This window comes from Nuphar pumila, chromosome 11, assembly GCF_984573655.1.
Source record: "Nuphar pumila chromosome 11, dmNupPumi1.hap1.1, whole genome shotgun sequence".
In the NCBI taxonomy this organism is placed as follows: Eukaryota; Viridiplantae; Streptophyta; class Magnoliopsida; order Nymphaeales; family Nymphaeaceae; genus Nuphar; species Nuphar pumila.
Window position 1 is genome coordinate 41,945,735 of NC_143259.1, and position 72,089 is coordinate 42,017,823.

The window sequence follows — 72,089 nt, forward strand, 5'->3', positions numbered from 1 at the left end:
TTGCCAGGACTTCCGCCACTTCGTGAGGTTGAATTTGGAATTCAATCCTTACCTGGAACAACGTCGATATCCAAAGCCCCGTATCGAATGGCGCCAGCTGAACTCAGTGAGTTGAAGTGTCAGTTGGAAGAATTGATGGAACAAGGGTTCATCCGACCGAGTGTGTCACCGTGGGGAGCCCCGGTACTATTTGTAAAGAAGAAGGATGGATCCCTTCGGTTATGCATCGATTATCGGATGCTTAACCAGGCAACTGTTAAAAATAAGTACCCGTTGCCTCGGATTGAGGACTTATTCGATCAACTCAGAACAGCGAGGGTGTTCTCCAAGATCGACCTCAGGTCTGGGTACCATCAGCTCAGAATAAAGGAAGAGGATATACCCAAGACTGCCTTCAGAACGAGATACGGCCATTATGAGTTCGTAGTAATGCCCTTCGGACTCACTAATGCGCCTGCTGTCTTTATGGATCTAATGAACCGGATATTCAGACCATATTTGGATAGCTTTGTCATCGTCTTTATTGATGACATTCTCGTATATTCTGAGAACAAGGAACAACACGTGGAGCACTTGAAAATCGTCTTGAAAACCCTTCAAGATAACCAACTCTATGCTAAGTTTTCAAAATGTGAATTCTGGCTAGACAAAGTGATGTTCCTTGGTCATGTGATCTCAAAAGATGGAATCGCAGTGGATCCTGCGAAGGTGGAAGCTGTGATGGACTGGAAGCAGCCAGAAAATATCACTGAGGTCCGTAGCTTCCTTGGACTTGCCGGATATTTTCGGAAGTTCATACAAGACTTCTCCCGAATCGCCGTACCGATGACGAAATTACTTAAAAAGGGAGTCAAGTTTGAATGGACTGACCAGTGTAAGGAGTGCTTTGAGGTTCTCAAACAGAGGCTTACCACTGCCCCTGTCCTTACCTTACCTTCTGGTCAGGGAGGCTTCGTTGCTTATACCGATGCCTCGGGAACAGGTCTGGGTTGTGTGTTGATGCAGCATGGCAAAGTAATCGCCTATGCATCACGACAGTTGAGGGTCCATGAGAAAAACTATCCAACCCACGACTTGGAGCTTGCCGCGGTAGTGTTCGCACTTAAAATCTGGCGACACTACCTGTATGGAGAGAAATTTGAGGTCATGTCGGACCATAAAAGCCTAAAATACCTCTTTTCTCAAAAAGAACTCAATATGCGGCAACGGCGATGGCTGGAATTCCTCAAAGACTATGAATTCACGCTTTCCTATCACCCTGGAAAGGCGAATGTTGTAGCAGATGCCCTTAGTCGTAAGACTGTTGGCACTCTGGCCAGCCTAACCGGACAATGGAAGTTGATGGAGGATTTCGTCAAGTGGAAGCCATTTTTTGCTGATTCAGGTAGAATCCAAATGTCATGTTTGACGATCCACATTGAGTTCCTCGATCGCATCGTAGCCAAACAGTTCAAGGATCCCCAGTACTTGGAATTGAAAGCTCGTGCTGAAAAAGATAACACTTTCTTCTATTTGAAAGAAGATGGAGGAATATGGATGGAAGAAAGGATTTGGGTTCCAAATAACCCTGAGCTAAGACAGAAGTACTCCAGGAGGCTCATAATAGCAAGTACACCATTCAACTTGGAGGTACGAAGATGTTCAGAGATTTACAGAGAAAGTACTGGTGGAGGGGTATGAAACGTGATGTGGCTACATTTGTCTCGAAGTGTTTGATCTGCCAGCAAGTTAAGATCGAACATCAGCGCCCTGGTGGAAAGATGCAACGGATCGAGATTCCAGAATGGAAATGGGAAGGCATTACGATGGATTTCATCGTTGGATTGCCTCGATCCAAGAGACAACACGATTCGATATGGGTGATCGTGGACAGACTCACCAAGTCTGCTCACTTCCTGCCAATCAACACTCGATACTCAACTGAACGATTGGCAGGGATCTACATTCGGGAAATCGTTAGACTCCATGGAGTGCCGATTTCGATCATATCCGATCGTGACCCGAAGTTCACCTCTCACTTTTGGGAGCAGCTTCAGAGAGCCCTGGGGACGAAACTCAAGTTCAGTACAGCATTCCATCCCCAAACAGATGGGCAATCAGAACGAACCATACAGACTCTTGAAGATATGCTAAGAGCCTGTATGCTGGAATGGAAAGGTGATTGGGATTCCCACCTAGCGTTGGCTGAATTTGCTTATAATAATAGCCACCACGCTAGCATTGGGATGGCACCGTATGAAGCCTTGTATGGACGACCCTGTAGATCACCAATCCATTGGGGTGAAGTGGGTGAGCGAACCTTGGACTCGCCCATTGTGTTGCAGCATTATACTGAGCAAGTCCACATGATCAGAAAGAAGCTACTGACTGCTCAGAGTCGACAGAAGAGCTACACCGATCAGCGGCGTAGGGAACTCACTTTTGCGGTTGGAGATAAGGTTTTTATCAAGGTCTCTCCAACCAAGAGTGTGTTTCGTTTTGGAAAGAAGGGGAAGCTCAGCCCAAGATTCGTTGGTCCCTTCGAAGTTTTGAGCCGGATCGGAGAGACTGCCTACCGAGTAGCATTGCCACCACAATACGCGCAAATACATGATGTATTTCACGTATCAATGCTTAGAAAGTACGTTCATGATCCTTCTCACGTCATTCAACATGAAGACATTGACATCCGAGAAGATATGACGGTAGAAGAAAGGCCAGTGGAGATCATGGACCGACGGGAGCAAGTGCTAAGAACGAAGGTCATTCCACTTGTTAAAGTGAGGTGGCAGCATCATGGAATCGATGATTGCACTTGGGAGCCTGAATCGGATATGCGGGATAAATATCCTGAACTCTTCACCTTGTACTCTTAGCTGAATTTCGCGGACGAAATTCCTTTAAGGGGTAATGATGTAAGACCCGCAATTTTTCAGAAAATATCTGAATAAAATTCATAAGGCATTTACCGGTAAAAATAGCATTTCTTCTCAGAATGCAAAACGAATCAATTCCTGCGAGCCAGTTATACTTAGGATATTCGTCGAATCGCGAATATATGCTCAAACACTCTGGAAGCCATAACTTCCTACCTGAATGAAATCAAAGGATTCCTACGAGCCAACTTTCTTAGTTACGTCAATACGAAGAAAATGGCGTACTCAGAATTTCTCGGAAAAAATCGCCGGAAACCCGAAATTCTTGCGGGACCCACGGAAATATTGGTGGGACCCACAAAAATATTCCTCAGAAAATATCTGGTGGGACCCACAAAAATATCCCATGGAATATCCAAGTGGGCCCCACACCAAGGAACCTCTTGGAATTAAAAAGAAGCCAAGGGGGTAGAAGGGGCATGAGAAAATCCAAGAGGAGGTGGGCTTGGGCTATAAATAGCCCTCCCCACTCTCTCTCTTCTCATAAAAATCGACCCCCTCTCTCTCTTGCCTTCTCTCTCTCTCCTAAACCTCCCCTACATAGCCTAGCCCACCTGAGCCAACCTGACCTGGTCTGAGCCTGCCTGACTTAGCCTGAGCCTGCCTGACCTGGTCCTAACCCACCTGACCTGGGTCTGAACCCACTTGACCTGGTCCAAACCCAGTTGACTTGACTTGAACCTAGTTGGGTTTAAAGTCAAAGTCAAAGTCCTTTTTTGTCCAGATTCCGGTTTGGATTTCTGAACCCAGACTTAGCCTACTTGAGCTGAGTTCGAACCTGCTGAACCCAGTTGACTTGGATTGAACCCTGTTTGGTTCAAACCACTTAGGTTGAGTAGCTTGACCTGCTCTACCTCTTTCTCAACTAAGTCAGCTTCATCTGACTTAGTCTGACCTCTCGAAGGAAGGCTCGAAGCCAAAGAAGCAACCCGGAGCCGTTTCTTCCACGATTTGAAGTAAGTTCGCTTCGTTGATCCATCTCTCTCAAGTATTTGACTGTTTGTATATAGAATATACTTTCTGAAGTAGTATCTTGCTTTAGTTCTTGATTGAGCCCTTTTTGGACACTTCGGTGTTCACCCGCTCGTCTCGTAACTATCGTCGGATATATCTATGTTCAAACACGCAGTATTTGCGTTCTTCAAAATGGTATCTCGCTTTAGTTCTTGGTTGAGCCCTTTAGGACATTTCGGTGTTCACCCGCTCGCCTCGTAACTATCGTTGGATGCGGATCTAGGTGTATATCTGCTGATTCTGTCGACGCGTCTTATATCGCACAGGCTATGTAATTTACCTTTGCCGTCGCGTCGTATGATGCCAAGGCTCCTGCTTTCTGCAATGTATTTACTTACGCCGTCGCGTCGAACGATGTCAAGGCTTCTGCTTTGTTATATATGTAGAATATTTCGTTCAGTTACACACCCTGAACAATAGTATATGCATTTCTTTACGCCGCCGCTATATAAAGCACAGGCTTCTGCTTATACTACATATATAGCGCATAAATGAGCGTTCAAATGGAGATCAAACTCCAAATCGCCCATGCGATTCCTTGACCGCTCTTCGTTCAAGATTCTGCTTGACGAATGAAGCCCCTATTGGAAAGGCTTCGGTTTTTGGCAAAATGCTCTTTACGTAATGACTAAGTCAATTTCGTATGGCCTGGCTATGGCCAAGGGTTCCTGCAACCTTGATGGATGCAAAGTACGCACAACGGTGCGCATCCATTTCCCGAATTAAGCGTGGCGATTTCCTACCAAAGAGGGGAGATGCCGCTGAAATGGATAAAAGAAACGCACGCTTTTCTCCGTAAAAGAGAGGAAGTGCTGCTGAAATTTCTGAAGAAGCTATGAATAGCTCAGAAAGAACGTAGCAGGATACTCTGACATATAGCAGAGTGCTACCCAGTTCATGGTTTGCCCTCTACAACGTAGAAGGGTTCGTCGCACCACTGCCGGTAGAGCAGGGGAGGTGCTGACGAAATGGTTGGCAGAAGAGCTGCTGGAACCAATGGAACGGCATAATGATGTCCGTTGATGGAACGATGCCAGATCGGCTCGTATCCTTGTGCCTGCAAGGGCACCTTGCTCGTAAGGGCCGCTGAGCCGGAGTAGAGGTTGCGCCTTGGCTAGGTTTGGACTCGTTGCGTAAAAATACGCCGAGTAGCCGATCTATTTAGATCGAGTCATATGCATGCTCATTGAGAACGGTTACACAACCAGACTCGTAAGGGCCGAAGAGCCAGAGTGTGTTGTTTCCACCCAAAGAGGTGTGATGCTCGTGGTGGCCGAAGTGCCAAAGAGCGGTGTTCTGCATGCATATGAATAAGACTTAAGGTCGCACATACCCCGCGGTTGAAAATCGTGTTAGGGGTACCCCCTCAGTAATGACTGTGTTGGGGCAGACTGAATGGGGTCGGGTACATACTCCCGTAGTGCTGAAAGCACGGGCTGCCTAAATGGCATGCAGATTCTGTCCAAGTAATTGTAAGACTGGCAGACCCCTTCAGGAATTATGCTCACTGTGGAATGACAGTGATGGTACAGCCTTGAGTGACATGGTGACATGTATTTTACTTTGGACCTGATAGAGTCCACGATGGCCTCAGTCACTCATGGGTTTTGGGGTCGTGGTTATCCTTAAGATCTAAGGATTGAACCCAACTACTGCAAGTAGAGGATGCATCCGAATATGGGCCTAGTAGGATTCTCCCAGTTGAAACACACTGCCCTACTATGGATAGGGTCAACAGGCCTCTGTGGTATCTAAAATACATAGAATAATCAACCCCCAGAACATCGCGTTGATGCCCGGACAATAGCTCTACCTGCGTACCAAAGGTGGGAGCGGTTAATTATCAAACAATGCATTAGTTCTAGGTACAGCGATGCTTTGAATGTATGAGTGGATGACGTGTTGAGTCAGTCCTGCATAACCTTTGTGAATGTGTCATGTTCGGTATACTACTGGACCGACTGGGCAAAGACCCGTGTTGTATCCGCACGACTAAGCGAAGCTCGAGGAGTTGTCCTTAGATGCGTGGGATACGGATGTGCCAAGTATGAAGACTTGAGCTAGACATCACTTTGAGACCCGGAAGAGGTCATGGCTAAGTCGTGGAGACTTATGCGGCTATTCAAATCACAGCCCTGAAAAGGATTGCTCTAAGTCATGAAGACTCGAGCGGATGTTCAACTCATAGCCCTGAGGAGGCTCTTGCGATATACGCTAAGTCTTGGAGGCTTGAGCGTCGTTATTGCGCATTGCGACCCTGAGTGGTCATTATCGTACTTAAGTTGAATGGATGTATGACTGCATGCTTACCAGACCATCAGTGGTTCTGACCCCGTTTTATGGGGATTTCAGGTGTTGAACCTGTGTGGCGATATGCGGAGCAAGGCGGCATCGAGTTCCAGGGTTTCTCTAGACAGAGTTGTACTGCTTCCTTTTATTGAACCTACACTGCTTTTCTAAGCAGTAGTGTTGTAATAAACATGAGTTTTCGATAAAATGGAACACCTTGGTGGTCAATGAATTGCTTGGCCACATACCTGTAACGTGCTCGGAGTTTTCTAAAACTGACGACTCATTATCGTCTTATTCCGCTGCTAAAAGCTTTTCTAAGTTCCGCTGCAAAGAAAAAAAAAAAAAAGAAATTCATGAAAATTTTAACTTAGCTTTGTTTTGGAAATCCGGGGCGTTACAGTTTTGACGTATCTTGACGTCATCCCTCCTTAGGACTGAAAAGTCCTTTCCTTCCGGCTGATCTGAAAGCTCTCAAATTCGCACACTTCCCTGTGCTCCCCACTGTCCCGCCATAGACAGTTCCCGCTCAGGATAAGGGTTAAACCTGAACTTTTTGCAAAAGATCTGTTATTGTCAAAAGCTATTTTCAGTCCCAGCAATGACGCGCCCAAGAATAACCCCTTTTCAAGCTTTAGGGACCCCCATTTTTATCCTTTTGCAAAAACCCCTCTTGGATTTGTTGTGCAAAGTCTAGAGGCCCATCACAGTTTTCCTCGCTCCTCGAGGATTCTGTATCCATTCAGGCTAAGGATTAAACTTGTTACCTCGCCCCTCGAGGTACAAACCCAGACCTTCTGCGAGAGGTCGTCTGTTTTTAGAAAGCTGATTTTTTTTTAGTCTCAGCAATGAGGCGCCCAAGATCATTCCCTTTCCAAGCTTTAGGGAATCCCTTGTTTTTCTCTTCTCGCAAACCCCTTCTGGATTTGTTCGTCCAAATTCCGAAGGCCCCATCATGGTTTCTTCATCCGAGGATTCCGTATCATCGTCCCTTTCAGGTTAAGGGTTAAGCCTGAACCTCGCTCCATGAGGTATCTTCCGTTCAGGTTAGGGTTAAACCTGAGTCCCATTTCCGACTAGATATCCTTTCTAGTCCCATCACGGTTTCTTCACTCAAAGATTCTGTATGGTCGTCCCTCTCAGGATAAGGGTGAAGCCTGAACCTCGCTCTACGAGTTACCTTCCTTTCAGGTTTGGGTTAAACCTGAGCCTCGCTTAGACGAGGTAATTCTTCCCGTCCCATCATGGTTTTTCCCACAAAAGAATCCATGTTCTGTATATCCATCCAGGAAAGGATCATGTTTTAAATTTCATCTCACAAGGCATTTCTATCAAAAATGTCCCATCGAGGTCGGTTTATATTTCCTTTCCCCCATCCAAATTATCTTGATCTATCTTCGTCCCATCCAGGTTAAGGGCTAAACCTGAGTCATTCCAAAGGGCTGATCTTATCTCACCCATGAAACTTGATCAAAATTCTTATCACTCACCATCCCTGGAATTTTCACCCAAAGTCCCATCACGATTTCCTCATTTCTATCATTCAGTCGTATCATTGTTGAGGATTTTATACCCCCAGGACCGTTCAGGATAAGGTCTTAAGCCTGAAAAATCATGTTTTAAAAATAAATTCTTCCACACTCAGTTCAGATCGGCTGACTGAGGCATTTTTCAAAATTTGGAGTGTTTCTTTGCCACTAAGCTCGGCTTTCAACCGGCTTAGTAGCAAAGAGGGGCATCTGTGAACACCCCAAATTTTTTAAAATGTTGTAAATATCCCCTTTCTGCCCTTTGTCCCCATTTTCTGGGTAATTGAGTCAGTTTTAAATCTAAATCCCCTTTTCTTTCTCAAAATTTGGTTGAAATTAAATTCATTTTCCATATCTGACTCAATTTCGGATCCGGATCCATTATCAAAATCCAAATCTGAGCTTCATTATCCAATTTTAAATTAAATTCTCAAAATTACCAAAATAATCTTTTGCAAAGCTCAGACACTTCGTCCGGTATCCGTTTGGATTCATCGAGTTGTATTTTTTCGATTCGAGGTTTAAAAACTCGAACATTTCCTCAAAACCTGGGTCCAAACTCCTTTTTCTGAAGAGATCTTCCCCAAGATGGCCCGAAATTCTTGAGAAAACATTTTTAAATATTTCTTAGAAAAATACAAAAATTTAGTGTTTTAAATCTTAGTTTTTTTATTACAAAAAATGAAAAAAATATAAAAAACTAGTTTTAATCCTTGTTTTCTTTAGGATTTTATTCTAAAAATACAAAAAATTGGAAAAATCATGCAAAAAAATCAAAGAAATTAGGAAAAACTACGTGGTTTTTGGAAAAAAAAAAAACTTTTCCGAAAAACTCACCTTTTAACCACCTTTTTAGGAAAACTTGAAAAGAAAAACCACCTTCTTGAAAAATCCTGAAAAGAGCCCCCCTTTTTGTCATAAATATTTTTTAACCCAAAAGGGGCTCGGGGAAAAGTTTTTTTTTTTTTAGGGGTTTTGAGAACCTTTAGCGAGAAAGGGTCGGAGGTCCAGTGGCGGCATCTTTCTACCCTCTTCCAGAAGTTTCTTCCCATCCCCCGCACTCCCCTCATTGCAAGCTCCATAGCGATGGCCCCAGCACCATCGATGGCCAACGGCCTCACAGGCCTTCCCCTCCAATCCCCTTCGTTCATCATCAACAACATCGCACGCCAACAGGTGCGTTCACCTTCATCTACCCTCCGATCATCACCTTCCAGGGATGACCGTCGATCCCTAACCTCCCCTCTCTCTCGATATTTCTTCCGTCCCTATATAAACAGAGCCAGGGGAGTGAAAAAGAGGGAGGAACCCATTGGCATCCGTTACAACCCATTTTCATTGGCCTTTCTGCTGGAGTTGTTCTTCTCATCCATCATCCTCGCAACAGTGATTAAGAAGAAAAGCCCCAATCGGGCCCCTGTATTCAGTTCTGATCTCCCGATTGCTTACCTTTTGGGAGGATCAACACCAGGCATCTAACAAATCTCCATCCGGTGAGCCTCCATCGCCTCTCCTCTTTTCTTTTCTTTTTTTTCTTTTTTTTTTCTTTCTTTCATTTCATTGCTCACTGAAAGGCAGATTGGTATCGCCGACCTGCCTATCGCAGACTCGTGGATACCCACTGCAACAACAAACATTGCCTCTGTTTAAATGCTCACTGCATTGTCAGGCTATATTGCATAACTTTATCTCTGGTTTTAACGCTTGGGTTATGTCTTCTTTTGATGCTTTTTTTGCTATATGGCATGAAATTTATTGTTCATTATATTTCCTCCATCATATAGCCACTTTAGCACCGATTGTCTCAAAATAAAAGATGGCCTCTGCAAGTAATACCCTATCTGACCCGGCGTCGGATCGTTTTTTTTTTATCTGTTGTGACCCCTCCTTTCCTTTCATATTTTTGATAATGTTGTTATTCTCACTAAGGTTGTTGTTGCGTATTTTGTCCCTCTCTCTTTCTTCTTTTCGATCTCCAGCAACAGACATTAACGATTGCAGGTCGCACTAACGTTCAATACCATTACGACTTGCCTTCTTTGTGAATTCCTGTAACTTTATTCATTACGTATGGTTTATTTTTATCATGTTTTGCCTACCCTGTTTAGTGAATTTTGGGTTATATATGCTTTCAGCTCTGCAGATTCAATGTAAAGTTCTTCTACGAGTATTAGATTCCCTTGCATCCGTATCTTTTCTTAAATTGTTTAGAACATTTTTTTTTTTACCATGAGAGATGCCTAAGTCATTGATCATGCATATATTTTAGGGATTTTTCATATAAAAATATGCATGATTTCATGAGAAAATGATTTAAAAACCCAATTTTATGTTAGTTTTGAGTAAATATGCTAAAATAATATAAGAATAGAAAATGCATAAAAAAACAGTGTTATTTTACATTTTAATGCCTATTTTAGTGTTTGTCATAATTGTAGTTGTTTAGTTTTTGAAAATCATAAAAAAAAATTAGATTTAGAATAGACTTAGTTTTTGTATTTTCTAAAACGTAGTCATTTTGAGTTGCTTTGTAAATAACTTTTTGAAGAGAGGTTTTGAAATGGAATTCTTTGAAATAAGATGGACTTATGGAAAAACTTTCAAAATTATAAATACCATACGTAGGGGGAAGAGAGGCTTGTCTTCTCTTTTATGCTTTTGCCTTCTCTTCTAACCCTTCCCCTTCACCTTGTTTCTTTCCTCCTTCTTCTCCTTCTCCCTTGATCTCTCTTCTTTCTCAATCCGGTGGAGGCATCCAGCTACGGTAATGGCATATAGGAGGATTCCAACTCTTTTCTAATCCCTCCGGTAAGTGCTTCTTCTTCTTCTTCTCCTTTCTCTTCTTCTTCTTCTTCTTTTTCTTTTTCTGAAATTTTCATTTTAATTTCTGTTAAGCATTCATAACTCATGATTAAAGAAATTTGAGTTAACTTCTTGTTTTTGTTTCAGTAATTGTTAGAATAGATTTTAAGTGTAGATCGTATTATTTTTTTTCTGTTTCAATAAAAATAAAAATAAAAATAAAAAAAATGTTAAAACAGCAAACGTGTTTTTTTTTAATCGATCAACCTGTAGCTTTCCGGTTTTCTTAGAGTTGAAATCTTGATAAAACATCAGTTTTACAACAGTAAAAACGAAAAATATTGTTTCAGCAATCGGTGATTTCAACATTTTTACAGGAACTGACCTGAATTCTACCGCCAGATTAAAAAAAAAAAATTACTGAAAGTTGATCGATCATCTGGATCGATTTCAATTTATCAGGATCCTGTAAGGCTTTGATTTGAATGATTGAATCAGATACTTCTGAATCGATCAATTGGATATCATTTGACTCCCGATGATTAAAGCTTATTCTGTATGAGTCGTCCGGTGATTATTGACGATTTGTTTTTTTTTCCGGCGACTGAATATGAAATCCGATTGATTGATCGATCGGATGCCTAATTTTGATCCATTGAATGACTAAGTCAATTTCAGTTTGTTAGAATTGTGTTGAGGCTTGGTTTAGCTGAAGATCATTGGAAGTTCGATCAATTGAAATCAAATTATCGAATATCTTAGTTGATCGGCTGTTTACAGATCTCCGGCAAGTTTTGTGCTTGTTTTGATTTCCGGTGAAAGATACATACTGTTTTCCAGCAATGATCTAAATCATCTATATCATCTGGAGCTGCAGTAAACAGTTTTTTTTCTAACCGGAATCTATTTCAAAAATATCTGGAATCAATTACTGATTCTGATATTTACTCGCCGGAAAAAAATCTTCGTTACAGAGGAAACCTGTTTCACGGTGGAACAAGATCTGAATGATCGATTTTTTTTCTAGTTTGATTAATATCTCTGGAAATTTCATTATCCGGCAGCATAACTCCACCTGAAATTTAAATTCATCTGAATTTCATTAACAGGCAGCATAACTCCATCTGAACTTTAAGTTCACCTGAATTTCATTATCCGGCAGAGTCAAATGAGTGGAATTGGATATTCTGGCTGAGTAATTTGAACCGAAATTGAAAAATCTGTTATATATCCAGTGAATGTCAATTGAAATAATAATTTTCCTGGTTCATCAGAAACTGAAATATTATCTGAATGTGAATCAAATTGACATCCGATATTGAATGAGCCATGATTTGATTCTATTGAATAATATCATGAATCCATATTTTTCATCGGATTGACAATGTGATTTCTGAATTGACAAATGAATTTTACAGTTAATTGGATATCCGGATCCGGTTTGAGATATCGAATTATCGGATGATAATGCTTTGCTGAATTTTTTAGATATTACTTAATACTTAGATTACTTAGTGTGTTGATAGTAGATTACTTAGTTAATTGATTCACTCATTGTTAGATTACTTAGTTGTTAGTTATTTTGCTAAAAAAAATATATATAGTTTAGTTAAGAAAGATAATTAGCATTGTCAATTACTTTCCAATTAGTTAGTTTGAATTAATAAAAATAAAAAAATATATCATTTGCATTTAAAATTGTCATTTAGATTTCTTTAATGATTTCTTTCGTATTCTTAGCATTTAGTTAGTATATTCTCTTTCATCTTTTTCTGGTACTGCTCGTGTTTCGTTTGATTTGTGCAGGATTGCAAGGGAGTGGAGCTGAAGAGATTACGTGACACGAAGTGCAAGAATAGAAGAATTTTTACTTTTTAGTTTAGAATTAGGCAGTTAATTGGGTTTGTAAATATTGCACTTTACGCCCTCTGCGAAGGGTATTCATTTGTTGTAATAGTTAGTTGTCTTTACTTTTCTTGAATATTTTACATTTCAAATAATTCGGCAATAAAGATTAGTTTAGATTTGTGTACTTGAATACGATATATTCTCGTTCCCTGAGTTCGACCCGGTCTCATCCACTAGTGAGAACCGGTTTTTATTATTTGATGTCTGGTTTTCACATGTTTTACATTTAAAAATCTTTTCAAAATTACAACGATTTAAAAGAAGACATCAAATTTTTGGCGCCGTTGCTGGGGAACGGCGTAATATTAGTATTCACTTTATTGCCTAGTGTTGGTGTTGCATTTAGGTTTAGAACCATGTATGTGCATATCTTAGAGAAGAGCTTACTTTTCTGCACAGCCCACCTATTAGGATTCCCTTAGAGGTGACTGTGTACGATTGGTACCGTACACATAGATTTTATATTTCTCATGCATAATCGCTGTTATGTGTAACTGCGTGGTGTTTGTTTAGTTTTTGTGTTGTTTTTAGTTCACTCACTTTGTGGTTTGCGTGGTTTGGCCGCTTAGTGAGTTAGTTAGGTAGAAAATCCAAAGTTAGGACGTGAGCTACACCGGTCTACTACGAGGTGTATGCAAGGGCGACGCTCACTTGACCCTGAGTTGGTAGAGCCGATTGAGGACCCTGAGTCCCTTATTAGGAGAGCCCAGAGATCTGCAACCATGACTGATAATCAGCAGATTACTCGTTCTTTGAGGGAGTATTTCATGCCCAACACTTACACTCCCGCCTCCTGCATCACAAGACCTGATGTAGGAGCAAACCATTTTGAGATAAAGGCCAGTGTGATCCAAATGTTACCCTCATTTTATGGCCTTAGTAATGAAGACCCATATCGTCATCTAGATGAATTTTTAGAGATTTGCTCGACAGTGCGAATCAACAACTTTGGAGATGACGCGATGAGGTTGACCCTATTCCCCTTCTCTCTAAAGGACAAAGCGCAGAGTTGGTTAAAATCATTAGATATTGTTCGAATTACCACTTGGGAACATATGCAAAGAGAATTTTTAAAAAAATATTTCCCAATTGGTAAAACGAACCAGTTTCGTAAAGCGATAACCAGTTTTTCCCAAATTGAGGGAGAACAGTTTCATGAGTCATGGGAGAGATTGAAAGATCTTCTCCGCAAGTGTCCCCACCACCAGGTGCCTCGCTGGCAACTACTGCAATATTTCTATGACGGTCTTACTGAAAAGAACCGTCAAATGGTGGATGCCGCGTGTGGGGGCACATTTATGCTCAAAAGTGAGGATGAAGCATGGTCACTTTTTGAGACATTGAGTGAGAATTCGATGCACCATGCGACAGCCTCACGATTTGATAGGGCTGCACCTGCACAGGATAGCATTAAGAAGGCAGGTATTTTCGAGTTAGGGATGAACCTTGAGTTGAGCAACAAGGTAGACCAACTGTCCCAGAAATTAGATCAGTTCTTGTTGGGTCCCTCCCCTGCCATGCAGGTGTGCGCGTTGTGTGCGAGTCCTGCACACCATGTCTTCGAGTGCCCAGTTGCGCCATAATATCCTGAGTTTGTCCAAGAGCAAGCTCAGATGGCTCAAAACTTCGCTAGGCCCGTACCTAATCCATTTTCCAACACTTATAACCCGGGCTGGCGAAATCATCCCAATTTTTCATGGCGCAACTCACAGATCCAACCCCCCAACCCTTCCCATAGTCAACCAAGTCAAGGTGGTTATGCACCTGGATTTCAAAGATCTAGTTATCCCCCAGTCCAACCTGTTTATACTCAACCCCAGTCTCATGAGCCTTTGCATAGTCAATCTTTTGAGGATAAGATTTTGCAAGCTTTGAGCTCACATACCCAGTCTATTGCAAAATTAGAGACTCAAATGGGGCAGCTTGCCGAAGCACTCAGCAGGCGAAGTGAGGGGACATTACCTAGCCAGCCTATTGTCAACCCTAAGGGAAAGGAACCCATGCGTAGCTTGCATATGACTGATTCACATAAAGAGCAAGCTCAAGCAGTAACCCTTAGGAGTGGGAAGCACTACCAAGCGAGGGAGATTGCAGAAGAAAGAGAGAACATAAGCGAAAAGCAGTCTATCCCTAATAACTTACCTCAGGAAAGCGAGAAGGTTCTTCCATCTGAGCCTTCACCATCCTACATTCCCAAAGCCCCCTTTCCTGAGGCGTTAGAAAGGCCGAGAGCATTAGGTAAGTCCGGAGTGAACATGCAAGAGATGCTTGAGATATTCAAGCACGTTCAGATAAACCTCCCTTTACTAGATGCTATTCAACAGGTCCCTGCATATGCAAAGTTCCTCAAAGAACTTTGTATGCAGAAAAGGAAGTCGAAGTCCCATGTGCAGAAAAAGATTTATTTAACCGGGCAGGTGAGCGCAGTATTGCAACATCAAACCCCACCTAAGCTCAAGGACCCAAGGACTCCTATCATCTCTTGTGTCATAGGAAACATCATTGTTGGGCGTTCATTGCTCGACCTTGGGGCAAGTGTTAACATCTTGCCGGGTTTCTTTTATGACCAATTTGGATTGAAAGAGATGAAACCTACACCTATGACTCTTCAGCTCGCAGACAGATCTATCAAGATCCCAAGAGGGATACTTGAAGATGTTTTAGTCAAGGTGGAGGATTGTTATTTCCCTGTCGACTTCGTGATATTAGATATGGAGGGAGTTGATAGTCCACAGCAGACTCCTATTATTCTCGGTCGCCCCTTCCTAGCTACCGCCAATGCGTGCATCAATTGCCGCACTGGTGTGATGGATGTGTCATTCGGAAATAGGAAGATACGGCTAAACATTTTTCGTGCTGCTATGGGCCCTGTTGTTGAGGAGGCTTCTTTCGAGGTTGATGCCATTCAAAACCTCGTAGAAGCAGAATATGCTTGGTTATTGAGTAATTTACCTAATGAGGAGGATAAGGAATCATTAGACGAGGATCACCTAGAATTACGTGAAAATCAGATAGGTGAGTTGAGTTGGATCGAGCACTTTGAACCATTTAGAGGTAGACAGGACGGAAACATAGTGCGCAGTGTCACTGATGACACTATTTTTCATAGAGAGCCCGATTGAGTCTGACTTCATATCCATTGATCTCATGGACGATGAAGGATTTTTCCAGGGATCCGTCTGGCTGGGGACGTGAAACTTAGCGCTTTATGGGAGGCAACCCATATTCTGTACAGTTTTACATTTGTTGTTAGGATTTGTAGATTTCATTTGGTTTTATTTTTCGTTTTCTATCTTTTCTATGAGTTTCATGTTTTGTCATGTATACATTACATTCATTATATTCATAGAACGTGTTTTTTTTCATGTCAGGTCATTCTACTCTTTTCCCTCATTTATTTCCTCTCATGTGCATTCACTTAGTTTCATTCAGGCATGGGGGAGTGCCACTGGGACAGTGTCATATAAGCATGGGGGAGGGTGTAGAATGCACACCTTGATATTTCTGTTTACGTTCTTTCACATGTTTACACATCTCTCATAAAAAGTAGATTTTTAAAAAAAGAGTTTGAACTTATATGAATGTTATTTCAAATCTGATGTTTTTAGAGGATTTTTAAGCTCCACGAAAAATTTTTTCTGACATAAATCTAAAAATTATGGTTGTTTATGCGGATTTCGAGGAAATGATGATAGATACATGTTAAAGTTTATTTTGAATCATAAATATGAATATGCACAGTTTTACTTTTGAAAAACTAAGCAAATGAACAAAAGCATAAAAATGAGCTCAAAAAGTGAAAAAAAGCATGCGTTAGGTTGTTTGGATAATTCCACAATCCTTAGTAGATGGAACTTAGATGTAAGTTGAAACTTTTAATTCCATTTTCGAAAAGGAGAGTGGAAAACTTCGTGATCCTAAGTAACTGAGAACAGATACAAGTTGAAATGTTTGACTCTCATGTTATAAGGGTGAATGAAGGAAGTCACTTTTATGTCTTAGTTGATATCTTTTGGTATGTATTGAAAAAGTATAGAAGATATTGACATTGCACAAGGCATAAAAGCAGACCACACGCAAGCTATTTGAGAAAAATAAGTGCGCAAAAAGAAAAAGCATGAAAAGAAAAAAAAAGAGAGGAAAGAGCTTAAAAAGAAAGAAAAGTTCAATGCTTAGAAGTGTGATTGAGAAAACCTGTGTAGAAAACATATGAGTGAGGATAAGTAAATAATAATATGTTTTTATTGGATTTTCTAAGAATAAAACATAAATAACTGTGATATTTAGAAAAGTGAAAGGAATTCTTTTTCTGTGGTGGTACATAAAAAACTCTAATTATATTTTGATTTTGAAATAACAGGAAATATTTGTGAAAATAAAGTCTTTAATTATCTACTGCTTATGAGGATGTGTAATATTATGCATACATGACAGAGATGTTTGTGGGTAGCATCACTGCAAACCCTCACGAGACCTTACTCGTCCACTGGGGTAACCCAAGGGTTGAAAGGGCTTGTTGCATGAGCTAAATGCAACCGTGATTCCTACGAAAGTGAGTTAGGTGATAGTTTGATTTCGTGCATTTTTCTAGTTTGCTCAAGGACTAGCAAAACATAAGCATGGGGGTATTTGATCATGCATATATTTTAGGGATTTTTCATATAAAAATATGCATGATTTCATGAGAAAATGATTTAAAAACCCAATTTTATGTTAGTTTCGAGTAAATATGCTAAAATAATATAAGAATAGAAAATGCATAAAAAAATAGTGTTATTTTACATTTTAATGCCTATTTTAGTGTTTGTCATAATTGTAGTTGTTTAGTTTTTGAAAATCATAAAAAAAAATTAGATTTAGAATAGACTTAGTTTTTGTATTTTCTAAAACGTAGTCATTTTGAGTTGCATTGTAAATAACTTTTTGAAGAGAGGTTTTGAAATGGAATTCTTTGAAATAAGATGGACTTATGGAAAAACTTTCAAAATTATAAATACCATACGTAGGGGGAAGAGAGGCTTGTCTTCTCTTTTATGCTTTTGCCTTCTCTTCTAACCCTTCCCCTTCACCTTGTTTCTTTCCTCCTTCTTCTCCTTCTCCCTTGATCTCTCTTCTTTCTCAATCCGGTGGAGGCATCCAGCTACGGTAATGGCATATAGGAGGATTCCAACTCTTTTCTAATCCCTCCGGTAAGTGCTTCTTCTTCTTCTTCTCCTCTTCTTCTTCCTCTTCTTCTTCTTCTTCTTTTTCTTTTTCTGAAATTTTCATTTTAATTTCTGTTAAGCATTCATAACTCATGATTAAAGAAATTTGAGTTAACTTCTTGTTTTTGTTTCAGTAATTGTTAGAATAGATTTTAAGTGTAGATCGTATTATTTTTTTTCTGTTTCAATAAAAATAAAAATAAAAATAAAAAAAATGTTAAAACAGCAAACGTGTTTTTTTTTAATCGATCAACCTGTAGCTTTCCGGTTTTCTTAGAGTTGAAATCTTGATAAAACATCAATTTTACAACAGTAAAAACGAAAAATATTGTTTCAGCAATCGGTGATTTCAACATTTTTACAGGAACTGACCTGAATTCTACCGCCAGATTTAAAAAAAAAAATTACTGAAAGTTGATCGATCATCTGGATCGATTTCAATTTATCAGGATCCTGTAAGGCTTTGATTTGAATGATTGAATCAGATACTTCTGAATCGATCAATTGGATATCATTTGACTCCCGATGATTAAAGCTTGTTCTGTATGAGTCGTCTGGTGATTATTGACGATTTGTTTTTTTTTCCGGCGACTGAATATGAAATCCGATTGATTGATCGATCGGATGCCTAATTTTGATCCACTGAATGACTAAATCAATTTCAGTTTGTTAGAATTGTGTTGAGGCTTGGTTTAGCTGAAGATCATTGGAAGTTCGATCAATTGAAATCAAATTATCGAATATCTTAGTTGATCGGCTGTTTACAGATCTCCGGCAAGTTTTGTGCTTGTTTTGATTTCCGATGAAAGATACATACTGTTTTCCAGCAATGATCTAAATCATCTATATCATCTGGAGCTGCAGTAAACAGTTTTTTTTCTAACCGGAATCTATTTCAAAAATATCTGGAATCAATTACTGATTCTGATATTTACTCGCCGGAAAAAAATCTTCGTTACAGAGGAAACCTGTTTCACGGTGGAACAAGATCTGAATGATCGATTTTTTTTCTAGTTTGATTAATATCTCTGGAAATTTCATTATCCGGCAGCATAACTCCACCTGAAATTTAAATTCATCTGAATTTCATTAACAGGCAGCATAACTCCATCTGAACTTTAAGTTCACCTGAATTTCATTATCCGGTAGAGTCAAATGAGTGGAATTGGATATTCTGGCTGAGTAATTTGAACCGAAATTGAAAAATCTGTTATATATCCAGTGAATGTCAATTGAAATAATAATTTTCCTGGTTCATCAGAAACTGAAATATTATCTGAATGTGAATCAAATTGACATCCGATATTGAATGAGCCATGATTTGATTCTATTGAATAATATCATGAATCCATATTTTTCATCGGATTGACAATGTGATTTCTGAATTGACAAATGAATTTTACAGTTAATTGGATATCCGGATCCGGTTTGAGATATCGAATTATCGGATGATAATGCTTTGCTGAATTTTTTAGATATTACTTAATACTTAGATTACTTAGTGTGTTGATAGTAGATTACTTAGTTAATTGATTCACTCATTGTTAGATTACTTAGTTGTTAGTTATTTTGCTAAAAAAAAAATATATAGTTTAGTTAAGAAAGATAATTAGCATTGTCAATTACTTTCCAATTAGTTAGTTTGAATTAATAAAAATAAAAAAATATATCATTTGCATTTAAAATTGTCATTTAGATTTCTTTAATGATTTCTTTCGTATTCTTAGCATTTAGTTAGTACATTCTCTTTCATCTTTTTCTGGTACTGCTCGTGTTTCGTTTGATTTGTGTAGGATTGCAAGGGAGTGGAGCTGAAGAGATTACGTGACACGAAGTGCAAGAATAGAAGAATTTTTACTTTTTAGTTTAGAATTAGGCAGTTAATTGGGTTTGTAAATATTGCACTTTACGCCCTCTGCGAAGGGTATTCATTTGTTGTAATAGTTAGTTGTCTTTACTTTTCTTGAATATTTTACATTTCAAATAATTCGGCAATAAAGATTAGTTTAGATTTGTGTACTTGAATACGATATATTCCCGTTCCCTGAGTTCGACCCGGTCTCATCCACTAATGAGAACCGGTTTTTATTATTTGATGTCTGGTTTTCACATGTTTTACATTTAAAAATCTTTTCAAAATTACAACGATTTAAAAGAAGACATCAAATTTTTGGCGCCGTTGCCGGGGAACGGCGTAATATTAGTATTCACTTTATTGCCTAGTGTTGGTGTTGCATTTAGGTTTAGAACCATGTATGTGCATATCTTAGAGAAGAGCTTACTTTTCTGCACAGCCCACCTATTAGGATTCCCTTAGAGGTGACTGTGTACGATTGGTACCGTACACATAGATTTTATATTTCTTATGCATAATCGTTGTTATGTGTAACTGCGTGGTGTTTGTTTAGTTTTTGTGTTGTTTTTAGTTCACTCACTTTGTGGTTTGCGTGGTTTGGCCGCTTAGTGAGTTAGTTAGGTAGAAAATCCAAAGTTAGGACGTGAGCTACACCGGTCTACTACGAGGTGTATGCAAGGGCGACGCTCACTTGACCCTGAGTTGGTAGAGCCGATTGAGGACCCTGAGTCCCTTATTTGGAGAGCCCAGAGATCTGCAACCATGACTGATAATCAGCAGATTACTCGTCCTTTGAGGGAGTATTTCATGCCCAACACTTACACTCCCGCCTCCTGCATCACAAGACCTGATGTAGGAGCAAACCATTTTGAGATAAAGGCCAGTGTGATCCAAATGTTACCCTCGTTTTATGGCCTTAGTAATGAAGACCCATATCGTCATCTAGATGAATTTTTAGAGATTTGCTCGACAGTGCGAATCAACAACTTTGGAGATGACGCGATGAGGTTGACCCTATTCCCCTTCTCTCTAAAGGACAAAGCGAAGAGTTGGTTAAAATCATTAGATATTGTTCGAATTACCACTTGGGAACATATGCAAAGAGAATTTTTAAAAAAATATTTCCCAATTGGTAAAACGAACCAGTTTCGTAAAGCGATAACCAGTTTTTCCCAAATTGAGGGAGAACAGTTTCATGAGTCATGGGAGAGATTGAAAGATCTTCTCCGCAAGTGTCCCCACCACCAGGTGCCTCGCTGGCAACTACTGCAATATTTCTATGACGGTCTTACTGAAAAGAACCGTCAAATGGTGGATGCCGCGTGTGGGGGCACATTTATGCTCAAAAGTGAGGATGAAGCATGGTCACTTTTTGAGACATTGAGTGAGAATTCGATGCACCATGCGACAGCCTCACGATTTGATAGGGCTGCACCTGCACAGGATAGCATTAAGAAGGCAGGTATTTTCGAGTTAGGGATGAACCTTGAGTTGAGCAACAAGGTAGACCAACTGTCCCAGAAATTAGATCAGTTCTTGTTGGGTCCCTCCCCTGCCATGCAGGTGTGCGCGTTGTGTGCGAGTCCTGCACACCATGTCTTTGAGTGCCCAGTTGCGCCACAATATCCTGAGTTTGTCCAAGAGCAAGCTCAGATGGCTCAAAACTTCGCTAGGCCCGTACCTAATCCATTTTCCAACACTTATAACCCGGGCTGGCAAAATCATCCCAATTTTTCATGGCGCAACTCACAGATCCAACCCCCCAACCCTTCCCATAGTCAACCAAGTCAAGGTGGTTATGCACCTGGATTTCAAAGATCCAGTTATCCCCCAGTCCAACCTGTTTATACTCAACCCCAGTCTCATGAGCCTTTGCATAGTCAATCTTTTGAGGATAAGATTTTGCAAGCTTTGAGCTCATATACCCAGTCTATTGCAAAATTAGAGACTCAAATGGGGCAGCTTGCCGAAGCACTCAGCAGGCGAAGTGAGGGGACATTACCTAGCCAGCCTATTGTCAACCCTAAGGGAAAGGAACCCATGCGTAGCTTGTATATGACTGATTCACATAAAGAGCAAGCTCAAGCAGTAACCCTTAGGAGTGGGAAGCACTACCAAGCGAGCAAGACTGCAGAAGAAAGAGAGAACATAAGCGAAAAGCAGTCTATCCCTAATAACTTACCTCAGGAAAGCGAGAAGGTTCTTCCATCTGAGCCTTCACCATCCTACATTCCCAAAGCCCCCTTTCCTGAGGCGTTAGAAAGGCCGAGAGCATTAGGTAAGTCCGGAGTGAACATGCAAGAGATGCTTGAGATATTCAAGCACGTTCAGATAAACCTTCCTTTACTAGATGCTATTCAACAGGTTCCTGCATATGCAAAGTTCCTCAAAGAACTTTGTATGCAGAAAAGGAAGTCGAAGTCCCATGTGCAGAAAAAGATTTATTTAACCGGGCAGGTGAGCGCAGTATTGCAACATCAAACCCCACCTAAGCTCAAGGACCCAGGGACTCCTATCATCTCTTGTGTCATAGGAAACATCATTGTTGGGCGTTCATTGCTCGACCTTGGGGCAAGTGTTAACATCTTGCCGGGTTTCTTTTATGACCAATTTGGATTGAAAGAGATGAAACCTACACCTATGACTCTTCAGCTCGCAGATAGATCTATCAAGATCCCAAGAGGGATACTTGAAGATGTTTTAGTCAAGGTGGAGGATTGTTATTTCCCTGTCGACTTCGTGATACTAGATATGGAGGGAGTTGATAGTCCACAGCAGACTCCTATTATTCTCGGTCGCCCCTTCCTAGCTACCGTCAATGCGTGCATCAATTGCCGCACTGGTGTGATGGATGTGTCATTCGGAAATAGGAAGATACGGCTAAACATTTTTCGTGCTGCTATGGGCCCTGTTGTTGAGGAGGCTTCTTTCGAGGTTGATGCCATTCAAAACCTCGTAGAAGCAGAATATGCTTGGTTATTGAGTAATTCACCTAATGAGGAGGATAAGGAATCATTAGACGAGGATCACCTAGAATTACGTGAAAATCAGATAGGTGAGTTGAGTTGGATCGAGCACTTTGAGCCATTTAGAGGTAGACAGGACGGGAACATAGTGCGCAGTGTCACTGATGACACTATTTTTCATAGAGAGCCCGATTGAGTCTGACTTCATATCCATTGATCTCATGGACGATGAAGGATTTTTCCAGGGATCCGTCTGGCTGGGGACGTGAAACTTAGCGCTTTATGGGAGGCAACCCATATTCTGTACAGTTTTACATTTGTTGTTAGGATTTGTAGATTTCATTTGGTTTTATTTTTCGTTTTCTATCTTTTCTATGAGTTTCATGTTTTGTCATGTATACATTACATTCATTACATTCATAGAACGTGTTTTTTTTCATGTCAGGTCATTCTACTCTTTTCCCTCATTTATTTCCTCTCATGTGCATTCACTTAGTTTCATTCAGGCATGGGGGAGTGCCACTGGGACAGTGTCATATAAGCATGGGGGAGGGTGTAGAATGCACACCTTGATATTTCTGTTTACGTTCTTGCACATGTTTACACATCTCTCATAAAAAGTAGATTTTTAAAAAAAGAGTTTGAACTTATATGAATGTTATTTCAAATCTGATGTTTTTAGAGGATTTTTAAGCCCCACGAAAAATTTTTTCTGACATAAATCTTAAAATTATGGTTGTTTATGCGGATTTCGAGGAAATGATGATAGATACATGTTAAAGTTTATTTTGAATCATAAATATGAATATGCACAGTTTTACTTTTGAAAAACTAAGCAAATGAACAAAAGCATAAAAATGAGCTCAAAAAGTGAAAAAAAGCATGCGTTAGGTTGTTTGGATAATTCCACAATCCTTAGTAGATGGAACTTAGATGTAAGTTGAAACTTTTAATTCCATTTTCGAAAAGGAGAGTGGAAAACTTCGTGATCCTAAGTAACTGAGAACAGATACAAGTTGAAATGTTTGACTCTCATGTTATAAGGGTGAATGAAGGAAGTCACTTTTATGTCTTAGTTGATATCTTTTGGTATGTATTGAAAAAGTATAGAAGATATTGACATTGCACAAGGCATAAAAGCAGACCACACGCAAGCTATATGAGAAAAATAAGTGCGCAAAAAGAAAAAGCGTGAAAAGAAAAAAAAAGAGAGGAAAGAGCTTAAAAAGAAAGAAAAGTTCAATGCTTAGAAGTGTGATTGAGAAAACCTGTGTAGAAAACATATGAGTGAGGATAAGTAAATAATAATATGTTTTTATTGGATTTTCTAAGAATAAAACATAAATAACTGTGATATTTAGAAAAGTGAAAGGAATTCTTTTTCTGTGGTGGTACATAAAAAACTCTAATTATATTTTGATTTTGAAATAACAGGAAATATTTGTGAAAATAAAGTCTTTAATTATCTACTGCTTATGAGGATGTGTAATATTATGCATACATGACAGAGATGTTTGTGGGTAGCATCACTGCAAACCCTCACGAGACCTTACTCATCCACTGGGGTAACCCAAGGGTTGAAAGGGCTTGTTGCATGAGCTAAATGCAACCGTGATTCCTACGAAAGTGAGTTAGGTGATAGTTTGATTTCGTGCATTTTTCTAGTTTGCTCGAGGACTAGCAAAACATAAGCATGGGAGTATTTGATCATGCATATATTTTAGGGATTTTTCATATAAAAATATGCATGATTTCATGAGAAAATGATTTAAAAACCCAATTTTATGTTAGTTTCGAGTAAATATGCTAAAATAATATAAGAATAGAAAATGCATAAAAAAATAGTGTTATTTTACATTTTAATGCCTATTTTAGTGTTTGTCATAATTGTAGTTGTTTAGTTTTTGAAAATCATAAAAAAAAATTAGATTTAGAATAGACTTAGTTTTTGTATTTTCTAAAACGTAGTCATTTTGAGTTGCTTTGTAAATAACTTTTTGAAGAGAGGTTTTGAAATGGAATTCTTTGAAATAAGATGGACTTATGGAAAAACTTTCAAAATTATAAATACCATACGTAGGAGGAAGAGAGGCTTGTCTTCTCTTTTATGCTTTTGCCTTCTCTTCTAACCCTTCCCCTTCACCTTGTTTCTTTCCTCCTTCTTCTCCTTCTCCCTTGATCTCTCTTCTTTCTCAATCCGGTGGAGGCATCCAGCTACGGTAATGGCATATAGGAGGATTCCAACTCTTTTCTAATCCCTCCGGTAAGTGCTTCTTCTTCTTCTTCTCCTCTTCTTCTTCCTCTTCTTCTTCTTCTTCTTTTTCTTTTTCTGAAATTTTCATTTTAATTTCTGTTAAGCATTCATAACTCATGATTAAAGAAATTTGAGTTAACTTCTTGTTTTTGTTTCAGTAATTGTTAGAATAGATTTTAAGTGTAGATCGTATTATTTTTTTTCTGTTTCAATAAAAATAAAAATAAAAATAAAAAAAATGTTAAAACAGCAAACGTGTTTTTTTTTAATCGATCAACCTGTAGCTTTCCGGTTTTCTTAGAGTTGAAATCTTGATAAAACATCAGTTTTACAACAGTAAAAACGAAAAATATTGTTTCAGCAATCGGTGATTTCAACATTTTTACAGGAACTGACCTGAATTCTACCGCCAGATTTAAAAAAAAAAATTACTGAAAGTTGATCGATCATCTGGATCGATTTCAATTTATCAGGATCCTGTAAGGCTTTGATTTGAATGATTGAATCAGATACTTCTGAATCGATCAATTGGATATCATTTGACTCCCGATGATTAAAGCTTGTTCTGTATGAGTCGTCCGATGATTATTGACGATTTGTTTTTTTTTCCGGCGACTGAATATGAAATCCGATTGATTGATCGATCGGATGCCTAATTTTGATCCACTGAATGACTAAATCAATTTCAGTTTGTTAGAATTGTGTTGAGGCTTGGTTTAGCTGAAGATCATTGGAAGTTCGATCAATTGAAATCAAATTATCGAATATCTTAGTTGATCGGCTGTTTACAGATCTCCGGCAAGTTTTGTGCTTGTTTTGATTTCCGGTGAAAGATACATACTGTTTTCCAGCAATGATCTAAATCATCTATATCATCTGGAGCTGCAGTAAACAGTTTTTTTTCTAACCGGAATCTATTTCAAAAATATCTGGAATCAATTACTGATTCTGATATTTACTCGCCGGAAAAAAATCTTCGTTACAGAGGAAACCTGTTTCACGGTGGAACAAGATCTGAATGATCGATTTTTTTTCTAGTTTGATTAATATCTCTGGAAATTTCATTATCCGGCAGCATAACTCCACCTGAAATTTAAATTCATCTGAATTTCATTAACAGGCAGCATAACTCCATCTGAACTTTAAGTTCACCTGAATTTCATTATCCGGTAGAGTCAAATGAGTGGAATTGGATATTCTGGCTGAGTAATTTGAACCGAAATTGAAAAATCTGTTATATATCCAGTGAATGTCAATTGAAATAATAATTTTCCTGGTTCATCAGAAACTGAAATATTATCTGAATGTGAATCAAATTGACATCCGATATTGAATGAGCCATGATTTGATTCTATTGAATAATATCATGAATCCATATTTTTCATCGGATTGACAATGTGATTTCTGAATTGACAAATGAATTTTACAGTTAATTGGATATCCGGATCCGGTTTGAGATATCGAATTATCGGATGATAATGCTTTGCTGAATTTTTTAGATATTACTTAATACTTAGATTACTTAGTGTGTTGATAGTAGATTACTTAGTTAATTGATTCACTCATTGTTAGATTACTTAGTTGTTAGTTATTTTGCTAAAAAAAATATATAGTTTAGTTAAGAAAGATAATTAGCATTGTCAATTACTTTCCAATTAGTTAGTTTGAATTAATAAAAATAAAAAAATATATCATTTGCATTTAAAATTGTCATTTAGATTTCTTTAATGATTTATTTCGTATTCTTAGCATTTAGTTAGTATATTCTCTTTCATCTTTTTCTGGTACTGCACGTGTTTCGTTTGATTTGTGTAGGATTGCAAGGGAGTGGAGCTGAAGAGATTACGTGACACAAAGTGCAAGAATAGAAGAATTTTTACTTTTTAGTTTAGAATTAGGCAGTTAATTGGGTTTGTAAATATTGCACTTTACGCCCTCTGCGAAGGGTATTCATTTGTTGTAATATTTAGTTGTCTTTACTTTTCTTGAATATTTTACATTTCAAATAATTTGGCAATAAAGATTAGTTTAGATTTGTGTACTTGAATACGATATATTCCCGTTCCCTGAGTTCGACCCGGTCTCATCCACTAGTGAGAACCGGTTTTTATTATTTGATGTCTGGTTTTCACATGTTTTACATTTAAAAATCTTTTCAAAATTACAACGATTTAAAAGAAGACATCAATCATGTCTCGATTTCATAAGAATGTTTGGGTAAGAGCTGTTGTTGATGCTTGAAATGGAGTCTCCATTAAAGATATTCAAATGGATATTCTGTCAGAATTCCATGAAAGAGGTTAAGTAAATGCCTCTGTTCTATGGAGATATTTATTTTTCATGAAGATGTCTGAGTAAATGATCCTAATCAGGCTATTATAATGATAAAATCGAATACTCATGTTCGATGTTTTGAGTATCTCTTACATTGCCATTGATGCATATTCACTTTTCCCTTTTCTTTTCATTATATTATGCTCTGGGTATCATGGTATGCGTATTTCAAACTGATACATACAGTATTATCCATCTGTTTCTTTTAGTTTCACTTCCACTTTATTCTCTCTAGCATCGATATACCAATCCCGTGACTCCTATGGATGTCGTCATTTTTTTTATCACTGTACTGGACCAGCCTCCCAAGATCGGATATGATATACTACAAAAGCTTTAGAAGTGACTGACGCATTCCCCTGATGGTCTTATGGGATCTCTTGCTGTCTTGAGTCGACTTGTGGGGATTGGTTCGGCTGCCGATAGATCAATGATACCTCAACAGCCTCTGAACCAGGAAAGTATCAGTTCTCTCAGGTAAGGGATGGACGAAAATGTCAAGAATGATGATTGTCCCCATTCGGCCGCGGCAATAGTCCAGCTTCAGATCCTACAGAAACAGTCCATTCGGTTCTTGGTTATAGCTTATAGCTTGCCTGCACCGCATTAAGACTTATTTATTAATATCATTGAAATTCATCTTGCTAATACTACTGCAAATTGATTTCTGATCGGGTGCATGTCTGTTCATGACAGGTTATCAGTGACTCACAAACAATATCAGCCTACAACAGGTTTGAAAATTTCCTTTCCAGTGTCCATTCTTCTCTTTGTTGTTAACTTCCTGACCTAATTTCTGTTTAGAAATTGCCATAAGGCCATGGTGATTTTTTAAAAAAAAACTCAGTCATCTCACGAAACTGGATTTGTGTTCTTATAATCTGTGTAGACCATCTTGTAAAATTTCAGATCTGTATAGATTAGTGCTATGTTGGCTTAACTCTATGACATCTGTTGGGTATAATCAATTCACAAGTAGCCGAATGCTTCGATATAGAAATACAAAATTTCTCTTCAAATAATAGTTACATTAAAACCAAATCCAGAAATTCTGGGATGTGGATCCAATCCACGAGAGTCCCGCCGGAGAGTGACATTCTGAAATTGTCACCAATATTGACACTAAGTCATCAGGGTCTTCCTTCAGTCTATGATCACGCCACCGGCCCTGGGAAAGGCTGAGATGTTTGCATCCAAAAAGGAGGGGAGAAAGGTCCTCATTTTGATGATTACATCGTCATAAAAACTTTGGTTGGATAGATTGTGAGACAGTAACTCCATTAAGTTACATCATATAACCCGCCATTAGAGATACTCATAAGTATATCATATATTCGGGTATATTGATATCCGACGTCTTCTTACTGTGTGTATTTTCATTACATTGCACTAATAGCATCATGCCCGTCATTTTTCTTTTCTACCAGCACTCTTAGGCATCTCAACAACACCCCGTTGTTGCCCATTGCACAGTCCCCTGCATCTTACCCATAACATCCATATGTTCACACTTCCTGTAAAATACACTCAGCCTGCTGTAGATACTGTATATATCTCCAGTCATCTTCACAATTTGATTATTCTTAGCATAAGCATTTTCGCCATTTTACACCACAATCATCTCATCACTTGCTTTGCTATAAATACCCTGTCACTAACCCCTCTTCGGCCACCTGTTGCAAACACATAAACAGTACCCGCATGCTCACCTTTAGCAACAATACTCAGTGCACAAGTTATCACGGCCTATTCATCAGCTCATAATCGGTGTTTGATTTGTTGTAAACTGTATGAATTTTGATTTAGTTTTAGCCTACACCATTACATGCACCTCCTCATGTAGGTTTTCATTGGGCTCAAAGATTAACATGTGTATATTTCCAATGACAGTATAGGTAGGTAGGACCACATTTATTTTTCCCATCAACTTAGAATGCCATCCATGCATCTCAAATGTACACATTCCATCTTGTCCCTTAATCATATACATGTAGTTCAGCTTCTAGTATAACATTCCCCATCCGTATTGCTTATACTAACCTGGGACTTTGCAGGAATTAGATAGAAATCATTTTTTTTTAGGAGTTTGATCTCAATTCAATTCAATATTGTAATAGCTAAACATTAATGAAAATGTTATATTTTCAGCTCTTAGATAGAATGAATGAGCATTATAAATGTCATAAATTGCCTATTTTCCATACATTTTTCCTTTATTTCTCAAAATCTCACATTGGTGAAACACGAATGGCATGTGCACCATTTTGTAAGAGGTAAGTCAATCCTAAGTTGATGATCCACATCAATGGCCATAGTCAGGGTATGGACAAAACTTAGTATTTTTATCTTTTACAAAATAACATCGGATCCAAACTGGATCCATTTTCAAAATTCATCATATTTTCCTTAAATATTTTTTTTTCTTTTATCAGAATTTAACTTAAAATTAACTCAAAATATATACCAATGGCCATAGTCAGGGTATATTGAGAGTTAATTTCATTTTAAATTCTATAAAAGCACCAAATGTGTTTCATTCTTCACCTGAATTTAAATGTAGATTATTATATAATACATTCAATGACCATAGTTAAGGATGTATTATATCTTCAATCTTCTTTTAATTCATTTAAAGAATGGAATAGCTTTTCCAAATACTCAAAATCAAAAATTTAAATTCATTCATCATTTAGATAGATTTGCATCATATTTCTAAATTCTTCTTTATAAAACCAAGTGATTCTTTCCTTCATCAAATCCTATTTATAAATTCAAATTCAACTCTATTTTCTCAAAAGGAGCCAATTTCAAGGTCCCATTTGACTTTGAAACTCCAGAATCATCTTGTATTTCAAAATTCCAAATTCTATCTCAAATTCAAAGTATAATTTAACTTTGAAAATTCATCTGTATATTCAAGATTCAGTTTCTAAATTTCATCTTCCAAATTCAATTGAAAATTCTGGTTCATCTTCTGAATTTCCGATTCAAACTTCAAAATCAAAGCCCAATTTGATTTTGAAATTCATATTCCAAATTCAAAATTCTCAAATCAAATCTTGGAGTTCCAAAATCCAAAGTTAAATCCTAAATCCGACTTGGATCCAGATTTCCAAGTATAAATCCCCACTCTTTGGATCTCAAACTTCAGATCCAAATCCATCTTAGGATCCAGAATCAAACTCCACAATTGGATCTCTGACTTCAGATCCAAATCCATCTTAGGATCCAGAGTCCAACTCTACCTTGGATCTCAGACTTCAGATTCAAATCCATCCTAGGATCCAGAATCCAATCTCATCTGGGATCTCAGACTTCAGATCCAAATCCATCTTAGGATCCAGAACCCAACTCCACATTGGATCTCAGATTTCAGATTCATTCCATTTCAGGATCCAGAACCTAAAAATCCATCTTAGATTCTAAAACCTTGGATCCCATTCTTTTTAGGATTCAGAATCAAATTCCAAATCTAGATTTTCCATTTTCGGATCTAATCCGGATTTCTAAAATCCATTTCCATTATTAAATACCATCTGATTTTCTCAGACCCATTCTATGATTCAAAGCCAATATCACTTTAAAATTTCATCTTCTTTCCCTAAAATCCATGATTAAATTCAAAGTCCATTTCTGAAAATTCATTTCCTTTTCATTTCAAAGCTTTAGATCATTCTTTCTCCAAGTCAAGATTCATTCTCTCAAAACTCTGATTTACTTCAAAAAACTTAGAACTTCTCTGATCTATCCCAAGTTCTAAGTTAGATTCAATCATTCCTTCATTTCCTTCCCAAGTTCATCTCAGAATACTCGAAAATTTCCAAATCAATTTTCAAAAGGAGCATACATTTTTGCATTGCACAAGCATGATTCTTTGTGCATTTAGAGTTAGAATAAATTCTTAGATTATATTTAGGCAAAGAAAAAGGCATAGATTCGATCCTTTGTTCGATTACCCCTGGTAAAGGCGCCAGGAACGGTCGAACCTCGTACCGACGAGCGAATCCCGTCTCTCCATTTTCCCGCATATTTTCAAAAACGGAGGCGAGTTATTTGCTAAATATTTTCAAATTAAGGTCAAGTGAAACCGCGCAAAAGGATTCCTCTTCTTTCTTTCTTTCTTCCTTTTCTCTTCTCTTTCTCTTTTCTTTCTTCTATTCTTCTCCCTTCAAAAAGGAGGAAAATAGAGGTTAGAAAAGGAAAAGAGAAGGAAGAGAAAGAAGCAAGAAAATAGGAAAAATTTTGCGATGATCACAGCCATCAACCGTGGCTTTACCCACAATCTTCATAATGCATCAGTTTGGAATTTTTACAAGGATGTGGCTGTACATTTTCCATTGTCCATCATCTGATATATCTTTTATTGTCATGTTTTCCACTAACACTTTTGTTGATCCCTATGGCAGTCTACTGAAAAAGTGACCGGGTCACCATTATGAAAAACTTGTTGTTATCATGCCACTCCAGGGGATTAACAACGATTTGAAAATGCACTGTAAGCAAAAAGAGTTTTAATGAATTGATTTGAGGACCCCTGCTCCCATCCTGGGTTCGTTCAAGTAGAGCCCCTACAACAGTATTGAATGCAATAGCATGTGGTTCAGCATTTAATCCAGTGATTTCCTTATTAACACATACAGCCAATCATGGCCACCAGCTGCAATCCCGCACCCTTTGTCCTGTTTACTGCATCTCATAACACCTCCATCTCCACCACTGCACATTTTCTTGTGCACTTCATTATCATTCCCTGCATAATAACTATCCATTAAATCCCTGCAATCACCTACTTTCCTTCATAATTCTATCTTCACTATCATTTACCTTTGCTGCACAGCATCACAGTTAAAAATTGTCGTAACACACACCACTTCACACAGCACCCATTTGCTGAAACACCCGGCACCTATCATCTTTCACCAACACCGCAGTCCCTTCACATTTAACATTTCCACCTATATATGTATATATATATATATACATATATGTATACATGTTTAATATCATTTCTCATCTTTCCATCATGTATATATTGGCACATGAGCATGTTATCGTTTGTGCAATCTCCCTCTTCTTTTCATATTAATCAATTGTTTTGCAAGGAAATATGTGGAAGATATCATCATTGGGAATTGTAAATTCAATTTTGGTATATTGTAATAGTTAGATTTTAATGGAAATTTACATTTTCTGTTTTAGATAGAATGAATGAGCATTGTAAACATCATGAATTGCCTGTTTTTATGCACTTTTCCTTTATTTCTCAAATTCCCACATTGGTGAAACACGAATGGCATGTGCACCATTTTCGTAAGAGGTAATTGATTCTAAGTTGATGATCCATATCAATGGCCATAGTCAGGGTATGGACAAAACTTAGGATTTTTAACTTTTACGAAATAACACTGGATCCATTTTCAAAATTCATCATATTTCCTTAAAATATTTTTTCCTTTTATCAGAATTTAACTTAAAATTAACTTAAAATATATACCAATGGCCATAGTCAGGGTATATTGAGGGTTGATTTTATTTTAAATTCTATAAAAGCACCAAATGTGTTTCATTCTTCACCTGAATCTAAATATAGATTATTATATAATACATTCAATGACCATAGTCAAGGATGTATTATATCTTCAATCTTATTTTAATTCATTTAAAGAATGGAATAGCTTTTCAAAATCCAATTTCAATTCATTCATCATTTAGGATAGAATTGCATCATATTTTTAAAATTCTTTTTCATAAATTCAAGTGATTCTTTCCTTCATTTTTCATATCAAATCCTATTCATAAATTCAAATTCAACTCTATTTCTCAAAAGAATTCAAGAATTCAATTTCAAGGTCCCATTTGACTTTGAAACTTCAGAATCAGCTTATATCCAAAATTCAAATTCTAACTTCAAAATCAAAGTCCAAATTGACTTTGGAATTCACTTATATATCCAGAATTCCAAAATCTAAATGAAAATTCAAAGTTTAAATTAACTTTGAAACTTCTGATTCATCTTCAAACTCAAAACCAAGCTTATTTTCAAAATTCAAAAATCAAAGTTTGAGATTGATTATGAATCTCAAAAGCTTGACCCTTCCTGAATTTTAAATTCAATCTGGGTTTTCAAAGCCCAGATCTGTTTTCAAAAGTCTCACTTGGACTTTCAAAAACCCAAAATCCATTCTAGGATCCAGAATCCAAATTTCACCTTGGATCTCAGACTTCAGATCCAAAAATTCCTTTAGGATCCAGGACCCAATTTCACTTTGGATCTTAGATTACAGATCCAATTCCATCTTAGGATCCAGAACCCAAATTTCACATTGGATCTCAGACTTCAGATCCACAATCTATCTTAGGGTCCAGAGTCCAACTCTATATCAGATCTTAGACTTTAGATCCAAATCCCCTTTAGGATCCAGAATCCAATTTCACTTTGGATCTCAGACTTCATATCCAAATCCATGTTAGGATCCAGAATCCAACTCTACATTGGATCTCAGACTTCAGATCCAAATCCATCTTAGGATCCAGAACCCAATTCTATATTTGGGTCTCCGACTTCAGATCTAAATCCATCTTAGAATCCAGAACCCAATTTTATCTCAGATCTCAGATCTTAAACCCATCTTTAGATCCAATTCCATTCTCAATTCTAGATTTCAAATCCAATTCCACTTTCAGATCTCATCCAAAACTCCCTAAATCCATTTCTATTCTTAAATACCATTAGATTTCTCAGATTCATTCCAAACTTAAAAATCCAAAATTCAATTCCATCTCAAGTATTCATTTCCTAAATTCAAATTCAAGATTCAAAGTCCATTTTTGACTTTGAGGCTTCACTTTCCTTCATTTCAAAAAGCTTCAAATCATTCTTTCTCATTTATTCTTCCAAATTCTGATTCATTTCAAAGACTTAGAACTACTCTGATCCATCTCAAAAAGTTCTAAATTAGATTCAAATCATTTCTTCACTCCCTTATCAAATTCATCTCAGAAGCACTTGGATATTTCCAAATCATCTTTCAAAAAGAGCATACATCCTTGCATTGCACAAGCATGATTCATTGTGCATTTAGAGTTAGAATAAATTTTTAGATTATATTTAGACAAAGCAAAAGGCATAGATTTGATCCTTGGTTCGATTACCCCTGGTAAAGGCGCCAGGAACGGTCGAACCTTGTACCGACGAGCGAATCCTGTCTCTCCATCTTTTTCCCGCAAATTTTCAAAACGGAGGCGAGTAATTTTTCTAAATATTTTCAAATAAAGGTCAAGTGAGACCGCGCAAAAAGATTCCTCTTCTTTCTTTCTTTCTTTTCTCTTCTCTCTTTCTTTTTTTCTTTCTTCTATTCTTCTCCCTTCAAAAAGGAGGAAAATAGAGATTAGAAAAAGGAAAAGAGAAGGAAGAGAGAGAAACAAGAGAATAGGAAAAAAAAATTTGCGATGATCACACATCTCTCTCCATGGAAACCAGAACGTGCAGGTACGCGGGTTCCACCGTTCTGCCATTGCCTGAATCAAACTGTTGTTGATGGTTCACTTGCCCACTGTCGATGCCATCTCCAATCCACAATCATCCAAGTGGTCTGGGAACATACGCGAGAAGGTGGCGAGCCAGGAATAATACCATCGTGGGAAAAAGGACTGAGAGTGGATGACCCGATGATCCGGGGTTCTATCTCTCATTTGATAGAAGATATGATCCCTGAGAAAGATAGTATCGAGAGAATCGGATGCCATCAGAATGATACTGAGGCAACAGAGGGAGAGAATCAGATAGAATGCAGGACTTACCGATAGACTTTTGATGAAAGAAGAGGATAAACACAAATCCTGAAAATTTTGCAAGATCAAGGGAGTTTAGGAAAAGGGATTTCCAGGGTTTTTAAAGAAAAAATTGACACAAAAGAGAAAAGAATGTAGGTAAAGAAAAATACACACCTGGGGTTTTTGAAAATAGAGGAAAATTTTGGATAATACACACAGGGTTTTGAAAAGGTTTGATATGTATATAGGAGAATACAAGAAAACATTGCACAATCAGAGCTGCACAAACAAGGATGCGCACACAGCACTCCCTAAAGGCTGACTCTAAATGTAATATTCAAAATAGCTTGTAGGACCTTAATCCTAACTCTATGGTTTAGATCATCTGATTTCAATCAAGGTATGTCGATATACTCAGGCCGAAGCTCGAAGTACGTGGCACAAAAATAATTCTCTGGTTCTAAGGTAATGGCTTTCCAACATCCTTGAGCACCTACCGATATACCTTAGACTATGGCCCTTAGGTACGTGGTAGGGGGGGCGCGAACCCAAATAAGTGGTCCAGTTGTGAGGCTCTCTCCCGAACTATGGTTCAGTGAGACAACCCAACAACGTGAAGACTGAGACAATATAGGTAGGGATGTTTTCAAAAACATGTTCAACATGCAATAAAACCAGAAAGCTCTAATGCAAGTCCTAAAAGCGATAGAATTTAAATGAAAAGAAGCATACACTTGCATACATTGTTTTACATTCAATCCCTAAATTTGAGGAGAGTTTTATTTCAGCCTAAATCTAATGTGAACATGGAATAATCTCCTCAATATGGTCCTACCAAACCATACTTAGATCCTATATGCAATGATGTCAGCTTAGGACAGAGTCTAGGCTCCTAAGGTTTGTATGAAAAAATGAAGCTGACATAGAAGAATAAAGACTTAGAAAATATTAAAGCAAAGCAAAGGCATAGATCCGACCGAATGAAGATCTGTCCCATCTCGGTCGCCAAAACTGTGATCATCGCAAAATTTTTCCTCTCTTGTGGTTTCTCTCTCTTCCTTCTCTTTTCCTTTTTTGACCTCTATTTTCCTCTTTTTTGAAGGAAGGAGAATAAAAGACAAAAAAGAAAGAGAGAAGAGAAAATAAAGAAGAGAAGAGAGAGAGGAACTCTTTTGTGGGGTCTCACTTGACCTTGATTTGAAAATATTTAGAAATTTAACTCGCCTCCGTTTTGAAATATATTGCGGGAAAATAGAGAGACGGGATTCGCTCGTCGGTACGAGGTTCGACCGTTCCTGGCGCCTTTACCAGCGATAATCGAACCAATGATCGAATTTATGCCTTTTTGCTTTGCCTAAATATTATCTAAGGATTTATCCTAAGTCTAAATGCACAAAGAATCATGCTTGTGCAATACAAGGATGTATGCTCTTTTGAAAGATGATTTTGAAGATTCCCAAGTGTTCTGATATAAACTTGATAATAAAGTGAAGAAAAATTCTAACTTAGAACTTGAGATAGATCAGAGAAGTTCTAAGTTTTTGAAATAGTCAGAGTTTGGGAAAATAAATCTTTTGAATTTGAAAAGAATGATTGGAAGATGAGTAAAAAAAGGAAATGAAGTTTCAAAGTCATAAATGGATTTTGAATTAGAATCGATTTTCCAGGATCGATTTTGAATTCGATGTAAAAATAGGAACTTGAATTTAGACTTGAGAAATAATTTTGAAATTGGCTTTGAGAATAGGAGATGAAATTAGATTTGAAATGAAATTTTTAATCTAATGTCTGAGATGGAACTTGATCTGACATTTGAGATCTGAGATAGGGTTGGACCCGGGTTCTGGGATTCTAAGTGGGATCAGATCCGAAGTCTAAGATCCGAGATAAAGTTGAATTCTGAATCATAAATGGAGTTGGATCAAAAGTCTAAGATTTGAGATGAAGTTGGATCTGAAATCTGGATCCTAAATTGGACTTTGGATCTTAAAATGGATTTAGGATCTGGAGTCTGAGATCCAAGGTGAAGTTGGACTCTGGACCCTAAGATGGATTTGGATATGAAGTCTCAGATATGGATCTGAAGTCTGAGATCCAAAAGTAGAACTGGGTTCTGAATCCTAAAACGAATTTGGATCTTGAAGTCTGAGATCCAATGTAGAATTGGATTTTCGGATCCTAAAATGGAGTGGATTTGAAGTCTGAGATCCAAAGTAGAATTGGATTCTGGATCCTAAGATGGATTTTGGACCTTAAGTCTGAGATCCAAAAAGTGGAGATTGTACTTGGAAATCTGGATCCAAGTTGGGATTAAGATCTAACTTTGGATTTGGAATTTTGATTTGAGAATTGAATTTTAAATATACAAATGAATTTCAAAGTCAAATTGGACTTTGAATTTGAAGCTTGAATATGGAATTTAGAAGATGAATCAAGAATTTTCAAAGTTAATTTGAACTTTGAGTTTGATTGGGGTTTTGAATATAAAATGAATTTGAAATTTCAAAGTCGAATTGGACTTTGAAATCGGATTTTGAAAATGAGATAGAATTGATGAATTTGAAATAGAAATTAAAGAAAGAGATTCAAGATTACTTGGATTTTGGAAAAGAATTTTGAAAATATGATGGTGTTCTATCTTAAATGATGAATGAAAAGAATTTTGAAACTTGATTTTAAAATCATACTTCATTCTTTAAACGAATGTAAGTAGGATTTGAAGATATAATATATCCCTGACTATGGTCATTGAATATATTATATAACAATCCTATTTGAATTCGGGTGAAGAATGAAATATATTTTAGTGCTTTTATAGAGTTTAACATGAAATTAACTCTTAATATATCCTGACTATGACCATTGATATATATTTTGGGCCAATTTTAAATTAAACTCTAATAAAAGAAGAAAATATTTGAAAATATGATGATTTTTTAAGAGGATCTAGTGTGGATCCAATGTTATTCTATAAAAGATGAAAATCCTAAGTTTTGTTCACATCCTATCTATAGCCATTGATGTAAATCATCAACTTAGGATTAATCACCTCCTATTAGAAAGGTGCACGTGCCATTTGTGTTCCTATTTGTGAATTTTCAGAAATAAAGGAAAATAATGAAACAAAATTTATTTACATGCTCATCCATTCTAATCTAAGACTGGAAATGTAGAATTTTCATTAATATCTAGCTTATTACAATATTGGAATTTGAAGACATCGACAATTTCTAATTCAAGCTTTTCTCATGTTCCTGCAAGATAGAATTAACACAAAAGGGAAATGAATGTAAATGACTATTCCAAATCTTACACAAGATGCTTTACTCATTTTTGAATGAGAAAGGCATATGGCCTAGCCTGCATTTGTTAGAAAATGTACATATGTATATATATATATATATAGACAATGCCATAATTAAATTAACATTTATATGCAATGAGTGAAGGCGAAGGCCACGATGGTCCAAGATGAACCATCGTGAAATACAATGGACATAGTAGCCTGTGACAAACCACTATGGGAACGAAGGGCCATGGTGGCCTTTGGTGATCCATTGTAAAAGAATGATAAAGAATGATAATTATGATAGTTCTAAATGAACTACCATAACAAAGAGAGAGAGAAAAATTGCAGTGGTTCCTTGTGAAATTTTGAGAAAATAAAAGAGCAACAACATGGAACAAGTAATTTCCTTAAAAGAGATGCTCATACATCCTAATCTAGGAAAAAATAAATAAATAAATAAAGGGGTTCTTATTATATCTAGTTATTACAACATTTAATGTAATTGAAACTACAAATTTCCTAATCTCAAAAGGACGATAATATTTCCTTATATATTCCCTGCAAAATTCCAACCAGTAGAAGGAATGAATAAGTGTAGAATCAATAAACTATAGGCATATATATATGAAGAATATATGACAATATTAACACAGCTATTTCTAGGTAAATGTTGAAAGGAGGATGCTATATATACACAGATGGTCATACTTATATCGACATTACCTCCCTGCAGAAATTAAGTAGCTGAACATGGATAGATGCAGGATAAATCCTCATAATTAACTCAATTTGAAACTGAAAGGCATATGTGTTATAGGTTGGGCAACCCATAATGGGTATATTTCTTTAGCAAATCAACTTACAAAGTAAATTTTAAAATAAAATTAATAACGCAGAAGGTAACCATGGTGGCAGTTTATGTGGGAGGGATGGAAATTGAATCTGCTAGCATGGGATGCAGAAGTTATGAAAAAGGTGTGACTGCAGGTGGCACAAGGTGTGTTGTGGCATGATGTGAAGGTGTACAGGTAATGGGGATAATGGGATATGCAGTGCATGGTAACAATTGTGCATAGTAAGGGCCTTAGCAATGCTACTGCCCAAAATGCAAAGATGGAGACCACATCAGTGATTGTCACTGTTATGAGTGTTGAAATCACAGCCAGCCCAATAGAGATTACGGGTATCACAATGTAAGTGCAAAAGACTATGATCATCGCAAAATTTTCCTCTTCTCTTTGTGGTTTCTCTCTCTTCCTTCTCTTTTCCTTTTTCTAACCTCTATTTTCCTCCTTTTTGAAGGGAAGAAAATAAAAGAAGGAAAAGAGCAAGAGAAGAGAAAAGAAAGAAAGAAAGAGAGAGAGAAGAGAAACTCTTTTGCGGGTTTTCACTTGACCTTGATTTGAAAAATATTTAGAAATTTAACTCGCCTCCGTTTTGAAATATATTGCGGGAAAATGGAGAGACGGGATTCGCTCGTCGGTACGAGGTTCGGCCGTTCCTGGCGCCTTTACCAGGGGTAATCGAACCAAGGATCGAATCTATGCCTTTTGCTTTGCCTAAATATAATCTAAGAATTTATTCTAACTCTAAATGCACAAAGACTCATACTTGTGCAATGCAAGGATGTATGCTCTTTTGAAAATTGATTTAGAAATTTCCAAGTATTCTGAGATGAACTTGGTAAAGGAGTGAAGAAAATGATTTGAATCTAACTTTAGAACTTGAGATAGATCAAAGAAGTTCTAAGTTTTTGAAGTAGATCAGGATTTGGAAGAATAAATGAGAAAGAATGATTTGAAGTTTTAAAATGAAAGGAAATGAAGTTTCAAAGTTAAGAAATAGATTTTGAATTTGAATTTGAATTTAGGAAAAGAAATGAATACTTGAGATGGAATTGAATTTGGATTTTTAAGTTTGGAATGGATCTGAGATAATCAAATGGTATTTAAGAATAGAAATGGATTTAGGGAGTTTAGATGAGATCTGAAAATGAACTTGGATTTAAAATCTAGAATTTGGAATAGAATTGGATCTAAAGATGGATTTAACATCAAAAATTTGAGATCCGATATAAATTTGGGTTCCGAATCCTAAGATGGACTTGGATCTAAAGTCTGAGATCCAAATGTAGAATTGGGTTCTCGATCCTAAAATGGATTTGGATCTGAAGTCTGAGATCCAAATGTAGAATTGGGTTCTGGATCCTAAGATGGATTTGGATCTGAAGTCTGAGATCCAATGTAGAGTTGGATTCTGGATCCTATCATGGATTTGGATCTGCGTTCTAAGATCCAAAGTGAAATTGAAGTCTGGATCCTAAAGGAGAATTGGATCTGAAGTCTGAGATCCAAACATTGGAATTGTACTTGGAAATCTGGATCCAAGTTGGATTTAGAATCTAACTTTGGATTTGGAATTTTAAAATATGATTTGAGAATTTTGAACTTGGAATACGAATTTCAAAGTCAAATTGGACTTTGAATTTGGAGTTTGAATCTGGAATTTAGAAGATGAATCAAGAATTTCTAAATTTGAATTGGATTTGGAAAAATGAATTGAATCTTGAATATACAGGTGAAACTTCAAAGTTAATATTGTACTTTAAGATAGAATTTGGAATTTGAAATACAAGATGATTTTGAAGTTTCAAAGTCAAATTGGACTTTGAAATCTGATTTGAATTTTGAATATAAAATGAATTTGAAATCTCAAAGTTAATTTGAATTTCGAGATTGAAAATAGAATTTTGAAAATTTGAAAGAATGAATTGGATTTTATAAGAATAGATTGAGGAAGATATTTACATCACTTGGAGTTTTTGAAAAAGAAATTTTGAAATATGATGCAATTCTATCCTAAATTATGAATGAATTTAAAGACTTTGAATTTAGATTTTGAAAAGCTATCTTATTCTTGAACTGAATTAAAATAAGATTGAAGATATAATACATCCCTGACTATGGTCATTGAATGTATTATATAATAATCTATATTTAAATTCAGGTGAAGGATAAGGCACATTTGGTGCTTTTATAGAATTTAAAATGAAATTAACTCTCAATATACCCTGACTATGGCCATTGGTATATATTTTGAGCCAATTCTAAGTTAAACCCAAATAAAAGAAGGAAATATTTGAAAATATGATGATTTTTGAAGAGGATCCAGTGTGGATCCAGTGTTATTTTATAAAAGATAAAAATTCTAAGTTTTGTTTACATCCTGACTATGGCCATTGATGTAAATCATCAACTTAGGATTAATTACCTCTTATGAAATGGTGCATGTGCCATTCGTGTTCCCATTTGTGAGAATTTGAAAAATAAAGGCAAAATGCATGAAAAACAAGCAACTCTAAAAAAAAATGTGTATGCTCATACATTCTAATCTAAGACTGGAAATGTAGAATTAATGTTTACAACACTGAAAGAAATATCAAAGAGCTTCTAGCTCGACTTTTTGCATATTCCTGCAAAAAGGGGAGTTAGCAAAATGTCAAGATAAAAGGGAATGGAAGAAATTAGGCTGTGAATGTAAAATGTAGATGGTTGATTCTAACTTGTACTTATGTTACATGGTATATTATGAAAAAAATATACATGTATATATATATATAGGCGATGTCATAAGCAAACGAAAATCTACATATGAGAGGGTATATGCAATGGATGAAAGCAAGAGCCAGGATGGTCCGCTGTGAACCATCATGAAATGTGGTAGTTTCTGATGAACCGCCATAGAAAGGAAGAGACACGGTGGTTCATTGTGAACCATTGTGAAATATGGTAGCTATAGTAGTTCATTATTGAACTACTATAGAGGAAAAGAAGACACAGTGGTTCATTTGTGAACCACTGTGAAAACAGTGGCAATTATGGTAGTTCATTGTTGAACTACCATATAGAAAAGAAGACGCAGTGGTCCACTGTGAAAACACAGCCACTATGGTAGTTCATTGTTGAACTGCCATATAGGGAAAGAAGGCACAGTGGTTTATTGTGAACCACTGTGAAAACACAGCAGGGACAACAATAATAGTGAAAATGCAGCTGGCGACTTCCACAAAGGCAACAACTTTTTGATGGAACAGGATATGGCAGGGCTTGCGACACTGCACAACGATATGCTAGGGAACATCAAGTGATCCTGGCAAGTTGATGAAGACATAAAGCTGGCAGAGGCTTTTGTCATGAGTGATGTGCCATGAACTAGACCAACAACCTGTTAATACTGCCTAATGTGCTGGGATATAGGCATGTAAAGAACAACTAATTGTGCTGGAAGCTATGTGAACAAGATATGGTATGAAAGGGGATGAAGGTGACAAGGGATGCATGAATATACAATATGGAGCAACATACAGGGAAATATGTACAAAATATCATATGCAGAGGACACAGCTAAATAACTCTTGCACCGGTAGTAAGGGTTTTGCAAACAGTGATTATGGAATATAACCATAAATCAGAAACCGATGTGCCATGACACAGTAGCACTGTGAGCTGTTCCCAGTATCAACCAAAGGATTTCAACCATCCTGTCTAGTTATGTTTCGCACAACAGCCCTCAGCCGATTCAATGAAATCTAACAGATCGATCAATGAATCAAGATGATCATACCTCAGAAATTGAGCCTTTTGTGAAGTCATATCAGTGATTTTCCTTTTCCTGACCGCAACTCCTTTCTTGATGTCAAAAACATTTTCATGTCCAGCCGTGGAATACATGGCAATAGAATTTGACTCAGTTCGACTATGACCAGAAACGTTAGCAAGAGTGCAGCTATAAGTCTTTGTTAGCAAGGTGCAGGACACCTGATTTTGACTCAGCCAACCAGAGAAAAAAAATAAACCAAAAATATGACCAAGGCATTCCATTTCGAACCAAAAATCATGAATTTATAACAAATTATGAACTTAAACTGAACATTTGGTCTTAATTCAGCAAATGAGAATAAATCAGAGACTTGATCTTGGGTTAGATAGACAAGATTTTTTTTTTCTTTTTCAAAGCAGAGATTTCTGCTGAAACCGATTCAGAAGCCCAACTTTCCCTTTTTTTTTTTTTCTTAGCTGTTCTAACTGATTCCACAGCAAAATCGAGAGTGGTTTTATTTATTAGAAAATGGAAATAAAACGATGAATACCCTGATGCCTGATTTTTTAAGTTGAATGCATGACACTTAAAGATATATCACCTAACTATTAAGTGGTGAGAAACATAATCCTGGAATGTATGGCAACATGTTTTCCATTATTGACTTCAATCCCCATATTCAGAAGGGAGCGAAATTCCAACCTTGAACTTAACTCATGTGCTGAGAGTGATCTTGAAGTCTCATATTTCCGAAAGATCAGACCCACGCAAGGAGTTCCCCTACTGTATTACATGGCAATCTGCTGAAGATGATTTCTAACCAGATCCAGTTGCAAAGACTGAAAGGGTCGGTCAGAACCCAATTATCCTTGTTTCAATCCTGTAGTCCGGAAATGGGCTCCTTACCCAAGCCAGACAACAAACTTTCATTGTGATGGCTATGGAAATTACTTTCACTGTCAGGAAACGTACATAGATGTCGATTTCTGGCACCAAACAGTAACAGATTCTACCAGTCTACAATGAAATTTGCATAAGATAGTGATGCACAACGAAAACAATTTAAACCAATAGGCCTGACAAATCACATTTGGTAAAAAAAAAATCCATGGAATTAGGTAGAACATTAAGTGGAGAATCTAGCAGATTTTACATATTCATAACATACTAAAAAGAAATATGGTGGAAGAGCTAATACTTACAAATCTGAAATGTTAAAATTCTTCAATTGCTTTCTTAACCACTGCCAATTTAACTGTATATACAACCATGAAGTCAGACTAGAGGAAATGTATACAATTTGGATATTAGAATTTCAAGAAAGAAAAGAAGAAGAAAAAGAGAAGAAGAAGAAGAGAAAGCAAAAAAAAATAAAAATAAAAGAAGTCTGTGAGATTTTTTTTTTCATATCCTTAGACACCAAACGTTCAAGAAGATTGTCGTCTTACAATATCCCTTCAAAGCAAGGCACGTTGATAAGAACCTGCAGGAATCTGATATGGCTTTCTACTGCTGAGATTTTACCTCCAGCCACATCACAGAAACCAAAGCTAAAACAACAATGATAGAACATTTGTGATACAGAAAAGAATGAACAAGATTTACCAAATCTCTAGGCATCGGATTGAGAATAGATTTATTGAACTCCACATGCCCTGAGGTCTGATGGATATAAATGCCAGGACATTACCCTACTACAGAGGGCCACTGCATCAATTGCTTTTATTAGTCTGCCATGAATCAATCCTTGCAGAATTCGATCCATGTCAGAGGTCGATACTTAGCAGTTGATGCTCATCAAGCTACGAAGATGCTACACATGCGTGAGATGGAGACGACCCAACAGACAAGGCCAAGGAGGAAACAAACCCGAACATGGATGTTGAATGAACCGAATTTGCAGATCATTATCGTCAAGTGGGAAATTAAATACAAAAGACAATAATGAAATGAAAACAAGAAATCAAATGGTAAATAAAGAACCAACCATGAATTGGAAATCAAATAAGAAAGAAAAAGATAAAAGTTGGGCTAATGTTGATGAAATTAAAAGGACAGGGCATAAACTTTATACAGTAATGCAGAGAGAAAAGAAAAATAAAAAAAATAAAAAGGGAAAGTCGAAACCTGAAAGAAGAGTTTGTTAGATTGAGGTATAGATTGAAATTTAAAGTCCGATGAATCTATGATATTATTGAGAAGCATCATTGATTCCCATCAAAAGAGAATTTGAGGACCCAATATAAATCTCGTGATCGAAATGAACATATGCATAAAAAAAAACTGCAATGCAAATGAGACGCTCAGTATAAACATATAGTGCAATGAAAAAAAAATCGATAAACATGAAAAGGGATTGTGGGAACAATTGTTCCGTTATTATCGCACAGAGGTAGGTTGATGTTGCATGAGCAACTCAACACTGCTAGGGGTGCATCAAAATAGGGGAAAACGAAATAAAAAAGAAAAGAAAAGAAGCTAAACGAGAATTTCGGGGAAAACAACAGAGATGAAGGGTATAGATGGCTTACCCGATTGTTGTAGGAGTCAAAAAGGGCCTTTCCTAATCCCTTTTCTGATTGAGAGGGGGGGGGGGAGGCTTTTACCAGATTGTCCTGTTTAAATTGGAGGGGGAGAGGAGTCTCCTATGCTCTGTAGCTATGGCGAAGCTCTGAAGATTGATCGGCAAAGGGAAACCAGGGGAAGAAGAAAGGAAAACAGAAGAAGGAGAAAAAAAACATTTCAAGAGAGAAGCATTGAGAAGATCACGTGGAGGGGTGAAGCGCGGATGGGGAAGAAGGAAGAAAGGTGCGGGGGTGAAGAAGCGGTCCTTAGGGTTTTCGTTGTATGGCTCCTTTATAGGGGAGAAGGAAGAGGTTCGGTTGAAGATGGGAGGCTGAGAAAGGGGTTGTTGCAGATGGGTGGAGGAGGTTAGCGATCGGTGGTCGGCCATGGAGGGGCTCAATGGGGGGGAAGAATGCCGGAAGCTTCGCGAAGGGTGGTCGTTGCAGATTTTTCCCTTTTTCAAAAGAAGGGTCGCTTTTAAGAAAATTTTTCATAAAAATGGTTTAAAACGAGGTTTTTGGCAAAATTCATCTCCTTCAAGCTTTAAAACCATTTCCTTATATTTTTCCATTTTTTTGATTTTTGTGTTATTTTTATTTTTTTGTATTTTTGGAGTAGAAAAACTAAAATTTTAAACAAAACAAAGTTTAAACACTAAATTTTTGTATTTTTCTGAGAAATACTTACAAATAGTATTTCTCCGAGAATTTCAGACCATTTTGGAGAAACTTCTTCAGAGAGTGGGTTTGGATCCAAGTTTTGAGAAAATGTTCGAGTTTTTGGAACTCGAATTGAGAAATACAACATGATGGATCCAAACAGATGTCGGAGGGACTGTTCGAAACTATTTTTGGTATTTTCTATAATTTCAATTTAAAATTTGGACAATGTGACTCAGATTTGGATCTGGACAACGGATCCAGGTCCGAAATCAATTTAAACATATACAATGAATTTAATTTCAGTAAAACTTGAGAAATGAACTGGAATTTATATTCAAAAGTGGCTTAATTTCTCAGAAAATGATATCAAGGGCAAAAAGGGAATATTTAAAAAGATTTTGAAAATTTTGGGGTGTTCACAAAGACACAACAGTGCAATGGGCACTGTGTTCAGGAGATACTAACGATGGTCTGAAATGATGGTGGTGAAGATGCTCTGTGCAAACAAAGATATGGCAACTAATCTCTCCAGCTATTAACCCTGTGTATGGTTCTACTCAGGTCCCTAACTACTGGGGATTGAAGACGAGTTTTGACAAATGCCCAACTTATTTGCATGTCGACATTCTTCAAGATTGTAAGTGTCTTTCAACAAATTTCTTTAGAATTGTATCCACACTCACCATATATTTTAAGAAAAAAAAAGGAATGATGCACATGGTGAAAAGCACAGTGGAATGACCTAGATGTTTATGATGATGGTGTAGTACAGGGGACGCCATGGGCCTATCCATTATGGATGTTGTAGCAGATACAACAAGAAGTGAAATGGGGGTGGTACTAATGTGCTACAGATTAACAGATATGCGGGGGTGCGTATGTGTTTTTGAGCTTAAGCTGCAGGAGGCAAATGCCATATGTCTTATTTGACATAGAATATTGAGAGATCACCTGTAACGCCCCGAAATCTTAACCCAAATTTTGAGAATTTTTTTTTTCAATACAGCGGAAACAAGTCATACCATAGAGCTTAGCATTCCAGAACATTACAGATGGAGCAAGACCAAAACATTCTTTTCATTCCAATATCAATGAAAATTAAGATCAGAGTTCTCACACTATCCTTGGAACAGTAAAGCCAAAAATCCCGATCGAAGCCTCATCCCGCAGTCGTTCCTAAATCCAACTTTTCACCTGAAAGTTTATAGGAATTAGACTACAACTGTCTAAGTAGAAATTACTGTAATTTTTCTTGCAGGTGTATTATGTGTCAAGTATATGGTGTGGGTGCCGAATGTGATTTTCAACCCATTCAAGAATAAGTAAAGAATTATGCTACATCAGTCAACAATTTATAAGAAGCAATCTGACAAGTATCATCAAAAGCAATCATTTGAATATCCCATAATCACAGATACAAATTCATACAATGATTCAGAGATGCAATTATGACAATTCATAATTCAGGTACGCATTCATACCACAAGGTACATCCATTATGCATAAAGAAACATTAAACCATATCATGATGCATCATTTTAGTACAACAAGACATTTAACATGCATTGACAGTTAAACATCATGCATCCACCAAACATATAACAATTAAGGAAACATATAACATATGCATGTTCTAATGTATAATAGGAAAATGCATGATTATGTGAAATGCATGATTTTTTTTTGTTATCTTTCATTTAAGTTTTATCTTTCCATATGCATGCCCTATTAAATGCACACAACTTTAAATTCCTCTTTTTAATTACAGTTGCCCGCGGATACACCAAACGGGTACAAACCTCGAGGTCAAGTAGGTTCTCAGGGTAGCTTAACACACAAATTTGTATTTTATTACTGGGTTCCAACTTAGCCCTCGACCGATATCAGGAAACAGCACCATCCATCGGAACATTAGACCTCCACATCTAATGTTGGGGACACAACGGACACCCCACTCTCACAAGTGCCACTTCCTTGGTACCATAACAACAGCTGTGTTAAAACATACCACTCCCGGGTAAAGTGGCGGACTCTCCCTAAAACCGTGGCCAGGAGAAAGAACCTCAATATCGGGTTCAGGGGACCAAATTACAGCACACAGAGTTTTTGTATCCTCACAGTCTCCCCAAGACCGGATATCTAAGATTCTCATACTCCAGATGAGATATCCCAGAATGTATATTACACTATTCTTATTCATTATCTTTTTATTAAGAGCCAATTATTGAGTTTTGCAGTTCTACATGCAAAAACAAGGCAAAAGCTCGCATCAACCCCTGCGAGAACCATCACGAGACTCCAGCCCATGGAAACACATCGAACAGTGCAATAGAGAACAATAATATAAAGTATGATTTTTGCGATGCATTTAAACAATTAAAGAAAAAGCAAACCCAAGCTCAAGGCTCTCCAGGTCTGTGATGATTCATTTAGACCATCGATGCATCGTATGCAAAAATCATAACTTGCAATGTATGCAATAATACCAACATGATTCCAAATACACATTCATTCATACCATTTTAACAATGTGCATGAGCTTCCACAGTCATATGCATGTGTTCACCATCCATTTGTAAGTGCTTTCATGAAATCACTTAACACACATGCATTCATTCATGATTCACAAGTATATGTGAACATTTATGCAAGATTATGTCAAACACACATCGATTACATGTATGCACATGTACTGGAAATCAATGCATAAATGCACGATAATCAAACATGTCCCATAAATGTAGACACATGAAAATTTTCATTCATAACATATGCTAACATCCACACACATGAACATAACCCGGATCTAGAATTTGGAATTTCAGGGTTGTACACATTCATATCATCCATTGCCCACCACTTTAGGTCAAAGTCTACAGCATCACTACAGCATAAACCCCCTTTCAATACCTCCAGCACCTATATAACTACATGATATTTATATCATACAACCCAAACAGTTTAGGACATCTTTTATGGATTTCAATGTATATTTTAGTTACCTTAAGGCATTCCGCCAATTCTCATATATAAATTAACTTGAATATGTCATTCTAATATAGATTGTGTCATTTGTCTTGCATTCTCTATAATATGAGATATATACCTAATTACTTCAGGAGTGACCTCTTAGGTCCAATATGTTGCCATGTAAGTTGTTCTTTATATATATACTCTTGGACTAATTACGTGTTTTGCAGGGGAACATATATAGAAATTATTATTTTAACTTAAATTAATTTCAAGATTGTAATAGCTAGATATAATGAGAATTTATATTTCCTGTTTTAGATAGAATGAATGAGCATTGTAAATATCATAAATTACTTGCTTTTCACGCATTTTGCCTTTGTTTCTCAAAATCTCACCTTGATGAAACATGAATGGCACGTACACCATTTCGTAAGAGGTAAATTAATCCTAAGTTGATGATCCACATCAATGGTCATAGTCAGGGTGTGGACAAAACTTAGTATTTTTATCTTTTACAAAATAACACTGGATCCACACTGGATCCGTTTTCAAAATTCATCATATTTACTCAAATATTTCCTTCTTTTATCAGAATTTGACTTAAAATTAATTCAAAATATATACCAATGTCCATAGTCAGGGTATATTGAGAGTTAATTTCATTTTAAATCCTATAAAAGCACCAAATGTGTTTCATTCTTCACCTGAATTTAAATATAGATTATTATATAATACATTCAATGACCATAGTCAAGGATGTATTATATTTTCAATCTTATTTTAATTCATCTAAAGAATGGAATAGCTTTTCAAAATTTAATTTCAAATTCTTCAAATTCATTCATCATTTAGGATAGAACTGCATCATGTTTTCAAAAAAATCCTTTTTCAAAACTCCAAGTGATGTAAATATCTTCTTCAATCAATCTTCAATTCTTGTGAAAACCAATTCATCTATTCATTTTCAATTCTATTTCATTTTCAAATCTCAAAAGTTCAATTTAACTTTGAGATTTCAAATGCATTTTATATTCAAAATTTTCAATTCAAATCAGATTTCAAAGTTCAATTTGACTTTGAAATTCCAAATTCATCTTATATTCAAAACTCCAAATCAAACTCAAAGTTCAATTTAAACTTTGAGATTCTTGATTCATCTTCTAAATTTCAAAATCAAGGTCTAATTTGACTTTGAAATTCAGTTGTGTATTCAAAGATTCAATTTTTAAAAATTCATTTTCCAAAATTCAAAATTAAACTTGGAAGTTCTTGATTCATCTTCTGAATTTAACTCCAAATCCATTTTTAGGATCCAGGATTCAACACTCATATTGGATCTCAGACTCCAGATCCAATTCCTCTTTAGGATCCAGAATCCAAAGTTTACATATTGGATCTCAGACTCCAGATCCAATTCCTCTTTAGGATCCAGAATCCAAATTTTACATATTGGATCTCAGACTTCAGATCCAATTCCTCTTTAGGATCCAGAATCCAAATTTTACATGTTGGATCTCAGACTTCAGATCCAATTCCTCTTTTAGGATCCAGAATCCAACTTCATATGGGATCTCAGACTTCAGATCCAAATCCGTCTTAGGATCCAGAACCCAATTCTACATCGGATCTTAAATCCATTTTAAGATCCAATTCCCAATTCTAGATTTCAAAATCCAAGTCCATTTTCAGATCTCATCTAAACTCCCCAAATCCATTTCTATTCTTAAATACCATTAGATTATCTCAGATTCATTCCAAACTTAAAAATCCAGATTCAATTCCATCTCAAGTATTCATTTCCTTTCCTAAATTCAAATTCAAAATCCATTTCTGACTTTGAAACTTCATCTCCTTTCATTTTCAAAGCTTCAAGTCATTTATTTTCCCAACTCTGATTTATTTCAAAGACTTAGAACTTCTCTGATCTATCTCAAGTTCTAAGTTAAATTCAAATATTTCTTCACTTCCTTACCAAGTTCATCTCAGAACACTTGGAAATTTCCAAAGCGTCTTTGAAAAGAGCATACATCCTCACATTGCACAAGCATGATTCTTTGTGCATTTAGAGTTAGAATAAATTCTTAGATTATATTTAGACAAAGCAAAAGGCATAGATTCGATCTTTGATTCGATTACCCCTGGTAAAAGCGCCAGGAACGGTCGAACCTCGTACCGACGAGCGAATCCCGTCTCTCCATTTTTCCCGCAAAATTTCAAAACGGAGGCGAGTTAAATTTCTAAATTCTTTTCAAATCAAGGTCAAGTGAAAAACCCGCAAAATGGTTCCTCTTCTCTCTTTCTTTCTTTCTTTTCTTTTCTCTCTTTTCTTTCTTTTATTCTTCTTCCTTCAAAAAGGAGGAAAATAGAGGTTAGAAAAGGAAAATAGAAGGAAGAGAGAGAAACCACAAGAGAGAGAGGAAAAATTTTGCGATGATCACAGTTTTGGCGACCGTGATGGGACTCGTCTTCGTCCGGTTGGATCTATGCCTTTGCTTTGCTTTTATATAATCTAAGTCTTTATTCTAACATATGTCAGCTACATTTTCATGCAAACCTTAGGAGCCTAGACTCTGCCCTAAAGCTGACACCATTGTATATAGGATCTAAGTATGGTTTGGTAGGACCATATTGAGGAGATTATTTCATGTTCACATTAGATTTTGGTCTGAAATACAACTCTCCTCAATTTTAGGGATTGAATGCAAACAATGTATGCAAGTGTATGCTTCTCTTTATTTAAATCTATCTCTTTAGGACTTGCATTAGAGCCTTCTGATTTTATTGCATGTTGATCATATTTTGAAAACATCCCTACCTATATTGTCTCGGTCTTCACGTTGCTGGGCTGTCTCACTGAACCATAGTTCGGGAGAGAGCCTCACAACTGAACCACTCATTTGGGTTTGCGCCCCCCTACCACGTACCTAAGGGCCATAGTCCGAGGTATATCGGTAGGTGCTCAAGGATGTTGGGAATGAAATTCCACTAGAGGGGGGGGTGAATAGTGAAATATGATAATGATCGATAAAATAAAATAATTAAGCAATAAGGCACAACACATAAAACACAGAAGTTATACTGGTTCGGTCAATATCCAGACCTACATCCAGTCCCCAAGCAAACCACTTGAGATTCCACTATAACATCCGAGTTACCGGATAAATAGTACAACACCCTCTTCCCAAGAGGTCTTCTTCTCTCAACAGAGAAGGGGCACACCCTCTTCCCAAGAGGTCTTCTTCTCTCAACAGAGAAGAGCAACACCCTCTTCCCAAGAGGTCTTCTTCTCTCAACAGAGAAGGGCAACACCCTCTTTCACAGAGGTCTACTTCTTTAAACAAAGAAGGAGTACAGTGAATAAACAGAGTTACAATACTTCCTATAGAACCTTCAGAATGATATGAATGCACGAATGAAGGATTCTAAGAATGTTCTGTTTGTCACTCAGAGGATACTCTTTGTCAAAGAGCTAGACTTGACTTTTTCTCTTTTCTTTCTTTTTCTTTTTCTCTTTCTTTTTCAAGGCTCTCTTTTCAAATCACGAATAGAATATTTTTCTCTTTGTAAGCTCACACGTCTATTTCATTCCTCTTGTTTGAATAGTTTATGTGTGTGTGTTTATATAGCTTGTAAAAAGTAGTCGTTACATTTTGAAATTGTAACTTTTTGAAATATGAAATGTTATGTCTTTTCAAAAATATCTTTTAGAGAAGATCGAGAATGCCTTTTTCCAGAAGAGTAAAATAGAGGGTACACTAGTCGTTGTAGTGTTTTAGGTAATACATATTTTATGTAAGAAAGTCTATTTCTTACAATAGTACATTTGAACGTTGGGTTGTAGTTTTGTCTTTATTCTAATTAATGATTTGAGGTACATTAGTACTTCTTTACTTTAAATGAGTGTAAGTACTATGAGTGTTTTGAGATATTTATTTGTACATAGTCATGTCAAGTGTATTCTTTATGTAGTGTATTTTAAAGTCTCCAGAGAGAATGAGGACCAAAAAGAAGGTCGACATTCTTTGGGAAGGATATTTAGAAGGGATTTGTTACAGAAGGCATTTAATGCTTTGTAGAGAGAATGATGACTTCAAGTAAGTCGACATTCTATGGTTATGAGAAAAAGGTAACTAGAGTCCTTAAAAATTTTAATTTATTTTTCTTATGTAGCCGATTTTATGTTTTTGTCTTTTTCCTACATTCCTTTTTCATGTTGTCTTGTAAGGTACAATGACAAAATGTCTTTTTCATAAAAGGTTGTAAGAAGGTACAATTATTATATGACAAAATATCTTTTTCATAAAAGGTTGTAAGAAGGTACAATTATTATATGACAAAATATCTTTTTCATAAAAGGTTGTAAGAAGGTACAATTATTATATGACAAAATATCTTTTTCATAAAAGGTTGTAAGAAGGTACACTTATTGGTTTTCAAAAAAGAAGCTTTTTGAAACTATCGTATACTTTTATGATATAGTATGTATGAATGAGTATGTAATATGCAAAATGCAAGTTCCTGAAGTGTAACGCCCCGGATTTCCAAAACAAAGCTAAGTTAAAATTTTCATGAATTTCTTTTTTTTTTTTTCTTTGCAGCGGAACTTAGAAAAGCTTTTAGCAGCGGAATCAGACGATAATGAGTCGTCAGTTTTAGAAAACTCCGAGCACGTTGCAGGTATGTGGCCAAGCAACTCATTGACCACCAAAGTGTTCCATTTTATCGAAAACATATGTTTATTACAACACTACTGCTTAAGAAAGCAGTGTAGGTTCAATAAAAAGGAAGCAGTACAACTCTGTCTAGAGAAACCCTGGAACTCGATGCCGCCTTGCTCCGCATATCGCCACGCAGGTCCAACACCTGAAATCCCCATAAAACGGGGTCAGAACCACTGATGGTTTGGTAAGCATGCAATCATGTAACCATTCAACTCAAGTACGATAATGACCACTCAGGGTCGCAATGCGCAATAACGACGCTCACGCCTCCAAGACTTAGCGTATATCGCAGGAGCCTCCTCAGGGCTATGAGTTGAACATCCGCTCGAGTCTTCATGACTTAGAGCAAGCCTTTTCAGGGCTGTGATTTGAATAGCCGCATAAGTCTCCACGACTTAGCCATGACCTCTTTCGGGTCTCAAAGTGATGTCTAGCTCAAGTCTTCATACTTGGCACATCCGTATCCCACGCATCTAAGGACAACTCCTCGAGCTTCGCTTAGTCGTGCGGATACAACACGGGTCTTTGCCCAGTCGGTCCAGTAGTATACCGAACATGACACCTTCACAAAGGTTATGCAGGACTGACTCAACACGTCATCCACTCATTGTGAACACCCCAATTTTTTCAAAATCTTTTTTTCTTGCCCCCTAAATTCATTTTCTGAGCAAATGGGTCATTTCATATCTAAATTCCTGTTCATTTCTCTAGTTTTATTGAAATTAAATTCATTTTCGTATGTTTAAATTGATTTTGGATTTGGATCCATTGTCCAGATCCAAGTCTGAATCTCCTTGTTCAAATTTTAAATTAAAATTATAAGGAAATACCAAAAATAGCCCTTAAATAGCTCGGATAATCCATCCGATATCCGTTCGGATGCATCACGTTGTATTTCTCGAGTCGAGTTTCAAAAACTCGAACATTTTCTCAAAACTTGGGTCCAAACGCATTTTCTGAAGAAATTTCCCCAAAAATAACTTTTAATTCTCGAAAAAACTCTCTTTTGTAAATATTTTATAAAAACACCAAAAACATTAGTTTAACCTTTAATTTCTTGTGAAACTTTAGGATTTTATCCTAAAAATACAAAAAAATTTAAAAATAAACTAAAACCAATAAAATTGGGAAAAATTACAAGAAAAACGAAGGATTTTAAGCCTTGTGAAACCATTTTGCTGAAAACCTCATTTTCCTAACCATTTTTACAAAAATTTCTTAAAAGGAGTCCTCTTATTGGAAAATGAGAAAAGCTTCAACGGATTCCTCTCGTTCGCACCCTCCATCGTCTCTCTCCTGTGGGATGACCCTCCATCTCCAACAGCTCATTTCTGGAATTCTCTTCTTCGTCTTTAAAAGGAGATCACGCAGGAGTCTTCGGGGGATCGCTTCTTCACCACCGCACCTCTCTTCTGCAACAGGAATCCGTCTCCTACCTCTCCACTATCATCAATCCCTTGCCTATCGATTCCCCTTCTTCTTCATTCTTCCTCTTCTTCTTCTCCTAATAACTGTCGTTTCTTCCCAAAACAAGTTGGAGAAGGTCGGCTATCCCTGCAAGAATCTCAAGCAATCGGTAAAGAGCTTCTCTATGTGCCTTCTGTAATTTTGATTTTTCGTTTTCTTTTTTTTTGGTTTGCTAGTTCATTGCTTTTCTTTTTTTTATCACGTCATATGTGACTTCCCGCAGGTTTCCTTTCTATTTTTTTTTTATGATTTACCTTGGTTTATCATATTCCTCTGTTTAATTTGTCTTAAAAGCATCGAGGATAGGATCGATCCTGCATATGAAAGGATCGATCCATCTATAGCAACATCAAAGGAATCTTTGAATTCTGACATTTTTTTTTTCTCGTTCTTGCATTTCTTTAAGTTTCTTTTGCCCCTTTAATAATAAGTTTTCGTTTATGTAAATAGGAATTCTTGTTCATCCTATGGGGTTTAGGACCACGCTGAAGTGGTGTATTGATTTCTTTTTCAAATCCCACGCCTCTCTACACCAATGCCTTCGATCCCAGTTTTCGTTTTATGTATTAGTATAAGTAACTAATCATGTTTTCAGCAATTTGCAGTTCTTATCAAACCCCTGTTACAAAAGGTTTCCTGCATTACTTTGAATCCTTGATATTTTAGATGCTCTTAATTCATCTTCTTTGTTCATTTTAATTGTCTCTTTTTTTATTATTTTTCTTTTTTTTTTTCTTCTTTCTTTTTTTTTAGTTTAGTTGGTCCAGACATTTAACGATCCCTCCAGTTTTGCTTAATTCAAAACATCATATTGTGCGGTCTGGACCACTGACCGTTGCTATGCAATGTCTGTGTTTCATCACCCCATCCTATATATGCATGATTTGGTTCAGAACAGTACCTCTCCATCTATTGTTCACTGCTCTGCGTGTCCTCAATTTGTGCCCAAATAAGTTGGTGTGATCATCCCCTTTTAATCTAATCTCTTTGTCAATGGATCTCCTTCAAAATATATACAAGTATGAACTTTCAAAGTTCATAAAATCAGAACCATATAAGAGTCTGTACCATAAAATAGCTACAGAATTGAGGAATCGGTGGTAGCGTTTTTTTTTTTTACAGAGGCATGCGCATGAATGGTACGAACAGATCCACATTCTGTCAAAACCAGTTTAAGCTGTGGGAGGCCCTCTTCCATCTAATCATCTCTTTCTCAAGGAACGTTTGATTTATAAAAAAAAATATAAGAATAAAAACTGGACCAGGAATTATTCAAAGTGGTCTGGGTGCAGATGGGGAAAATACCTTGAGTTCTGAATACCTGTAGGGTAATATCATCAGGTACTTTTCGGATCTACCATGTTTTAGACATATCTAAGCATTTTTATTTTGCTATTATTCTGCATATTAAGCATATGTGTCTCAGTTTTATATATATATATACTTATGTGTTAACTATATCCTTCCATGAGTTCCCCTTGTTGATGCTTTATGGATTCCATTTGTTGTATTTGTCCTTTCATTTTGTCTAATATTACTTTTTGTTATGCCAATGCTGTACCACAATATTTAGGCATTCGCTCCACCATTCTATTAGTTATTACCTTGCATCCATTCAGCCCTTCATCAGTCTGAAACCAGGAACTATCTTTTCTAGGCAACACAGTGATGTTGCTGGTATGAATAATTGATATACGTTTGGTAACATGCTTAGCAATGAACATGGTCTTGATGGAACATTCAACCATGAACTGGACTTTGGTCCATTGCTCCAGCCTACAGACAATCCATTAATGTAAAATGATTCAAAGTTCAGCAATTCCCCAGATATGCATGGCTGGGTTGATCGGATTGACCTTGGCAATAACATTGAACATGACAGGTCACTCAGGAGTCTTGATAATGACATTTTTTTTTTACAGTAGATAAGAATGGGTTTTAGTGAACTTTGAAAGAAGGGGCATTATTTCGAACATTTTTTTTTTTGATAGCCTGGATGATATGATGACCGCTGAACAGGGTACTACAAGACTCTTGTCAAGTGGAAACGACATGGGTTCTTTAAAATTTTCTGCTGCAAGGAAGATATTAAACATTAATCTTGGTTCTCATTTGCAAGACGGGAAAAATGTTCTGGCCAGATGGACTACAGCAGGCCCAAGAGGAGTCATGCACAAAACAACTCTAATGTGCTACGTGCTGGGAAATCATGCACTTTTTTCTTCAAATAAAGCTGCTTCAAGGGTCCGGGTTTCAAACTCCTTCAATCTAGCCCTTCAAGCAGTTGTGGATGTGCTAAACTTTTTTTTTTTATTATGCCACCTCTTCACAGCATTACCTACTGTTACCTCCCTTGCCATACCACTTCATCTCACTGTTATCCTTCCCTTACACAGCACTTCCTACAGCAGCATCTCACTCCATTCACCCATATACACTTGTTCATTAATGTGCCTTCCTCCACTCAAAACATTACTGCACAACCTTTCACATGCCACACCTGTACACTCTTATTTCACTTACATGTTGCACATTGATATTTTATGATCACTATTAAAGCATAGTACTATTTCATTGCATACTATCACTCGTGCACAACCTCTGTCTCCACCCTTGCAGCAATGCTTCAACCATTCTTTTTTTTAAGCAACTACATCAGCCCCTGTACTACTATGATATCTCCCTTTTGTACCTGCAGCAGTGCTTGGCACTGTTGTAGCCTCTAAAACATACTTACAGCAGTGACAATGCACTGTTGTGGTTTCCCTTTCAAACTTCTATAATAATGCCCAACATTACTATAAATCCCAGTGATACCAAACACTACTCATTATACACTACAGCAGCATATTACCCACCCCTGTGCACATCTCCAGTAGCTCCCCAACTCCTGTTTTCACTAACCTCCACTATCATTCCAGCATCACTTACGCACACTGCTGCATCTACATCGTGTGCAAACACTTCTTTCCACACTCATCAATACCCATACCCGGTTGCATTCTCACATAGGAACAACATCTGGCATGTCCCCTGTCACCACTTTCACAGCACATACACAGCTCCCAGCAGCTGTGTGCTACCACTAATATCTACCAGCTACCCCACCTTTTCCTTCCAGCACCCTATATCCACAGCTGTTGCTGTGATTTTTCAACCCCTGTTATAGCATACAGCCCCCTTCAAGCGATATTCACTTCCTTCATTACTGCCCACACCTCATATTCAATGAAGCTACAGCAGTAGCTACTATGCCTCCACAAATTTCGTTTATCCATTGCACCGTCTTAGCCACCTGCTATGACTTCCAGCAGCGTTATTCAAGTCTTCAATCCCTTCGAGGTATTTTTCTGCAGCAACCATTTGCTGGCCCTTACATGACTCATTTTTTTTTTTTCTTTTTGCTCCTTTCCATCCTTAGCATACAATGTGATGTTTCTTTACATGTGCATCTTCTGCCTTGTGCTAACTTGATTTTTCTTGCAGGAATTATATTGAAAAGGGTTGCTCTCTTCATAGTCCAAGAGTTAATTTCAAAACTGCGGAATTGTAATAGCTAGATATAATGAGAATCATTTACCTTTTCTGTCTAGATTAGAATGAATGAGCATTGTAAAATATCATGAATTGCTTATGTTCATGCTTTTTACCTTTATTTTCTAAAATCTCACGAATGGTGAAACACGAATGGCACGTGCATCATTTCGTAAGAGGTAATTAATCCTAAGTTAATGATTTACATCAATGGTCATAGTCAGGATGTAAACAAGACTTACGATTTTTATCTTTTACGAAATAACACTGGATCCACACTGGATCCGTTTTCAAAATTTATCATATTTTCCTTAAATATTTTCTTCTTTTATCAGAATTTGACTTAAAATTAACTTAAAATTTATACCAATGGCCATAGTCAGGGTATATTGAGAGTTAATTTCATTTTAAAATTCTATAAAAGCACCAAATGTGTTTCATTCTTCACTTGAATTTAAATATAGATTATTATATAATACATCCAATGACCATAGTCAAGGATGTATTATCTCTTTAATCTTATTTTAATTCATTTAAAGAATGGAATAGCTTTTTAGAATCCAATTTCAAAAATTTAAATCCATTCATCATTTAGGATAGAATTGCATCATATTTTTAAATTTCTTTTTCATAAATCCAAGTAATTCTTTCCTTCATTTCTCAGATCAAAATCCAATTCATAAATTCAAATTCAAATCTATTTCTCAAAAGGATTCAAGAATTCAATTTCAAGGTCCCATTTGACTTTGAAACTTCATGATCATCCTGTATTTCAAATTCCAAATTCTATCTTAAAATTCAAAGTCCAATTTAAGTTTGAAATTCATTTATATATTCAAGATTCAATTTCTAAAATTCATTTTTCAAGTTTAATTTAAACCTGGAAAGTTCTTGATTCCTCTTCTGAATTTAACAAAATCCATTTTAGGATCCAGGATTCAACACTCATATTGGATCTCAGATTTCAGATCCAATTCCCCTTTAGGATCCAGAATCCAACTCTACATTTGGATCTCAGACTTCAGATCCAATTCCATTTTAGGATCCAGAATTCGATTTCACTTTGGATCTCAGACTTCATATCCAAATTCCATCTTAGGATCCAGAATCCAATTCCAGTTTTGGATCTCAGACTTCAGATCCAAAATCCATCTTAGGATCCAGAATCCAGTTCCACTTTTGGATCTCAGACTTCAGATCCAAAGTCCTCTTTAAGATCCAGAGTCCAATTCCACTTTTGGATCTCAGACTTCATATCCAATTCTCTTTAGGATCCAGAGTCCAATTTCACCTTGGATCTCAGACTTTAGATCCAATTCCTCTTTAAGATCCAGAATCCAATTTCACTTTTGGATCTCAGACTTCAGATCCAATTCCATTTTAGGATCCGGAACCCAATTTTATATCGGATCTCAGATTTCAGACTTTAAATCCATCTTTAGATCCAATTTCATTCCCAATTCTAGATTTCAAATCCAATTCCATTTTCAGATCTCATCTAAACTCCCTAAATCCATTTCTATTCTTAAATACCATTTGATTATCTCAGATCCAGTTCAAACTTAAAAATCCAAATTCAATTCCATCTCAAGTATTCATTTCCTTTCCTAAATTCAAATTCAAATTCAAAGTCCATTTTTGACTTTGAAACTTCATTTCCTTTCATTTCAAAGCTTCAAGTCATTCTTTTTCATTTATCCTTCCAAATCCTGATTTACTTCAAAAGCTTAGAACTCCTCTGATCTATCTCAAGTTCTAAGTTAAATTAAATCATTTCTTCACTCCTTTACCAAGTTCATCTCAGAATACTTGGAAATTTCTAAATCAATTTTCAAAAGAGCATACATTCTTGCATTGCACAAGCATGATTCTTTGTGCATTTAGAGTTAGATTAAATTCTTAGATTATATTTAGGCAAAGCAAAAGGCATAGATTCGATCCTTGGTTCGATTACCCCTGGTAAAGGCGCCAGGAACGGTCGAACCTCGTACCGACGAGCGAATCCCGTCTCTCCATTTTCCCGCAATATTTTCAAAAACGGAGGCGAGTTATTTGCTAAATATTTTCAAATTAAGGTCAAGTGAGACCGCACAAAATAGTTCCTCTTCTCTCTTTCTTTCTTTTCTCTTTTCTTTCTTTTATTCTTCTCCCTTCAAAAAGGAGGAAAATAGAGGTTAGAAAAGGAAAAGAGAAGGAAGAGAGAGAAACCATAAAGAGAGGAAAAATTTTGCGATGATCACAGTATTTGGCGACCGAGATGGGACTCGTCTCAGTCCGGTCGAATTTATGCCTTTGCTTTGCCTTTATATAATCTAAGTCTTTATTCTAACATATGTCAGCTATATTTTCCATGCAAACCTTAGGAGCCTAGACTCTGTCCTAAGCTGACATCATTGCATATAGGATCTAAGTATGGTTTGGTAGGACCATATTGAGGAGATTATTCCATGTTCACATTAGACTTAGGACTTAAATACAACTCTCCTCAATTCTAGGGATTGAATGCAAACAATGTATGCAAGTGTATGCTTCTATTCATTTAAATTCTATCTCTTCAGGACTTGCATTAGAGCCTTCTGATTTTATTGCATGCTGAACATGTTTTCAAAAAACCTCCTTACCTATATTGTCCCGGTCTTCACGTTGCTGGGCTGTCTCACTGAACCATAGTTCGGGAGAGAGCCTCACAACTGGACCACTTATTTGGGTTCGCGCCCCCCTACCACGTACCTAAGGACCATAGTCCGAGGTATATCGGTAGGTGCTCAAGGATGTTGGGAAGCCATTACCTTAGAACTGAAGAGATATCTTATATGCCACGTACTTCGAGCTTCGACTTGAGTATATCGGCATACCTTGATTGGAATCAGATGATATAAATCTTAGAGTTAGGATTAAGGTCCTATCAGCCATTTCAAATATTGCATATAGAGTCAGCTTTAGGGAGTGCTATTTGTGCATCCTTGCTTGTATATCTGTGATTGTATGATATTTTATATATATCTTCCTTATATTTTTCAAAACCTTGGGTATATACTTTAAAATTTTCTCTTTTGTTTCTAAAACCCAGGTGTATTTTTCTTCTTCTTTTACATTTCTTAAAAAATTCTTCTGATCCTGCCTGCAAGTTCTTCAAATTTTAAATCCTTAACATTTATTCTCGAATTCCATTTTTCCTTCTATTTTCTTCTGTTTTTATATTCTTGTTTATATTTTCATAAAAATCTCTTTCCGTTAAGAGATATCCTTTTCAAAATGGTATTTTCTTTCATATTTCAGTTGGTTACTCTCCCTTGTGGAGTAAACAACACAATTGTCACAAATTTGGTGGCGACTCAATCCCTAGTAATGGGATACAATTAAATTTTTAACCTCTTTGTCAAAATATCTCCAAAAATTTCTTTGGTCTAAAAATCTCCACTTTTTCTCCACAGAGAGTTCTGATATTTCAAAAATGGTCACTACAAGAGGGGGAAAAGAAACAGATCCTCAACTCAGCGACAGTGAGGCGGAAGAGATGAGCTCTCCTAAATCAGTCAGGGGACAGGGTCAGAACAAGAAAGATGACATCGACCCCGCTATGTATGACATGTTCCAAAAGATGATGGCAAGGATGATGTCGGAGCAAGCTGAGGCCAAGCTGAAAGAGGCAGCTCCTAAAAGCAAGCTGAAGAAGAAGCCTGTAAAGAAGCAAGTCAGAATCATCAGAAAGAAGGTGCAGCCAGATACTACTTCTGAGGAATCAGAGTCAGTCGAAGAAGAATCGGAAGAGGAAGAGCAGATTGTCTACAAGCAGAATCCTCCGAGACAGTCTGTAAAGATAGTTGCGGAAGAGCCCGAATCTGTCAACAAGCCCAAGTCTGGGGCTCCAGCAAAGGACCTGATGAGTAAACAGATGAAGGAAATGAATCGAGCTATTAAGGATATTCAAGCCAAGGGTAAGGGCAAGCAGACCTACACCGGCGAAGATTTCTATGATGGTCTAGATGGGGACGATAACTTGGAGAATCTTCCCCGTAAGTTTCTCAAATTTGACGGGACTGGCAACCCTAAAGCCCACCTGGCCACATTTTATGCAGAGTGCAGCCGTTTCAGGAAAGATAACAGGGCTTTATTCATCTGTTTTCCTCGCAGTCTGGAGGGTGTAGCAGCCAGATGGTATGCTGATCACGTGAATCCTATCGAACTACGAGAGTTCGATAAGGTAGTAAATCTGTTCATCGAACGCTTCTTATTCAACACTGAAGCCTCACCTACATTAAATCATCTTTACAACCTGAAGCAAGGAGAGAATGAAAGAGCAGGTGATTTCATTCACAGGTGGAGAAGCACCTGTAATAAGATGAAGGTACCCATTCCTGAGGAACACGCATTGCAGGTGATCCTCAACAATTTCTCTCAGCCTATAAGGAGCCTCATCGCCACTTCCCCGGCGAAATCCTTCATCAAGTTGATCGAGCGAGCTGAATGGCTCGAAGCAGGGATAGAAAGTGGGCTTTACGAGGGCACACCTCTGGTCAAGAATGTCCAAGACCAGAAGAAGAAGGCGCAATTCGCTCATTCAGTTGATGCCTCCTGCAATAATCTTGGCAGCAGCAACAAAGGAAACAAGAACAACAGTGGCAGTGGTCCGAGAGTAGATCAGAACAAGGGGCAGAAGGAGGGATCCTTTAAAAACAATGATAAACCGCTTCCGATTGGCCTTCAGCAAAAGGGTGATCTTCAAGAGAAGCCCAAATACATCAAGTGGGAGAAAGATCGAGTCTTCACTCCATTATCTGAGAGTTTAGAAGTGATTATGAATTACCTTTTGAAGCACGGGATGATCAAACTTCCTAAGATCGCAGATCCTCCCGTAATGTTGGGAAAATTCAAGGACCAATTCTGCAAGTACCATAGGGCAACGGGGCATGATACAGAGCACTGCTTCGTCCTCAAGCACATGATACAAGACTGCATTGACAGAAGTGAGCTGATAGAGGACGAGGAAGAAAAGCAGCCAGCAGTCCTGACAGAACCATTCCCGGACCACTCAAAGAATTGATAAAGCCAAAGTTTTTGTTTGCTTTCGTCTCTTTTTGTCAGTTGTTCTGTAGGGGCTAGTCAGCCCAGTCTTCTATGAGTCTTTTTCCTTTTCAAGTTCTTGTAAATATTCAGTTGTTATCAAGCCTTTGCTTATCAAATGAAATGTCGATTTCCTTTATATCTTTTATATCCAATGCTTCTGTTCCCTTTTGCCATACTGGGGCATTTAAATTCTTGTTTTTTTTAGAATGCGGGACAATTCTGACGTCATTCATGAGAGAAATGATATTACCTATGAGGGCCTTTTCAAAAAATCATGAAATTTTAAAAATCTTCGTCAGGACCAAGGAGTTCACATATTCCTTGGTCTAACCTTTGACAAAAAAATCAACCCTCGTGTTGATCATGTCTTCAAAAATAAGTTTTTCAAACCATTATATTGAAAGATCAACCCTGGTGTTGGTCTTATTTTCCAAAATGAATTTTAAACTTTTATATTCAAAAATCAATCCTTGTGTTGATCTTATCTTTCAAAATGGATTTTAAAATCTTTATATTCAAAGATCAATCCTTGTATTGATCTTATCTTCCAAAATGGATTTCAAACAACCCTTGCGTTGGTCTTATCCTCCAAAATTGATCTCAAAACTTTTCAAAGATCAACCCTGGCGTCGTTCCTATCTTTTAAAATGGGTTATAAATCATCATATTCAAAGATCAATCATTGCATTGGTCTTATCTTCCAAAAATGGGTTTTAAATCATTATATTCAAAGATCGACCCTGTGTTGGTCTTATCTTCCAAGATTGGTTTTTAAGCATTACCTTCAAAGATCAACCCTTGTGTTGATCTTATTATCAATTTTGAACTGTTATTTTTTTTAGAAATCAGATCTATTGTTGATCTTCTTCTTCAAAATTAGGTATTCAAAACCATTGCCTTCGAAAATTAACCCTCATGATGATCTCTCATGTTTGATTTAAAGGATCAGATCTCGCGCTGATCATTCTTCTTGTGGTGGATTTTCTTCCCCCAAAATGATTTCTCATTTATCTTTTAAATAAACGTTTTCCTTCCAAAGATCCCATATGCAGGCAGGATCAGAAAAACTCCTTTTCTCAAATCTTGTAAATCTTCAGTTAGTTCTGATATCTTTATCAGTTTCATTCATTTTATTCATATTTTTATCAAGTTTACATCAATTTTTATCAAGTTTATCAAATATGTTCGCAAAATTCCATTAAATTTTATCAATTCCATTTCCCTTTCAGGTTAAGGGATAAACCTGATGCCTCTTTCCCATGAGGTATTTTCTAAATATTCTTGGTAGCCACCCTTTCAGGTTAAGGGATAAACCTGACCCTCGTTGTCCGAGGTGTTCCCTTTCAGGTTAAGGGATAAACCTGATGCCTCTTTCCCATGAGGTATTTTCTAAATATTCTTGGTAGCCACCCTTTCAGGTTAAGGGATAAACCTGACCCTCGTTGTCCGAGGTGTTCCCTTTCAGGTTAAGGGATAAACCTGATGCCTCTTTCCCATGAGGTATTTTCTAAATATTCTTGGTAGCCACCCTTTCAGGTTAAGGGATAAACCTGACCCTCGTTGTCCGAGGTGTTCCCGCTCAGGTTAAGGGATAAACCTGACCCTCGTTGTCCGAGGTGTTCCCATTCAGGATAAGGGATAATCCTGAAACCCCTCGTAGGAGCCACAATGCTACCTATGAGGATTCTTTTGTAAATACAAGTTTTGCCAATCTTTATTGATTTTCTATATTTATATCAATTTACCTTCACTAAATTTTCTTAAATTCTATTCATTTTCCCATTCAGGATAAGGGATAATCCTGAAACCCCTCGTAGAAGCAATAACGCTAACCTATGAGGATTCTTTTGTAAATACAAGTTTTATTAATCTTTGTTGATTTTCTAGATTTATATCAATTTCCCTTCATTCAATCTCTTTAAATTCTATTCCTTTTCCCATTGAGGATAAGGCATAATCTTGAAACCCCTCGTAGGAGCAATAACGCTACTTACGAGCATTCTTTTATAAATACAAGTTCTGTCAACCTTTATTGGTTTTCTAAATTTATATCAATTTCCCTTCACCTTCTTAAATTCTATTCTTTTGCCCATTCAGGATAAGGGATAATCCTGAGATCCCTCGTAGGAGCAATAACGCTACCTATGAGGATTCTTTTGTAAATGCAAGTTTTTCCAATCTTTATTGATTTTCTAGATTTATATTAATTTGCCTTAAATTCTATTCCTTTTCCCATTCAGGATAAGGGATAATCCTAAAACCCCTCGTAGGAGCAATAACGCTACCTATGAGGATTCTTTTGTAAAATACAAGTTTTGTTAATCTTTGTTGATTTTCTAGATTTATATCAATTTCCCTTCATTAAATCTTTCTAAATTCTACTCTTTTTCCCATTCAGGATAAGGGATAATCCTGAAGATCACTCATAGGGGCAACCATGCTACCTGTGAGAATTCTTTTCACAAAATAAATCAATTCCCTCAAATGTTCTACATTTTTTTCAAAGATCTATATCCTTTTGTCTTCTCAAAGTTTATTTCTTTCCTCATCACATACCTGGTCCATCTAAATCATAGATCATAAATTCTAAATCTTGTCATATCTAAATTCAAGTCTCAGGTTATCTCTTCATAAAAATCTTCTATTTTCCTTTCAGGTTAAGGGATAAACCTGAATCATTCTTTTTCTAAATTCTCTTCAAAAATGTCTATTCTATTTCCCCTTCAGGATAAGGGATAATCCTGAAACCCCGGCCATTCTTCTTGCTTCAATCTCTAAATATCTTAAAATAGGCCGATCTCCTTCCCGACTCTCAGTTGGAAAACCTAGTGTTCGCATTGGGTATTTTGCTAAGTTTCCAAATCTAAAAATCAAGTTCATCAGTCCTCGTGTTGTTTGTCTCTCAGAAAGTCTCAATCTTAAATCAAGCCATTAAATAAAATGTCCCAGCTACTTCGCTGGTCGTTAAATGATTAAATGAAATGTCCCAGCTACTTCGCTGGTCGTTAAATGATTAAATGAAATGTCCCAGCTACTTCGCTGGTCATTAAATGATTAAATGAAATGTCCCAGCTACTTCGCTGGTCGTTAAATGATTAAATGAAATGTCCCAGCTACTTCGCTGGTCGTTAAATGATTAAATGAAATGTCCCAGCTACTTCGCTGGTCGTTAAATGATTAAATGAGATGTCCCAGCTACTTCGCTGGTCGTTAAATGATTAAATGAAATGTCCCAGCTACTTCGCTGGTCGTTAAATGATTAAATGAAATGTCCCAGCTACTTCGCTGGTCGTTAAATGATTAAATGAAATGTCCCAGCTACTTCGCTGGTCGTTAAATGAAATATCCCAACTACTTCGTTGGTCGTTAAATGAAATGTCCCAGCTACTTCGCTGGTCGCTAAATGAAAGGTTCCAGCTACTTCGCTGGTCGTTAAATGAAAGGTCCCAGTTTTTACTGGTCATTAAATGAAATGTCCTAGCTACTTTGCTGGTCGTTAAATTAAATGTCCCAGCTACTTCGCTGGTCATTAAATGAAAGGTTCCAGCTCTTTCACTGGTCGTTAAATGAAAGGTTCCAGTTTTACTGATCAGAATGTCCAAAATCATAAATTGCAATTAAAGGTCGCATCAAAATCTATATTGGGTGAGTATTTCACATAGAAGTCATGAAAACTTTGCCAATTTGCTAAAAATATTTGTTGATTCCAAATAAATCTTACTGCACAAAAGAATTTCCTCGGATTACCTCTAGTATTTTCTTCATAAAAGGTGAAACTCTTTGCAAAAAAGAGGTAAAATTCAAATCTTTTTCCTGTTGATCAAATAAAAGGATGAAAGAAATATCCTCGGTATGATTAGTGAAATAAATATTCGATGACATTGAAAAGCCGGAAGCGAATTGATATTGATCATAGCTATGATGCATGTTTAAAGACGATTTCCTGGCAATTAGACAGTGAAAATATCCTGAGCCATAAAAAAATCCACTTAATTCATATCACCTTATTCAGTTTAAAGCTGCAATCAAATATCGGCAAAAGGGATCTCTCAATTGTCGTCAAGATGAAGGCGAATTAAGCGAGTAGACCCCCGGGGCCAAAGAAGATTTGAAATATCTCCAAGATGACGGAGTTTGTGACGGATCCTTCCAGGGAAAGTTTGGATCACCGTCGAGATGAAGGCGGATGTGATGGACCTACCGACAAACCCTAAATGATATTTGATTTCAGCTATCATCTAAAGACCTTCGAGCCCCACCATCATATATAATACCTGAGAAAAAGAAGGATCAGAACATCTCCGAGATGAAGGAGTTTGTGACGTACCCTTCCCTGAAAAAGAGAGAAAAATCAGGAACATCCAAAATGAAGGATGATGAAAAAGCCTGAAAAAGCCCAATGACTCAAAAAGAGTGCAAGAAGATCATCATGAGAAAACACTCAGATATCAAACTGCCTAAATTGCCAGAAATCATCTTTTCTTATGCAAAATATCTTTTATCAATGTTTTTTCACTACTTGCTTTTATGAAATTGAGAATATTTCTTCTCTTCTTATATCAGGGAAATGAATAGCTTCCTTGAAGAAAATCATCAGCGCTAAAATTTTGAATTTGACTCTTAAGACCGAGAAGTTAACCTCGTAAGAGGAAATACTTTAGGTAAAAGAGGGAATATCTTTGCACACATATGCCCATTTTCAAGCGTTGAAGTCAACTATAAATTCATCTTATTGGCAAAATTTTCTAGATATTCTAAGAATGAAATAAATATTCAATATCCATTTTGGTACAACCTAGCATTGTTTATATCTTCCAGAAGAGTTACCCCATTCAGTTGAAGTATCTCTCCTGTCCCATCACGGTTTCGAGAAATCCGTATGGTTGTTCCCACTCAGGTTAAGGGTCAAAACCTGTACTTCCTACGAGAGGTCATTAAATTCAAAAGTTGGTTTCAGTATCAGCAATGAGACGCCCAAGGTCATCTCTTTTTCAAAGCTTTAGGGAACCCCATTTCCTTCCTCCTTTCGCAAAACCCCTTTTCGGATTTGTTCGTCCAAACTCCGAAGGTCACCATCATGATCTCTTCTCTCGAGATTCCATATGGTCGTCCCCTTCAGGTTGTGGTTAAACCTGAATATCGTTACAACGAGTTTCCCTCGTTTCGACGAGGTGTTTTCCTTCAGTCCCATCATGGTTCTTCCCATCGGGGAATCCATGCTTTGTATATCCATCCGAAATAAAGGCCTACTTGAACTTCATCTCATGAGGCGTTTTCTCAAAAATGTCCCATCAAAGTCCTCACATATTCCTTTCCCCATTCAAGTTATTTTGAGATATATTCGTCCCATCCAGGTAAAGGGCTAAACCAGAGTCATTCTGAAAAGCTGATCTCGCCTCACCCGTGAGACTTGATCAAAATTTCTTATCTTTCATCATTTCGATATCATCACCCAAAGTCCCATCACGATTTTCTCATTTTTTACTCAGTCATATCACTTTCGAGGATTTCGTCTTCCAAAAGCCATTCAAGGATAAAGTTTTAAATCTGAAAAACCATGTCTATTAAATCAAATTCTTCCACACCCAGTTCAGATCTGCTAACTGGGGCATTTTCAAAATTTGGAGTGTAATCTTTGCCACTAAGCTCGGCTTTCAACCGGCTTAGTAGCAAAGAGGGGCATCTGTGAACACCCCAATTTTTTTCAAAATCTTTTTTTCTTGCCCCCTAAATTCATTTTCTGAGCAAATGGGTCATTTCATATCTAAATTCCTGTTCATTTCTCTAGTTTTATTGAAATTAAATTCATTTTCGTATGTTTAAATTGATTTTGGATTTGGATCCATTGTCCAGATCCAAGTCTGAATCTCCTTGTTCAAATTTTAAATTAAAATTATAAGGAAATACCAAAAATAGCCCTTAAATAGCTCGGATAATCCATCCGATATCCGTTCGGATCCATCACGTTGTATTTCTCGAGTCGAGTTTCAAAAACTCGAACATTTTCTCAAAACTTGGGTCCAAACGCATTTTCTGAAGAAATTTCCCCAAAAATAACTTTTAATTCTCGGAAAAACTCTCTTTTGTAAATATTTTATAAAAACACCAAAAACATTAGTTTAACCTTTAATTTCTTGTGCAACTTTAGGATTTTATCCTAAAAATACAAAAAAAATTAAAAATAAACTAAAACCAAAAAAATTGGGAAAAATTACAAGAAAAACGAAGGATTTTAAGCCTTGTGAAACCATTTTGCTGAAAACCTCATTTTCCTAACCATTTTTACAAAAATTTCTTAAAAGGAGTCCTCTTATTGGAAAATGAGAAAAGCTTCAACGGATTCCTCTCGTTCGCACCCTCCATCGTCTCTCTCCCGTGGGATGACCCTCCATCTCCAACAGCTCTTTCTGGAATTCTCTTCTTCGTCTTTAAAAGGAGATCACGCAGGAGTCTTCGGGGGATCGCTTCTTCACCACCGCACCTCTCTTCTGCAACAGGAATCCGTCTCCTACCTCTCCACTATCATCAATCCCTTGCCTATCGATTCCCCTTCTTCTTCATTCTTCCTCTTCTTCTTCTCCTAATAACTGTCGTTTCTTCCCAAAACAAGTTGGAGAAGGTCGGCTATCCCTGCAAGAATCTCAAGCAATCGGTAAAGAGCTTCTCTATGTGCCTTCTGTAATTTTGATTTTTCGTTTTCTTTTTTTTTGGTTTGCTAGTTAATTGCTTTTCTTTTTTTTATCACGTCATATGTGACTTCCCGCAGGTTTCCTTTCTATTTTTTTTTTATGATTTACCTTGGTTTATCATATTCCTCTGTTTAATTTGTCTTAAAAGCATCGAGGATAGGATCGATCCTGCATATGAAAGGATCGATCCATCTATAGCAACATCAAAGGAATCTTTGAATTCTGACATTTTTTTTTTCTCGTTCTTGCATTTCTTTAAGTTTCTTTTGCCCCTTTAATAATAAGTTTTCGTTTATGTAAATAGGAATTCTTGTTCATCCTCTGGGGTTTAGGACCACGCTGAAGTGGTGTATTGATTTCTTTTTCAAATCCCACGCCTCTCTACACCAATGCCTTTGATCCCAGTTTTCGTTTTATGTATTAGTATAAGTAACTAATCATGTTTTCAGCAATTTGCCGTTCTTATCAAACCCCTGTTACAAAAGGTTTCCTGCATTACTTTGAATCCTTGATATTTTAGATGCTCTTAATTCATCTTCTTTGTTCATTTTAATTGTCTCTTTTTTTATTATTTTTCTTTTTTTTTTTCTTCTTTCTTTTTTTTTAGTTTAGTTGGTCCAGACATTTAACGATCCCTCCAGTTTTGCTTAATTCAAAACATCATATTGTGCGGTCTGGACCACTGACCGTTGCTATGCAATGTCTGTGTTTCATCACCCCATCCTATATATGCATGATTTGGTTCAGAACAGTACCTCTCCATCTATTGTTCACTGCTCTGCGTGTCCTCAATTTGTGCCCAAATAAGTTGGTGTGATCATCCCCTTTTAATCTAATCTCTTTGTCAATGGATCTCCTTCAAAATATATACAAGTATGAACTTTCAAAGTTCATAAAATCAGAACCATATAAGAGTCTGTACCATAAAATAGCTACAGAATTGAGGAATCGGTGGTAGCGTTTTTTTTTTTTACAGAGGCATGCGCATGAATGGTACGAACAGATCCACATTCTGACAAAACCAGTTTAAGCTGTGGGAGGCCCTCTTCCATCTAATCATCTCTTTCTCAAGGAACGTTTGATTTATAAAAAAAAATATAAGAATAAAAACTGGACCAGGAATTATTCAAAGTGGTCTGGGTGCAGATGGGGAAAATACCTTGAGTTCTGAATACCTGTAGGGTAATATCATCAGGTACTTTTCGGATCTACCATGTTTTAGACATATCTAAGCATTTTTATTTTGCTATTATTCTGCATATTAAGCATATGTGTCTCAGTTTTATATATATATATACTTATGTGTTAACTATATCCTTCCATGAGTTCCCCTTGTTGATGCTTTACGGATTCCATTTGTTGTATTTGTCCTTTCATTTTGTCTAATATTACTTTTTGTTATGCCAATGCTGTACCACAATATTTAGGCATTCGCTCCACCATTCTATTAGTTATTACCTTGCATCCATTCAGCCCTTCATCAGTCTGAAACCAGGAACTATCTTTTCTAGGCAACACAGTGATGTTGCTGGTATGAATAATTGATATACGTTTGGTAACATGCTTAGCAATGAACATGGTCTTGATGGAACATTCAACCATGAACTGGACTTTGGTCCATTGCTCCAGCCTACAGACAATCCATTAATGTAAAATGATTCAAAGTTCAGCAATTCCCCA